The sequence below is a fragment of the Loxodonta africana genome, chromosome 1, assembly GCF_030014295.1.
Source record: "Loxodonta africana isolate mLoxAfr1 chromosome 1, mLoxAfr1.hap2, whole genome shotgun sequence".
Classification (NCBI taxonomy): domain Eukaryota; kingdom Metazoa; phylum Chordata; class Mammalia; order Proboscidea; family Elephantidae; genus Loxodonta; species Loxodonta africana.
The window spans coordinates 199,820,074-199,892,162 of record NC_087342.1 but is presented as its reverse complement, the minus strand read 5'-3'; the positions used below and the strand labels follow the sequence as shown (position 1 = coordinate 199,892,162).

General features: G+C 38.6%; 3 protein-coding genes, 1 non-coding gene and 1 pseudogene across 4 annotated transcripts; 1 reads left to right on the top strand and 4 right to left on the bottom strand.

The window, feature by feature from the left end:
- Positions 1 to 4,582: 4,582 nt before the first annotated feature.
- Positions 4,583 to 5,626, bottom strand: LOC100672570 (trace amine-associated receptor 4). Its single transcript, XM_003404013.3, has one exon. The coding sequence runs from the start codon at positions 5,624 to 5,626 to the stop codon at positions 4,583 to 4,585; it is 1,044 nt and encodes a 347-aa protein (XP_003404061.1).
- Positions 5,627 to 20,020: 14,394 nt separating this feature from the next.
- Positions 20,021 to 20,146, bottom strand: LOC111750466 (U6atac minor spliceosomal RNA). The gene has a single exon (XR_002785599.1). It is a non-coding gene; the product is annotated as a U6atac minor spliceosomal RNA (small nuclear RNA).
- An 18,657-nt stretch (positions 20,147 to 38,803) lies between these two features.
- On the bottom strand, positions 38,804 to 40,378 carry LOC100658066 (trace amine-associated receptor 7a-like). The gene has a single exon (XM_003404095.3). The coding sequence runs from the start codon at positions 40,376 to 40,378 to the stop codon at positions 39,347 to 39,349; it is 1,032 nt and encodes a 343-aa protein (XP_003404143.1). The 3' UTR covers positions 38,804 to 39,346.
- A 10,303-nt stretch (positions 40,379 to 50,681) lies between these two features.
- Positions 50,682 to 52,323, top strand: LOC100672855 (trace amine-associated receptor 6-like; annotated as a pseudogene).
- A 10,159-nt stretch (positions 52,324 to 62,482) lies between these two features.
- Positions 62,483 to 63,662, bottom strand: LOC100659203 (trace amine-associated receptor 7a-like). The gene has a single exon (XM_003404099.3). The coding sequence runs from the start codon at positions 63,512 to 63,514 to the stop codon at positions 62,483 to 62,485; it is 1,032 nt and encodes a 343-aa protein (XP_003404147.2). The 5' UTR covers positions 63,515 to 63,662.
- Between the last annotated feature and the right edge of the window lie 8,427 nt (positions 63,663 to 72,089).

The window sequence follows — 72,089 nt, the reverse complement described above, 5'->3', positions numbered from 1 at the left end:
ACTTTCCAGCTTTTCTCTTAATTCTAATACAGGCTCTGGTTCCCTCACTGAACCCTGATGATACATGCCTTTGGCTTATAACGCAGGCATCTTTCCCTAAATTCCAATAAAGTTTAAGTTTTTATCCTCCATATTGCCATAGCATCCAGTGGCTAGCTCTATCATGACACCTATTACACTGCAGTATAATTGAATATTTATTTGTCTGTCTCTCCTATTAGACCATAAGTTCCTTGAGTCCAGGGTCTAAGTCTTAGTCATCTCTGAACCAAAAGCACTCAGAGCAGCACTTGGCACATACTAAAAAAAAAAAAAAAAAAAATTGCAGTCAAGTTGAACCTGACTCATAAAGACCTGGTAGTACAGAGTAGAACTGCCCCATTGGGTTTCCAAGGAGTATTTTGTGGATTTGAACTGCTGACCTTTTGGTTAGCAGTCATAGCAACTAACCACCATGCCACCAGGGTGCATATTAGGTGCTCAATATATGTTCATTAGACAGATGGTATTCTATACAGAGAGAAAGGTCTCCACAGCACTCACCATTCTCTTGAGCTAATGGCCACTCTGTTCAACCTAGGAAAGTCCTGGAAAGAGGAGAGTTGGATTAGGAAAGAGAATAAGATGCTTCACTTCTCCTTGGATTAGCCTAGGAAGAGCAAGTGGAGCTGTTTTGAGAAACAATTGAGATAATGTTCATGACAACCCTTTGTAAATTGTAAAAGTCCTTTATTAAGATAAGGGGTGATGATGACCACAGCAAAAACTTTCACCTGCTCCTTTGTTTATCCTCTATTTAGCTATGTTCCTAGCGGGCAAAAGAAATGCTGGGCCACAGGAAGACCACCCTATGGGTGTTGAACACCCAAAGTAAGAGGGCAGTCCCAATGTGGAAAGAGAATTGTAAATGTGCTCCTTAGTGGAAAAACCAAACCTAACTAAACCCACTGCTGTGGAGTCAATTCCAACTCATAGTGGCCCTATAGGAAGGAGTAGAACTTCCCCACAGGATTTCCAAGGCTGTAATCTATAAAGATTAAAAAAAAAAAAAAAAAAATTTTTTTTTTTAATCTTTATGGAAGCAGACTTTGTCCCATGGAGAGGCTGGTGGGTTTGAACTGCTGACCTTTCAATTAGCAGTTGAACACTTTAGCCACTAAACTACCAGGGCAACTTTAAGTAGCAAAATTGTGGTCAATTGAATGAGCTTATTGCTCCAGCAGGCCCTGGGGTGAGGTGTAACTCAACCTGAAGCTTCAGGAACTCCTTCTGTTCCTTTGACTCTTCAAGAGGAAGGAGTACCTTTGTCCCTGCATGTTGCCTTTATAATTAGTAGGAAAGGAAAAAGCCTTCTGAAGGATTAATTACTGCAATCAGAAGAGAATGAATAATACTATACCAAATATCTCAAATCCCAAATTTGATTTCAAATATGGTCCTGTGATGATGATACTAATTTATTGAAACATCATAGTATCTAAAATGTTATATTCAAATTATGAAATCACAAGTACTGACCATGGGAAGCTATGAATGTTCAATCAACAGAGCACAGAGCTGAAAATAATATTGGAAATTCATAATTGAATTGAGATATTATTAAAAGCAAGTTTTGGAGTGTAAAAAGTTTCCCCAAAAGATAGATTGGAGCAATTATAGCTTCCAAAAAGCAAAATATTTCATAAATGCATTTGGATTTATGAAAATGAGCATTAGAAACCTCAGAATTAAGATACACTACGTGGAAAAGTTTGATGTCATTTGGCCAGATCAGAAGATAAGGGGAGAGGTTTCGTTTATCAGATATTCTGGACTTACTACAATAATTAATATAGACTAAAATTCAATTAACATTAAAATGTTATCTATATTTTTACAACAATAAAAAACGTTGAAACTTTCCAAAAATATATATGCTAATATTAACACATTTTCTCTTTGCAACCTAACAGTGTCTTATGGTAATTTGTCTTAGTCATCTACTGCTGCTATAACAGAAATACAGCAAGTGGGTGACTTTAACAAACAGAAGTTTATTCTCTCACAGTCTAGTGGCTAGAAGTCCAAATCCAGGGCTCCAGCTCCAGAGGAAGGCTTTCTCTCTCTGTTGGCTCTGGGGAAAAGTCCTTTTCATCCATCTTCCCTGGTGGAGGAGCTTCTCAGTGAAGGAACCCCAGGTTCCAAGGATGAGCTATTCTCCTGGGTCTTGTTTCTTGGTGGTGTGTGGTCACCTGTCTCTCTTCTCTCTTTTATACCTCAAAAGACATTGGTTTAAAACACAACCCAATCTTGTAGATTGAGTTCTCCTCATTAACATAACTTCCACTAATCCCATCTCGTTAACATCATAGTGATAGGATTTATAACACATAGGAAAAGCACATCAGATGACAAAATGGTAGACTTTCACACAATACTGGAAATCATGGCCTAGTCAAGTTGACAGATATTTTGGGGGAATACAATTCAATCCATGACATCATTGTTACGAAAATCAAACTTGCTTCCTTCAAAAATGAGCAAAGATTGATGAACAAAGCATGGGTTTCTAAGAATCCTTGTTTCTGACTATTCAAGAACTTTCTAAGACTCCTTTCTAACATCTCTATTTAAAAAATTCTAAAAGTTCTTCATTCTGACATCTCTATTTAAGAAACTTCCCAAACCATAAGAGAGTTCAGAATATTTCTTAAGTAAACAAAATGTTCTATAAAGCATTTGCATTACTAAAGTGATAGAGTAGAGAAGGGAAGACCTAATCACTATCCTCAGGGAGTTTACTACATGGGCATGAAGGGCTGCAAATGTGTCTGAACTAGTGAGTCATTTTCCATTACGTGCCTCTGCTGGCCTCGTCCCCAAGTTCCCCAGCAAAACATTGTGCACATGTGACCAAAGCCCATGAAAGCACGAATTAATTCAGTTCAATTTCTTCTTTACAAATAACGTTCCTTCCTCCATCTTTCTCCTCAAGAAAAACAGCCCCCATTTCACCACTTGCTCTTTCTAATTGCTCTTTATTTCTGTGAGTATGAGTTTGAGTTTTCTTTTTCATTTTCCTCAAAGATTCTATGTTTCAGGTATTCAGTAAATGTGTTCAGAGAGATTTTTATGAGAAAGGCACTATTTAGGCATAGTGGGATACAAAGATGAATAGGACACATGGAGTATACAGTCTATTTGAAGAACCAACGTCTGTGCCCAAAGTAGAGACTAGGAAAGGTTGGTTTACGGGTAGTAAGTAGAAGGAAGATGCTACATATGTTGAGTCTGAGATACTGGTGAAGCATCAAAAAATATACTCCACTGGTAATAAGAAATAAAGGAGTTGAGCTTGGGAGGAATGATAAGGTTGAAAATAAGTTTGATTGAGAGCAATCTATATAGAGATGATAATGGGAGTTGTGAGGATAGGGTAATATTAGTGTAGAATTCTTCAACCATGGCACTATCAAAGTTTTGAGTCAGGTAATTCTTTCTTGTGGGGTGCTGTCTTGTGCATTGTAGGATGTTTAGCAGCATCCTTGACTTCTACACTCAAGCTGTCAGTAGCACCCGCTGGCCCGTTAAAACAAAAAATTTCTCCAGACGTTGCCAAATGGCCCCAAGGGGCAAAATTGCCCCCAGTTGAGATAGATTAGAGTGAATCTGGATTAGAGAGACAGAGAGAGATTGTGAAGGATGGAAAGAACAGTACAAAGGACACAATTTGGTGAAATGTGTTTATGGGGTGGAAAGAGGAGGAAGAGAAAAAGGGTGATAGAGAAGAGACATTCATTGAGGCAGTAAATACTATCCTAAAATTCTGAGAGAGGGAAAGGACTTCATTTTTGGGTACGAAGTTTGTCTTGTTGGAGAACTAGTATGTGTACACACATACCCATAGATGTGGACACTGCCTGTATGTATACACACTGGGAGAATTTTTATATAGACAAAAAGTAAATGTTGAGTACAAGAAAGAATACGTTCTTAAACTCTTTTCTTTATTCGTTCTTCTTATTTAATAAAGACAGTCCAATTTTGTCAAATAATTGCAAGTCTCACATCAATTCTTTTTGAAAAAGGATGTTCAAGTCAGAACCAATGAACTTGGAAGTAACCACTATTCTCTGTTTCCTTTTCCTCCTCCATGCCAAGCATATGTTACATTACCTGGGCATCTGGTATATTCAAGCTATCTGAAGAAGTAGGTAGATAAACTCAATTATACATGACTTGAAATGACTGGAAGACGTACTACATCTCCTCTACTGATGTTCTTTACAAGTTAAAGGGAGAAAAGTCTTGTTTGATTTAAGCCAATGAGTGAAATTTTAAATTGCTAACTGTGCGAATTCAGGAATCAGCAAGCCTTGGTAGAGAGTTTTATTTTGTTTATTGGTGTGTCTTCTCTAGAACTCCAGAAAAGTCTACTTTGGGAGCTTTGACCTGGAAGTCTTAACCTTCTGGATTTACTTAGGTGTCTTTCACACCTACTGGAAGAATGGCCTTTTTAAGTTAGTCCCTGCTTCTGCCTCTGGAGAAAAACAGCATCTAGGATTCTCTACCAGAAAAAAACCTTAGGGTTGGGGAGCATTCCCTAACTGTGTGCAAGAAACAGGCTTAAGGTAGACGAGTCGGGGCGGAAGATTGTCCCTGTGACAATCATTCTCAATGCTTTGCGAAACCAGGGATAAAACATGCCATATATCATGGGATTGAGGGTTGAATTGAAATAAGCCAGCCAGACAAAGGCATGGGACAAATTTTCAGGTATTGTAAAATTAATGAGAGGGTCTGTGACAATCATGACAAAGAAAGGTAACCAACACAACAGAAAAACTCCCATGACTATGCTTAAAGTTTTGGTGGCCTTGCTTTCTTTTTTGGAAGAGGTCTTTATTTTGCTTTCTAACCCAGCCTGTTTCATCTTAGGTCCCACGTCAATTTTCTTGGCATGTTTCCTGGCTACTGCGAAAATATGTATGTAAATGCCCACCATCACTGTGCCAGGGAGAAAGAATGCTATGAAGGAGGCCAGCATGCCCCAGAGCTTGTTAAATATCAACACACATGAACCTGTGCAGTCGATGGCTGCAATAAAATCTTCTGTACCAATAATGTTTAATTCTGAGAATACCAGGCCAAAGGCAAAAAAGGTAGGGAAGGACCAACTGATAAGTAGAAAGACTTCTATGACAGGGATGGTAATTTTGGTGACATAATGCAATGGGTCACAAACAGCATAGTAGCGGTCAACTGAGATGAAGCAGAGATGAAAAATAGAGGTGGTGCAGAACATGATGTCACAGCAGCTGTGGATTTTGCAAAAGAGGTCTCCAAAGTACCAGCAGGACTCAATGGACCTGATCATACTGAAGGGCATGACCACACAGCTCAGCAAAAAATCCGTGATGGCCATGGACAGGATCAGGAAGTTGGTGGGGGAGTGGAGTTGCTTAAAGTGTGCAATGGAAACAATGACGACCATGTTGCCTAGCATGGTCATCACTATAGCCCCGATCATGACCACGTACAATGCAAAGGCACTCAACACAGACCTCACATTTTTAGGGCATGAACTGTTAACAAAAGCAAAGCAAAATTGTACTTCTGGGGAGTTCCAAGGATCAGGCAAACTCATTGCCTTTGTCACCTGGGTACGACGAGTCTTTTTCAAAAATACTGTGTTCCTCTCATTTCTAAGTAAGAAAGGAGAAAAACAATAAAATTATTGACAGGGCAACTTTTCACAAAGGCTAAGTTAGTCTATATTTCCAATTCCAAGCCCAAACTCACTGCTGGCTAGGAGCACTACTTCCCAAGCCTTAATATTAATGCACAAGAATCACATAGGGGACCTTTTTAAAACACAGATTCTGATTCTGCGGTGGGGATTGAGAGTCTGCATTTTTCACAAGGTTCCAAGAGATGTTAGTGCTGTTAGTCCAAAGACCACTCCTTGAGTAGCTAGAGGCTAAAGGAAAATTGTGCTAAGGAACCCAGGTTAAAACCAACTGCGTAACCCAGATAGTGCATATACTGGCTACACTAGTATGTAGTCCTTACTCAGGAAGTTCCCATTCCGAATCCACAGACAAATCGAGAATTTTATCTGTACCATCTTTATTAACTAATTTTCTGGATAAAAGCACCTGAAGCACTAGAGGCTCTGGCGGGACATCATGCTTGGTAAAGTAGAGGGTCGGTGAAGAAGAAGACCCTCAACAAGATGGATTGACAGAGTGGCTGCAACAACAGGCTCAAATATAGCAAGGATTGTACGGATGGCCCAGGACCGGGCAGCGGTTCTTTAAGTTGTGCATAGGGTTGCTCTGAGTAGGAACCGACTCAACAGCACCTACCAAGAACAATAAAAACTGGCATTATTATTTAATTTTTAGCTTAAACAGTAATTACAATCTTAAGATTGTACTTTTTTTTTTTTTAACTTCTCTTGTGGGCATTTGCAAATGCCTTTGATACTGTTGTTTATTAAATCAATAAGGAAACATTGTTCAGTCTGAACAACAAAAAAGGATTTAGAGTGATGTCATGGTAACTTAAAAATATGCTAAAAGTGACAAGTTTATGCATGACTAATCTCAAAAAGAAGGAAAAAATACCTCAAATGATAGATTCTATCTATCTTGAGAACTATTCTTCTGTCACTTACCAGCTGAATTCATGAATTTAGATTGAGATTCTCTTGTCCACAGATTCCAAGTTCTATATCCAGAACAAATTTGACACGTAAGAGTGTTCATTGTTTAATCTGTCATTGGATAGAATTCATGACATTGCCTTTATAATGTAAAAATAATGAGACTGACTCACCCACAGTATGACCCGGGTTTGATTTGTTTTTCCAGTGTTGGGGCTGGATGTGTAACTGAGGGCCAACGTAAGCATTTGTGAGATCTAAGACCAGGTTGGAGAAGTAGACTTTGGCCTGAGAATACACTAAAACTCACTGCCATAGTGAAAATGAGCCCAAACCCACGTCCTTACCAGATTGACTTAGAAAAGATATTACTGAGAACACACGCACATTTGAAAACAATATTTCCACTAAATAGCTACTCTAGCTCAATAAATATTCCCATTGCCTGTGTATTATTTGAAATCTTAACGTTATGACCCGTTTTATCTGCTCTGCATATAGTAATTTAATTTCTCCAATTAACATTTTTCTTTAGATAGTTTTTAATTGTGCCAATTAGGTATTATGCAATTGAGATGAACTTGAGAATCCAAAACATAGAGAAGTAAAATGTAAGAAAGACAAACACTTATTCAGCTCCTTTATAAACTGCAGGCTATCAGTTTTGGAACACAGAGCACAAATTATTTCATTACTTACCACTTGGTTCCTCAGCTCTAAGATACTAACTATAATGAAATACTATACACTTATTTACCTTCTTTAATAAATTAACTTTAGCCTGCCTTTTATTGGCTTCGTTTTTGTGAATATTCTGTTTTTTAAATTATCTTTAAAGATAGCTAACAATAACCACATTATTTAAGCACTTGTCACTGTATATCCGTAGACATATCATTTCCCACCCAAATGAGCATACTCTTGAATATTTTGTTGTGTAGTCTTTGAAGTTTTAAGTTTCACGTTTGAAAACCTAATCCCTGAAGGACTGATATAATTTAACTTCCTAGGTTTGTAATGGGATAAAAGACCTGGCTATCTGCTCCCTTAAAGATTACAGCCTAAGTAACCCTATGGGGCAGTTCTACTCTATCCTAAGGTCACCTAGGGTCGCTATAAGCCAGAATCGACAACAAGATTTATAATGTGAATTTCATATTATTTTATTTATTTATTTTTTAACATGCTATGAAACAGCTGCTAAAAACTAACGGCATTTTCTCATGTTCCTGCCACGTGGTTCCATTTTCTATTTAAACATTTAAATGCTAGATTAAGACAGGAAGATAGACCAAGATGCACAACAGTTATTTTCAAAAGAATTACACAGGTGAATTGTACAGCTAATGTCAAAAGTAATAATAATTTGCAATTTCTACCTTCAGCTCTTGACTCAGAACTTAACAAAAGTAAGTAAACAAATTTTAAGTATGAGTGCTGGTCTACTGCTTTGGTTTAAAAAAAAAAGTTATAAAAAATTAAGTGGAGTTAGGATTTAGTTTTTTATTTAAATATTTAACAGAATAGAGATAACTTTCTATCATTTCCCAAAAAGATATACGTAGTAATTTTAAAAAATAAAGTAAATTTAAGAATGTAGGTAGTTAGTTACTAAGGGAGAGGTATTTTGGCAATCCTAGAAACATTATTATGAGACATTGTCATTCTGGTTTTTAACTATTTTTACAAATAATATTTCCCCAAGCAGCAGTGACAAAGGACCAAATTAATGATAGAATTATGAACCATCATTTAATGAAAGTATAGGAAATTGTCATTAATTTCTACCAGGAAGTAGAAAGAGACATTGGCTAACAGTTATGAGACAAAAATTGCATAGTATTTTTTTAAGTGTAGAAAATACAGAAAGATGGGTATGAGTACAGAATCAGGGAAGAGACACAAGAATTCTGAAATAATGACTTTGAAAATGTAGAAGTTCTTTAGAATATCAAGTAAAAGATGAAAAGAAATTATGTGATTTTTTTCCTCATGTATTAAGTGTCTAAAATTATATTAAGGGTTATATATTTATTTGACTTAAACAAGAAAGGATCTACTAAGTCTCAATAATTTATAGCAAATGGGGAAAATATTTTTTAAAAATCACACCTGTTTACCAGGCATGATTCCTCTCTATTTCCTGATTACACAGCCCAAACACTCTACCTCTTGGACTATTTCTGCTTAAATTATTATTTCATCTTGCTTTGATATATATCACTCATATAATAATTTCTTAGATGAGATATGACATGTGAATTAAAGTTAAGAAAGATCTGCTGTAGGTTTTCATATCATTGCCTCTTTAGAATTTCAGTGATTTAAAAAATGATCCAGATTTATTATATCATCATGTCAATTAGCATTTTAAGTGTGCTTCCTTTCAACATGCAAAAAAAAAAAAAAGATAAATCTATCTGATCTTTTTCCTCTCCTAATATACCCTTTTTTGGTTTGCCAGAATTTCTTTTGCTGATTAAGTAGTTCTGAGTTAAAATAATTTAAAAGGGAGTTATCTGTTGTGGTAAAATTTCTTACCATTCCAGTGAGCATTGTGCTCCATCACTCCCTGCCCTGCCCTGCCCTGCCCACGCTCTGGTAGCTAGGTCCCTGACAGGCTGTGCTCTCATCAGTATTTATACACAGAATATGCCTCTTAAGGATGCTTTACCCTGTGTCCCGTTTTGACAGGTGTGCCCTTTAACAATCTTCAGTGTGTTGCTGGCAAAAAGATTACTGCGAGTCCTCAGAGAATTGGCTCCAGAAGGAATAGGTTTTGTGCTGTCATTGCAGTGACCTCAGGAGGGATGACATGGACTGGTCTCACATAATGACAAAGGTGGGAAAGAATAAAAAATGAAAGAAATGGGAAGGAAGGAAGGAAGGAGGGAAGGAGGGAAGGAGGGAAGGAGGGAAGGGAGGAAGAAAGGGAGGGGAAAATTTAGTTCCAATCAACCAAACGCTCAGACCACGTATTACCAAATGCTAGACAATCTTTTCAAAAAGTGAGTTCCTTTAATTCCTAGTAAAAAATTTGACTCAGTTATATCTTTTCCTCTTGCTGCCATGAACAAATCAGTGGTGTCCATTCACAGCGCAGTTTTTTAAGTCCACAGTGTGCCACATAGAGGTTCTAGGATAAACAATGTTTAGTAGCTTCTATAGGAAAAGTAAAAATTCCCATTACCATGTGAGAATTGTAATGGCTCTAGAAGGTATTTACATTAATGTGGCATAGTTTTATACGCTAAGCTTCAAATAATTTACAGTGATCATTTTATGGTCCATCATGGCCATAAAATAGATCTATTAAAATACCAAATCTTAAGTACTTATCAAAATTGAATCAAATTATTCATCTATACCTTAATTGATAAAACTAGCTTTTTTACATCCTCTGAGGACTTTATAAAATTAAAAAGTATTGATGACAGGGGATGGTTGGAGGATATTGGATTTCATTTTTATGCTCACCCAGGCTTACAAAAGTTCTCTTTCTAAACGTCTTCCAACACAGAGAACTAATAACTTTATAGTATGTTTTTGTAAGCAACCTTGGGTGGTGCAAACAGGTTATTCTTGACTACTAGCCTAATGGTTGGTGTTTTGAACTCTCCCAGTAGGACTACAGAAGAAAGGCCTGGTGATATGCCTCCTGAAGATTATAGCCATGAAAAGTCTATGGAGTAGTTCTACTCTGTAATGATCAGTCCGGGTCAAGTCAGGAAAATTCTTATTTTAACAGAAAGAAATAAATTTAGGAAATTATTTTAAGAGGTATTGGAGGACTAACAGAGCAAAAAGGGAACAATGTGGTAATAGGGATAGTAACTGCAGGAAGCATCTATCGCCTGTGACCTGACCCTAGAAGCACCAGTAAATCTCTATTAGTCCTTAAACTAGCCCAAGCCAGGTTTGACCCTCCCTGCGTGTGCAGAAGGGTCACCTGTGACTGTTAACTGACCTCAACAGAGGATTAAGCAACAGGTGGAACAAATCAGAAGCACAATCATCACCCGGACCCCATTCTGAAGCTAGAGGTCTGGCAAGAACCACGTCACCTCTTATTTCCTGGCCACACTATGTATTCCTTCTAGGATTTTCCCTCCCCGGTATGCCTGCAATGGCCACCATCTTGCTGCCTAAGTCATATATAAGCCCTGCCTCCCCATAGTTCGGGGAGTTGGAGCTGAGGAACTTCCTCTGGGGTCCTTGCTCTGCACAATGCAATAAAGTTACTTTCTGTTTCCCAAAGACTAGTGTCCAGATCATTGGCAAGTCTGAGCATACAGAACAAAGACCCACCTTTCCTGGTTCGGTAATACCCCTATGGCTGGGAACAAGGGGAATGGTGGGACTATCAAAACCTTGAAATGGAGCCGGGCTCCTCAGAGCTGACACTGACTTCTGAGGTGAGTATGCTATCTGGCTCCTGCTGGTTCCACAGGAGCTCCAAAAGGGTCCTCTAATGGAAGTGATTTTTTAAATTTATTTCTTTTTCTACTGTCTTGTGGAAAGTGGGGTGGAAGTGTAGGGGAGGGCATGAATTACTTTATCAAAAGAGCCGATTTGTTATTGTTCACAAATAACCAATGGACTAATTTACATACTTTCACAAACAGACTAATTTACATACTTTCCTTGCTGGAGGAAATCTCTCAGTGAGGTTAGGAGCTTATCTAGACAATCAAGCCCAGGCAACCAACCAGCCAGTTGCCATAGAGTTGACTCCAGCTTATGGTGACCATGTATGTCAGAGTTGAACTGTGCTCCATAGGGTTTTCAATGGCTGTTGTTGTTGTGTGCCATCATCCAGTCAATTCCACCTCAGCACAACACTGCCCCATAGGGTTCTTGGCTATAATCTTTAGGGAAGCAGATTGTCAGAGTTTTTCTCCCATGAAGTGGCTAGTGGGTTCGAGCTGTCAAACTTTTGGTTAAGAGCCAAGTGCCATTAGGGCTCCTTTTCCACTTTTTTTTCCACTGGCTAGGTTTTGTGAATAGATCTTTCTTTTGAGGCTCCTCTGGGTGGATTCCAACCTCCAACCTTTCAGTTAGCAGCTGAATGCATTACCCATTTGCACCACCCAAGAACTCAAATATTTCAATGGCGTTTCACTAAAAGAAATAGTGTAGTTTGGAAATAACTCCTCAGTAAACTCCCATCCTGGCTAAGCTTAAAGCACAGGCTCTGGACTGCCACAGAGGTGACTGAGAGACACCTAGTTCCCCAGCCTACCACTAACATGATCCGCTTTGACAGCTCTACTGGTGCCAACTGAGGGCAAAATGACTCCAAGACTTCTGGGGTCCCAGGATTTTAATATTTCTAAAAGTAGAAACAACAAGAATTAATTCCCAAAAGTTAAAACCTTTATGAACTTTTTTCTGTATTTTATTTTGTTGTTGTTGTGGAGAATATACACAGCAAAACATACACTAATTCAATGGCTTCTTCATGTACAACTCAGTGATCTTGATTACGTTCTCTGAGTTGTACAACCACTCTCACCCTCCTTTTCTGAGTTGTTCCTCCCCATTAACATAAACTTACTGCCTCCTAATGTTCCTATCTAATCTTTTGAGTTGCTGTTGTCAATTTGATCCCCTTTAGATAAATCTTAAAAGAGCAAATTGCTCAAGGCATATCTTCTTTACTAGTTATGCTAAACTATTGTTTGATTTTAAGAAGACTTCAGAGGATTCTTTTCATTTAAGCTTTAAAGATTATTTCAGGGCAGTGGTTTCGGGGGTTCATCCCACCTTGGTGTCTCCAGAAATCTGGATTTCATGAGAATTTGAAATTATCTTCTGCATATTACCCACATTATGCACTTTTGACATTAAAAAATATTTTCTTTCCTTGGCATTACCTTACTAGTAAACTACTCTCAACTCCCAAGAAGAATAAAGTAACATATAATCAAGAATAAAGTAAAATAAAAGAATTAATGTAGAGCAAAGATAAAAGAAAAAAGTAAACAAAGTAACGAACGAATGAAAATAATAAGAAAATGCACACACTATGCAAACAGGTACTCATAAACTGAAAAGTTAAAATTTTAGTAGGATTTTTCTCATGCATTTACTAACTATAGCTCTGAATTAAAGCCAAAATTCAAATGGTACAGGTTAAATTTATTATGCTTAGTCAAAAGCCTTGAAAAATAGGTCTTCATCTCTCCACATGTTTCAAAAATTGAAACAACCAAGGTATTTACTGATACTAGTAATAACCACAATGGAAGATTACAGTTACAAGTAACTAAAAAGAAAAAATAATTGGTTTGGAACAGCGCTCGGCTGCTAACCAAAAGATTGAAAGTTTGAATCCTCCAGTCTTTGGAAACCCTATGGGGCAGTTCTACTCTGTCCTGTAGGGTTGCTATGAGCTGGAATCGACTCGAAGGCAACCGGTATGGCATGGTAATCATCAGTAGGGATCTAGTTATATAAATTATGATAAAACCCATTCAACCCATTTTTTATCCTTCAGAGTTCCTTACCTAGGTTGGTATCTGGCTGATGCTGATGTGCTAGATTCAGGCTGTTGTCTGATGTTGTTGGTTCTGTAACCAAAAAAAAAAAAAAAAAAAATTCTTTAATAATTGTTGTAAGTTTGGTTTGGTTTTTATGTGTTTCCTTATTCTATTTACCTGGAAATGTCCTAATTTTGCCGTCGTATTTGAGCGAGAGTTTTCCAGGATATATTATTCTTGGTTGGTGTTTTTTCTTTCAAGATTTTATAAACGTCATCCCATTGCCTTCTTGCCCGCATGGTTTCTGCTGAGTAATCACAGTTTTGTCTTATTGTTTCCCCTCTTTTCATTTTGCTCTAGACAATCTCAGGATTCTTTCTTTGTTTTTGGTTTTAGCAAGTGTATGATATGTCTTGCTGTTTTTCTTTTGGGGTCTATCCTATATGGGGTTCATTGAGCTTCTTGGATAGTTGGCTTTTCATCTTTCATGATATTAGGGAAGTTTTCTGTCAGTAAATCATCAATGACTCTCTCTGTGTTTTCTGTTTTCTCCCCCTGTTCTGGAACTCCAATCACAGACAAATTTTTGCTTTTGGTTGTATATCCCACTTCTTTCTCAGGGTTTCTTCATTTTCCTTCTTTCTTTTCTCTGATTTTTTCTCAAAGTGGTATCTGAGGATTTGTCTTCAATTTCACTGTTCATGTCTTCCATTGTTTCCAGTTTGCTCCTAAAACCTATTGAACTGTACATTTCTGAAATCTTGTTTATCTTTTGGATTTCTAATTGCTGTTTTGTATGATTTCTAGGTTATTTATTTTGACATTTTGTTCCTGTATTATTTTGCTGAGTTCTTCCCTTGTTTTGTCTGTCTTTTCCATGATTTTGTCTATTTTTCCTTATTTTTGTCTGCAGTTTCTTTCAGCTGTTGGAGAAACCTGAATATTAGAGCTCTGAATTCCCTGTCAGGTAGTTCTAGTGCCTTTTCTTCTAGCAGAAGGTGATCTGGTGTTTTATTTTGGTCACTTTCTGGAGACAATGTTACCTGTTTTTTTATGTTTTGATATCGTCTGCTATCTCCTGGACATTCAGGAATTATTTTCTTCATTTATTGATTCTAGATTTGATTGTTTCATCCTTCTTTCTTGTTTTGTTTGGTTATGTCTGGGAAGACAGGATGGGTGTGTTGTTGCTTGTTTGCCTGTGGGCACAATAGTTCTCACCATATTGTCTAGGTTGGGAGGGCTAGACACTCAGTTATGGTGCAGCAGGGCAGCTCCAGCAGAAGTGGAGGGGCAGGGATGGGTAGTTTGCAGTATGACCTGGGGCTGGGGGAAGTGCAGGGTGGGGCCTGGGGGACTGCCTTGGTACCACTTGGGGGTGAGGCATTTGGTGCCCAGTGCAGATAGGCAGAAGGGAAAGGAGAGGATGTGTTGTGCAGGGTTAAGCAGGGGGGTGAAAGAAGAGAAAGTGAGAGACACAAAGGTTAAAAGTGAAGTAAATAAAATGGTGGTGTGTTAGCATTCAGTGGGTGGGGGCAGGGCAGACCTAAAGAGGCCACGTGTTGGTGACTCTCTAGCTGAGCGGTGTGGCTTGGCCTGTTGAGAAGCAGTGTGGGTGGTGCATGGGGCTAGGTGAGCAGGAGAAAAGAAAGGAAAGAGGAGAGAGTGAAGAAATCAACAATCAAACAAACAATAAATAAATAAATAATAATAATAAAAAAACAACAACACAAAAAAATATGGTGTTAGGGGCACTGGCCATTGGTGGTGGGGCAGAATTGGGGGTGGTAGCAAGCTGATGTCTCTCTTGCCAGGTGGTATGGCACAGCCCATCAGGAAGGGGCAGAGACAGCACAGGGCCTAAATGGGAGGAAGAAGGAAAAGAAGGGGGAAGATAAAAAAGTAAATATATATATATATATTTATATTTATACATATAGTGCTTAGAGAGCTGGCCTGTGGGGGTAGCACAGACCCAGGGAGGCCAAGAAGTTGGGGGCAGTGTATGGGACTGCGTGGATGGGAGAAAGGAAAGGAAGGAAGGGAGAGAGAGGGAAGAAACAAAAACAAACAATAAACAAATAAAATGGTGCTGAGGGAACTGGTTAGTGACTGCAATGCAGACCCTTGGAGGCCATATGCAGTGACCGAACTGTGCAGCATGGCCCCTCCAGAAGGGGCAGGGGTGGTGCACAGGACTGGGTGGGCAAGGGAAAGGAAAGGAGATAGAGAGAGTAGAAACAGAAAAAAAGAAAAAAAAAGAACAAAGCAAACAAAACCAAAAAAATTACAGCCTGTCAAGAAGGGGAGGGGATCACACAAGGGGTTAGCTGGGTGGGAAAAAGGAAAGGAAGGGAGACAGAGGGAAGCAAAAAAAAAAAAAAAAATACAAACTAGAAACAGACAAACAAAAAATAGCAGTGAAGAGGCCGACTGGTGGGGGTGAGGTGGACCCCAGCAGCAGTGAGCTACTTGTCTTTCCAGTCAAGCAACTGTGGCCCACTGGCTAGCAGCAGAGGTTTCATTGAAAGAAAAAGGGAAGAAGGATGGGGGTGAGAAAATGAATACCCCTGGTTACCAGGTGTTCTGTCTCCTTCTGGGAACTTGCTTTCCCATACTCCCTGTCCTCAGTCCTTGGTGGCTGAGGTCCAAGATGGCAAACCTGGGTGGCAGTGAGCTGTCACCTCTCCAGCCGAGTGCCCATGGACCCTTGGCAAGCAACAGAGGTCTCATACAGGGAAGAAGGGTGCAGGGTGGAGAAGCTTGTATCCCTGGTTACCAGGTGCCCTGTCTCCAGTTGCAAGCTCCATGGAATTGCCCTCCTGTACTCCCTGTCTGAGTTCTTTGGTGGCTGTAGCCCAAGATGGCAAATCCAGCCGCATTAGCTAGTATGGGACTTCCACTCTGTAGCTCTCCTTGTTCTCTGTTCTCTGTCAGTTTCTTATTCCATTCAGGGCTTGATAGAGTTCTTTATTCTTTCGTTTGGTACTTAGGCTTCCAGAATTGATGTTTGTATCTGTTTTACTTAGTTGTTCGGGTCTTTGCTGCAGAGGGATGGCATGGTGCTTCTATCTGTAGCACCATTTTGGCTCTGCCTTCCTCCGTCCTTTGATTTCTTGACTGCTGTTTCCATGGGTGTTGATTGTGGATCCAAGTAAAATGAAATCCTTGACAATTTCAATATTTTCTCCATTTATTATAATATTGCTTTTCGGTCCAGTTGCAATGATTTTTGTTTTCTTTATGTTGAGATGCAATCCATACTGAAAGCTGTAGTCTTTGATCTTCACCAGTAAGTGCTTCATGTCCTTTTGCTTTCAGCAAGTAGGTTGTTAATGAGTCTTCCTCCAATTCTGATGCCTTGTTCTTCTTCAAATAGTCTAGTATCTTGGATTACTTGCTCGGCATACTTATTGAATAACTATGGTGAAAGGATACAATCCTGTCACAAAAATTTTCTAACTGTAAACCACGCAGTATCTCCTTGTACCATCCGAACAACTGCCTCTTGGTCTACGCACAGGTTCCTTTTGAGCACAATTAAGTGTTCTGCAATTCCCATTCTTTGCAATGTTACCCATAATTTGTTATGATCCACAGGTAAACATCTTTCTGATATTCAGCCAAGGTTAATCTGACATCAGCAATGATATCCCTTGTTCCACAGCCTCATCTGGATCTGGCTTGAGTTTCTGGCAGTTCCTTGTGGCTATATTGCTGCAACTGTTTTTGAATGATCTTTAGCAAAATTTTACATTCGTGTGATATTAATGATATTTTTTGATAATTTCTGTTGGATTACTTTTCTTTGGAATGGGCATAAATATGGATCTCTTCCAGTTGGCCAGGTAGCTGTCTTCCAAATTTCTCAGCATAGATGAGTGAGCACCTCTAACACTGTATCCATTTGTTGAAACGTCTCAATTGGTATTCCATCAATTTCTGGAGCCTTGTTTTTCTCCAATGCCTCCAGTGTAACTTGGACTTCTTTCATTAGCATTGGTTCTTGATCCTGACATGGGTGAACATCAACGAATTATTTTTGATACAGTGACTCTGTATTTCTCCCATCTTCTTTTAATCTTTCCTGCATCATTCAACATTTTCTCCCTAGAATCCTTCAATATTGGAACTTGGGGCTTGCATTTTTTCTTTGGTTCTTTTAGCTTGAGAGATACTGAGTGTGTTCATCTTTTGTGGTTTTCTAACTATAGGTCTTTGCTCATCTTATTATAATACTTTACTTTGTCTTCTCGAGCTGCCTTTTGAAATCTTCTGTTCAGCTCTTTTTACTTCATCATTTCTTTTGTTTGCTTTAGTTACTCTATGGTCAAGAGCAACTTTCAGAGTATCTTCTGACATTCATTTTGGTCTTTTCTTTCTTTCCTGTCTTTGTAATGACTTTTTGCTTTCTTCGTGTATGATTTCCTTCATGTCATTCCACAACTCGTCTGGTGTTCAGTCATTAGTGTTTCATGCGTCAAATCTATTCTTGAGATGGTCTCTCAATTCAGGTTGGATATACTCAAGGTACTATTTTGGCTCTCATGGACTTGCTATTATTTTCTTGAGCTTCAACTTGAACTTGCATATGAACAATTGATGGTGTGTTCTGCTGTCAGCCCTTGGCCTTGTTCTGGCTGATGATATTGAGCTTCTGCATCATCTCTTTCCACAGATGTAGTCAACTGGATTCCTGTGTGTTCTATCTGATGAGGTCCACATGTATAATCACCATCTATGTTGTTGAAAAAAAAAGTGTTTGCAATGAAGACGTTGATGATCTTGCAAAATTCTATCATGTAATCTCTGGCATCGTTCCTATCACCAAGGCCATATTTTCCAACTACTGATCCCTCTTTGTTTCCAACTTTTGCTTTCCAATCACCAGTAATTATCAATGCAGCTTGATTACATGTTTGATCAATTTTAGACTGTATAAATTGGTAAAAATCTTCAATTTCTTCATCTTTGGTCTTAGTGGTTGATGTGTACATTTGAATAATGGTCATATTAACTGGTCTTCCTTATAGGCTTATGAATATTATCCTATCACTGACAGTGTTGTACTTCAGCATACATCTTGGAAATTTCTTTTTGACAACGAATGTGATGCCATTCCTGTTCAATTTGTCGTTCCTGGCATAGTAGACCATATGATTGTCCAATTCAAAATGGCCGACACCAGTCTATTTCAGTTTACTAGTGCCTAGGATATTGATCTTTATGTGTTTCATTTCATTTTTGACATCTTCCAATTTTTCTAGATTCATATTTCATACATTCCATGTTCTGATTATTAATGGATATTTGCAACTGTTTCTTCTCATTTCGAGCCACGCCACATCAGTAAATGAAAGTCCTGAAATTTGGCTCCATCCACATCATTAAGGTCTACTCTACTTTGAGCAAATGGCTCTTCCCAGTCGTATTTGGAGTGTCTTCTAACCTGAGGGGCTCATCTTCCAGCCCTATTTTAGACAATATTTTGCTGCTATTCCTAAGGTTTTCACTGGCCAGTTTTTTCAGAAGTAGATGGCCAGGTCCTTCTTCCTAGTCTGTCTCAGTCTGGAAGCTGCACTAAACCTGTCCAAAACGGATGACCCTGCTATTATTTGAAATATTGGTGGCATAGCTTCCAGCATCACAGCAACACTCAAGCCACCAAAATACAACAAACTGACAGACAACTGCTGGCAAGTGATCGTGGAGAGTTTAATAACTGACTACACCCTTTATTCACTTATTGGCATCCTTAGTTTCCAAAGACCAGGTCATTATGTGAAAATCAGCATTATGGAAAATAGAGGATGACCACATCAGAATCATGGCCCAGCCAAGTTGACACATAACCTTCACTACTACAGTCAGTGTTACTCTCACTTCACACCTTGGCTTTCATTAATGCCAAGTGTATACCATTAATGCACAAAATAGTCGAATACTAGATTTCGTTGTTGTTGTAAATGTGAAATGTCAGACAATGCTATGGTCAACAGGTGAGAAGTAAGTGTAATTACAAAGTTGATGGTAGCAGTTAAGGAAACAAGAAAGAAACAGTACAGTACCCAGGGCAGCAATAGCAGGGAGTCACCACCCTAGGCTAGAAGTGACAGGAGAAGGGAGTGGTTACAGTTATTTCCACAGTAGAACTGTATGGAGAGGAACCCCAGATGGCCTCTCCTGGAGAAACACAACCAGCCTCAAGCACTTTGACAGAGAGGTTGGCACACGTATTAATACTTATTTTTACTTAATTTAGCCAAAGGGATCATCACTCTACTCAGAGATAAGTAACTTGATTTCACCGTCAATCTCCTATGGGTGTTTCCCATTGGTGAAATGTCACTGAAACCCCAGAACGAGGTCAGCCTTCTGCAAAGAGCAGGATGGAGAAGGGTAGGGTAAACAGAAGAGATCCAGTGCAGAAACCCTCTATGATATTTAAGAGTAAAATGACAATTTCAGATAGCTGTGCAGAGCAGATAGGAAAGCTCTGAAACTGGAGCCAAGATGACTAATAAATGGATGCAAAAGTTTGCTCAAGAAATGGAGAGGGCCTGGACTCAGGGTATGACAGCATTGGTGGAAGGGCAGTTACTATTTCTTTTTTTATTAGTAGTAATTTGTGTGTGTGTGTGTGATGAAAGTTTATACAGCAAGTTAGGTTCCCATTTGACAGTTTTTTTTTTTTTTTACAAATTGTTCAATGACATTAGTTACATTTTTCATAACGTGTCAACATTCTATTTAATTGCACTCTGGTTGTTCCATTTCCAGTACTCTAATTTCCCTTCCCCCTTATTTTAACATCTTTGCTTTGGAATAATTGTTAACCTTTTGGTTTCATAAAGATATTATATTAATGGAGCACCATACACATGAGTAATGTCCAAAGCCGTGGGTAGATGCCACAAAGTAGGCAGCAATGCCTTAACCATATGCATGTTGTAAGGTCCGAGGGCCTCTTCCATCCTCATCAAGGGGAGGACGAACCTTCTCTCCTTTCATACAGCACAGGAGCTACTATTTCTAAAGCACTCAGTATAAGGCCTAACTCATAGCAAGTGCCTATTTGTTTAAATGTGTATACTAAGAGTAGTACTGGTGAGAATGAAAGACTGCCAGGCATTAAAATTAATGTGAAAGAGGAAGAAAGGACCCTGGGGTCAGTAGATGACCCTAGCGAAGAGGGTCAGGAAAAAAAAAACCCAAACCCGCTGCCATCAAGTCGATTCTAACTCATAGTGACACTATAGAACAGGGTAGAACTGCCCCAAAGAGTTTCCAAAGAGCACCTGTTGGATTTGAATAACCAACCTTTTGGTTAGCAGCCATAGCACTTAACCACTACACCACGAGGGTTTCCAAGAGGGGTAGTGGATGATACAATCTGATAACATGAGATTTAGCATTGGGGATTTTAAGGAGAAGGGAGAGAGAACACTCTAATGTCACAAGGTAGAAGAAGTAGGATGAACACCCACCTCATCACTCTGCCTGCTGGGAAGTGGGGCCCTCAGATGAGGGTCAGCGTTCAAGAAGCTGCAGGTAATCAACCCAGAAGTAAACACAGTTCTAGTGTTATTTCTCAATATTTATGCATTTTAGTTGCTTCCTTTGAAATTTAACTCAGAGATCCCCAAATGCTAGTCTGGAAATTGGTGCAATCTATGGCAAACTTTTCATTGGTCAGAGGGAGAATGAGAAAAATGAGCACAATCGTACAAGTTTTTCATAAGGTAAAGCTTACTCAACTTAAAGGACTGTCATTTATTTTTAGATTTTGTCTTTTCCTTACTTTTGATATTAAAACACACTTTTATGAAATTACAGCTAAGTAAATAAGGTTGCTGTAGCAGCTGCTGCTCATGATGTCTTTAGTGGGCAAAATAAAAATCAAAATTTGGAGAGGTGGGGCCAAGATGGCAGACTAGGTAGATGCTACCTCGGATCCCTCTTGCAACAAAGACTCGGAAAAACAAGTGAATCGATCACATACATAACAATCTACGAACCCTGAACAAAAAACACAGATTTAGAGATGGAGAACGAACAAATACGGGGGGGCAGTGACTGTTTTCAAAGCCTGGAGCCAGCGTCCCAGTCAGTGATGGCTCAGAGACAGCAGTCGATATCAAACCACATAAAGAAGCAGACCATGACAGCTTCTACAACCCCCAAACAAAAGAATCAAAATCTTTCCCAAATGAAGATACAGTCCTGGAATTATCAGATACAGAATACAAAAAAACTAATTTACAGAATACTTCAAGACATCAGAAATGAAATAAGGCAACCTGCAGAAAAAGCCAAGGAACACACTGATAAAACTGTTGAAGAACTCAAAAAGATTATTCAAGAACATACTGGAAAAATTAATAAGTTGCAAGAATCCATAGAGAGACAGCATGTAGAAATCCAAAAGACTAACAATGAAATTACAGAATTAGACAACGCAATAGGAAGTCAGAGGAGCAGACTCGAGCAATTAGAATGCAGACTGGGACATCTGGAGGACCAGGGAATTAACACCAACATAGCTGAAAAAAAATCAGATAAAAGAATTAAAAAAAAATGAAGAAACCCTAAGAATCATGTGGGACTCTATCAAGAAGGATAACTTGCGTGTGATTGGAGTCCCAGAACAGGGAGGGAGAACAGAAAACACAGAGAAAATAGTTGAAGATCTGCTGACCAAAAACTTCCCTGACATCATGAAAGATGAAAGGATATCTATCCAAGATGCTCATCGAACCCCATTTAAGATTGATCCAAAAACAAAAACACCAAGACATATTATCATCAAACTCGCCAAAACCAAAGATAAACAGAAAATTTTAAAAGCAGCCAGGGAGAAAAGAAAGGTCTCCTTCAAGAGAGAATCAATAAGAATAAATTCAGACTACTCAGCAGAAACCATGCAGGCAAGAAGGGAATGGGACGACATATACAGAGCACTGAAGGAGAAAAACTGCCAGCCAAGGATCATATATCCAGCAAAACTCTCTCTGAAATATGAAGGTGAAATTAAGATATTTACAGATATACACAAGCTTAGAGAATTTGCAAAAACCAAACCAAAGCTACAAGAAATTCTAAAGGATATTGTTTGGTCAGAAAACCAATAATATCAGATACCAGCACAACACAAGGTCACAAAACAGAACATCCTGATATCAACTCAAATAGCGAAATCACAAAAACTAATTAAGATTAATTAAAAAAAAAAGCTCATAACAGGGAATCATTGAAGTCAATATGTAAAAGATCATAATAATCAAAAAAAGGGACTAAATACAGGTGGCATAGAACTGCCATACGGAGAGTGATACAAGGCGATATAGAACAATACAAGTTAGGTTTTTACTTAGAAAAATAGGGGTAAATATAAGGTAACCACAAAGAGGTATAACAACTCCATAACTCAAGATAAAAGCCAAGAAAAACGTAACGACTCAACAAACATAAAGTCAAACACTACGAAAATGAGGATCTCACAATTTACTAAGAAGAACTCTCAGCACAAAAAAGTATGTGGAAAAATGAAATGGTCAACAACACACATAAAAAGGCATCAAAATGAGAAGACTAAACACTTATTTATCTATAATTACGCTGAATGTAAATGGACTAAATGCACCAATAAAGAGACAGAGAGTCTCGGACTGGATAAAGAAACACGATCCATCTATATGCTGCCTACAAGAGACACACCTTAGACTTAGAGACACAAACAAACTAAAACTCAAAGATTGGAAAAAAATATATCAAGCAAACAAGCAAAAAAGAAGAGGAGTAGCAATATTAATTTCTGACAGAATAGACTTTAGACTTAAATCCACCACAAAGGATAAAGAAGGACACTACATAATGATAAAAGGGACAATTGATCAAGAAGACATAACCATATTAAATATTTATGCACCCAATGACAGGGCTGCAAGATACATAAATCAAATTTTAACAGAACTGAAAAGTGAGATAGACATCTCCACTATTATAGTAGGAGACTTCAACACACCACTTCCGGAGAAGGACAGGACATCCAGTAAGAAGCTCAATAGAGACACGGAAGACCTAATTACAACAATCAACCAACTTGACCTCATTGACTTATACAGAACTCTCCACCCAACTGCTGCAAAGTATACTTTTTTTTCTAGCGCACATGGAACATTCTCTAGAATAGACCACATGTTAGGTCATAAAACAGACCTTTGCAGAATCCAAAACATCGAAATATTACAAAGCATCTTCTCAGACCACAAGGCAATAAAACTAGAAATCAATAACAGAAAAACTAGGGAAAAGAAATCAAATACTTGGAAACTGAACAATACTCTCCTGAAAAAAGACTGGGTTATAGAAGACATCAAGGAGGGAATAAGGAAATTCATAGAATGCAACGAGAATGAAAATACTTCCTATCAAAACCTCTGGGACACAGCAAAAGCAGTGTTCAGAGGCCAATTTATATCGATAAATGCACACATACAAAAAGAAGAAAGAGCCAAAATCAGAGAACTGTCCCGACAACTTGAACAAATAGAAAGTGAGCAACAAAAGAATCCATCAGGCACCAGAAGAAAACAAATAATAAAAATTAGAGCTGAACTAAATGAATTAGAGAACAGAAAAACAATTGAAAGAATTAACAAAGCCAAAAGCTGGTTCTTTGAAAAAATTAACAAAATTGATAAACCATTGGCCAGACTGACTAAAGAAATATAGGAAAGGAAACAAATAACCCGAATAAGAAATGAGAAGGGCCACATCACAACAGACCCAACTGAAATTAAAAGAATCGTATCAGATTACGACGAAAAATTGTACTCCAACAAATTTGCAAACCTAGAAGAAATGGATGAATTCTTGGAAAAACACTACCTACCTAAACTAACACATTCAGAAGTAGAACAACTAAATAGACCCATAACAAAAAAAGAGATTGAAACGGTAATCAAAAAACTCCCAACAAAAAAAAAGCCCTGGCCCGGACGGCTTCACTGCAGAGTTCTACCAAACTTTCAGAGAAGAGTTAACACCACTACTACTAAAGGTATTTCAAAGCATAGAAAATGACGGAATACTACCCAACTCATTCTATGAAGCCACCATCTCCCTGATACCAAAACCAGGTAAAGACATTACAAAAAAAGAAAATTACAGACCTATATCCCTTATGAACATAGATGCAAAAATCCTCAACAAAATTCTAGCCAATAGAATTCAACAACATATCAAAAAAATAATTCACCACAATCAAGTGGGATTTATACCAGGTATGCAAGGCTGGTTTAATATTAGAAAAACTATTAACGTAATCCACCATATAAATAAAACAAAAGACAAAAACCACATGATCTTATCAATTGATGCAGAAAAGGCATTTGACAAAGTCCAACACCCATTCATGATTAAAACTCTTACCAAAATAGGAATTGAAGGAAAATTCCTCAACATAATAAAGGGCATCTATTTTATGCAAAGCCAACAGCCAATATCACTCTAAATGGAGAGAACCTGAAAGCATTTCCCTTGAGAACGGGAACCAGACAAGGATGCCCTTTATCACCGCTCTTATTCAACATAGTGCTAGAAGTCCTAGCCAGGGCAATTAGGCTAGACAAAGAAATAAAGGGCATCCGGATTGGCAAGGAGGAAGTAAAATTATCTCTATTTGCAGATGACATGATCTTATACACAGAAAACCCTAAGGAGTCCTCCAGAAAACTACTGAAACTAATAGAAGAGTTTGGCAGAGTCTCAGGTCATAAAATAAACATACAAAAATCACTTGGATTCCTCTACATCAACAAAAAGAATATCGAAGAGGAAATCACCAAATCAATACCATTCACAGTAGCCCCCAAGAAGATAAAATACTTAGGAATAAATCTTACCAAGGATGTAAAAGACCTATACAAAGAAAACTACAGAGCTCTACTACAAGAAATTCAAAAGGACCTACTTAAGTGGAAAAACATACCTTGCTCATGGATAGGAAGACTTAACATAGTAAAAATGTCTATTCTACCAAAAGCCATCTATACATACAATGCACTTCCGATCCAAATTCCAATGTCATTTTTTAAGGTGATAGAGAAACAAATCACCAACTTCATATGGAAGGGAAAGAAGCCCCAGATAAGCAAAGCATTACTGAAAAAGAAGAAGGAAGTGGGAGGCCTCACTCTACCTGATTTCAGAACCTATTATACAGCCACAGTAGTCAAAACAGCCTGGTATTGGTACAAAAACAGGCACATAGACCAGTGGAACAGAATTGAGAACCCAGATATAAATCCATCCACATATGAGCAGCTGATATTTCACAAAGGCCCAGTGTCAGTTAACTGGGGAAAAGATAGTCTTTTTAACAAATGGTGCTGGCATAACTGGATATGCATTTGCAAAAAAATGAAACAGGACCCATACCTCACACCAAGCACAAAAACTAACTCCAAGTGGATCAAAGACCTAAACATAAAGACTAAAACGATAAAGATCATGGAAGAAAAAATAGGGACAACCTTAGGAGCCCTAATACAAGGCATAAACAGAATATAAAACATTACCAAAAATGAAGAAGAGAAACCAGATAACTGGGAGCTCCTAAAAATCAAACACCTATGCTCATCTAAAGACTTCACCAAAAGAGTAAAAAGACCACCTACAGACTGGGAAAGAATTTTCAGCTATGACATCTCCGACCAGCTCCTCATCTCTAAAATCTATATGATTCTGTCAAAACTCAACCACAAAAAGACAAACAACCCAATCAAGAAGTGGGCAAAGCATATGAACACACACTTCACTAAAGAAGATATTCAGGCAGCTAACAGATACATGAGAAAATGCTCTCGATCATTAGCCATTAGAGAAATGCAAATTAAAACCACGATGAGATTCCATCTCACTCCAACAAGGCTGGCATTAATCCAAAAAACACAAAATAATAAATGTTGGAGAGGCTGCGGAGAGATTGGAACTCTTATACACTGCTGGTGGGAATGTAAAATGGTACAACCACTTTGGAAATCTATCTGGCGTTATCTTAAACAGTTAGAAATAGAACTGCCATACAACCCACAAATCCCACTCCTCGGAATATACCCTAGAGAAACAAGAGCCTTCACACAAACAGATATATGCACACCCATGTTTATTGCAGCTCTGTTTACAATAGCAAAAAGCTGGAAGCAACCAAGGTGCCCATCAACGGGTGGAAGGATAAATTATGGTATATTCACACAATGGAATACTACGCATCGATAAAGAACAGTGACAAATCTGTGAAACATTTCATAACATGGAGGAACCTGGAAGGCATTATGCTGAGCGAAATTAGTCAGAGGCAAAAGGACAAATATTGTATAAGACCACTATTATAAGATCTTGAGAAATAGCATAAACTGAGAAGAACACATACTTTTGTGGTTACGAGGGGGGAGAGGGAGGGAGGGAGGGAGAGGTTTTTTTTAATGATTAATTAGTAGATAAGAACTGCTTTAGGTGAAGGGAAGGACAACACTCAATACATGGAAGGTCAGCTCAATTGGACTGGACCAAAAGCAAAGAAGTTTCCGGGATAAACTGACTGCTTCAAAGGTCAGCGGAGCAAGGGCAGGGGTTTGAGGACCATGGTTTAAGGGGACTTCTAAGTCAATTGGCAAAATAATTCTATTATGAAAACATTCTGCATCCCACTTTGAAATGTGGCGTCTGGGGTTTTAAATGCTAAAAAGCGGCCATCTAAGATGCAGCAATTGGTCTCAACCCACCTGGAGCAAAGGAAAATGAAGAACACCAAGGTCACATGACAACTAAGAGCCCAAGAGACAGAAAGGGCCACATGAACCAGAGACCTACATCATCCTGAGACTAGAAAAACTAGCTGGTGCCCGGCTACAACCAATGACTGCCCTGACAGGGAGCACAACAGAGAACCCCTGAGGGAGCAGGAGATCAGTGGGATGCAGACCCCAAATTCTCATAAAAAGAATTTTTTTTTTCTTATAAAAAGACCATACTTAATGGTCTGACTGAGACTAGAGGAATCCCGGCGGTCATGGTCCCCAAACCTTCTGTTGGCACAGGACAGGAACCATCCCCGAAGACAACTCATCAGACATGAAAGGGACTGGACAGTGGGTAGGAGAGAGATGCTGATGAAGAGCGAGCTAGTTATATCAGGCGGACACTTGAGACTGTGTTGGCATGTCCTGTCTGGAGGAGGGATGGGAGGATAGAGAGAGTTGGAAGCTGGCAAAAATGTCACGAAAGGAGAGACTGGAAGGGCTGACTCATTAGGGGGAGAGCAAGTGGGTGTATGGAGTAAGATGTATGTAAACTTATATGTGACAGTCTGACTTGATTTGTAAACATTCACTTGAAGCTCAATAAAAGTTAATAAAAAAAAAAATCAAAATTTGGCAATTGTCTGTTGGTCCCCCAATTTTAAACAAAATTTATTATTTCTGAAATCCAAACTTTTAGGAACCACTGCTCCAGCCCATTAATATTTTTGATAACAAAAGTGGTGTATTTAGTAAGTCTTTTTATAAGCCCCCGATACAAACAAGGGGCAGCACTGGATAAGTAAAGCACTATTGAAGAAGAAGAAGTAGGACTTGCACTCGCTCACCTCAGAACCTACTATACAGCTACAGTAGTCAAAACAACCTGTTACTGGTACAACGAAAGATACGTTGACCAAAGGAACAGAATTGAGAGCCCAGATATAAATCCATCCACCTATGGTCACCTGATCTTTGACAAGGGCCCAAAATCCACCAGATGGGAAAAAGACAATCTTTTTAACAAATGATGCTGGCAAAACTGAATGTCTCTCTGCAAAAAAAAAAAAAAAAAAAAAAATGAAACAGGACCCATACCTCACACCACATACAAAAACTAACTCAAAATGGATCAAAGACCTAAATATAAAGCTAAAAACTGTGAAGTCCATAGAAGAAAAAAATAGGATCAATGCTAGAGGCCCTAATACATGACATTAACAAGATACAAATCACAACCAACAACACACAAGCTCCAGGGGTTAAGCTAGGTAACTGGGATCTTCTAAAAATTAAATGCTTATGCTCATCAACAGACTTCACCACAAGAGTAAAAAGAGAACCTACAGACCAGGAAAAAAATTTGGCTATTACAAATCAGGCAAAGGTCTAATCTCAAATCTACAAGAACATCCAACACCTCTACAACAAAAAGACAAATAATTCAAATAAAAAATGGGCAAAGGATATGAACAAGACACTTTACCAAAGAAGACATTCAAGCGGCCAACAGACACATGAGGAAGTGCTCATGATCTCTAGCCATTGGAGAAATGCAAATCAAAATTACAATAAGATACCATCTTACCCCAGCATTACTGGCACAAATCAATAAAACAAGAGAATAACAAATGTTGGAGAGGCTGCAGGGAGATTGGAACTCTTATGCACCACTGATGGGAATGCAAAATGATACATCCATTTAGGAAAATCATATGGTGCTTCCTTAGAAAGCTAGAAATATAAATACCATATGATTCAGCAATCCCACTCCTAGGAATATACCCTATAGAAATAAGAGTCATCACAGGAATAGATATACATACACCCATGTTCAGAGCAGCATTGTACACAACAGCAAAAAGATGGAAACAACCTAGACACCTATCAACAGATGAATGGATAAACAAACTGTGGTACATACACACAATAGAGTATTACACAACGCTGAAGAACAGCTATGAATCTGTGAAGCATCACATAACATGGATGCATCTGGAGGACATTATGCTGAGTGAAATAAGTCAATCACAAAAGGACAAATATTGTATGAGACCACTACTACAAAAACTCATGAAAAGGTTTATATACAAAAAGAAACAATCTTTGATGGTTACGAGGGTGGGGAGGGGTGGAGATGGAAAACTACTTAATAGACAATAGATAAGGGGTAACTTTGGTGAAGGTCAAGACAGTACACAATACTGGGGAAACGAGCATAGACTGTAGCAGGCAGGGACATGGTAGCTCCAAAGACACACCCAAACTACCTGAGGGACCAAATTGCTGGGCTGAGAATTGTGGGGACCATGGTCTCAGGGAACATCTAGCTCAATTGGCATAACAGAGTTTATAAAGAAAATGTTCTACATTCTACTTTGGTGAGTAGTGCCTGGGATCTTAAAAGCCTGTCAGCAGCCATCTAGGACACTCCACTGGTCTCACCCCACTGGGAGCAAAGAACGAAGAAAACTAAAGACATAAGGGAAAGATTAGTCCAAAGGACTAATGGACCACATCTACAACGGCCTCCGCCAGCCTGAGTCCAGTACAACGTGATGGTGTCTGGCTACCACCACTGACTGCTCTGATGGGGATCACAATAGAGGGTCCCAGACAGAGCTGGAGAAAAATGTAGAACAAAATTCTAACTCAAAAAGAAAGACCAGATTTGCTGACCTGACAGAGACTGGAGAAACCTGAGAGTATGGACCCCTGACACCCTTTCGGTTCAGTAATGAGGCTACTTCTGAGGTTCACTCTTCAGCCAAAGATTGAACAGACCCATGGAACAAAACAAGACTAAAGAGGCACACCAGCCCTGGGGCAGGGACTGGGAAGTAGGAGGGAACAGGAAAGCTGGTAAGAGAAGGGAGGGTGTTGACATGTCGTGGGGTTATTAACCAATGTCATACAACAATGTGTGTACTAACTGTTTGATGAGAAGCTAGTTTGTTCTGTAAACCTTATCTAAAGTTCAATAACAAAAAAAAAAGGCGGCAAGATCTGGTCAACAGCAAACATTAGAGGCTGAAGTGACAATGAATAATGATGAATCGCTATTAAGGTCCAGTGGAAGTAGATGTCCAAGAGATAAGCCATAAAGTAAAATAAAATTTCTACCGTGAAAAGAAAGGGGTGGCTTGCCCTGTGTTATCCCTCTTAAAAAAAAAAAAAAAAAATGCCATTTAACTTTATTAGATAAATCTATGAACTTAGATTTTTTTCAGGTTTGGGGTTAGTCAATAAAGATCGATTAGCCCAGTGCTGAGATAAGGATGCTAAGGGAGGTTCTTCCAAAGGCCTCTAAAATTCTTGCACGTGTAAAACTCTATCTTTCTCATAAGGCCATTTTAGGTCAACAGATTTGCATCAGATAAATATCCAAATTAGGCAGAAGCTACTGTTTCTCAGGGGTTTGTGAGCCTAACACCCAGGGCAGGAACTGGGGGCAAACTTTTGGTTGTCTTGCATCAGCTCAAGTTTTCAGTCTCTGATCTATACTTGACCTTCGTTTACAGGTTGTAAACTTCTTGAAGACACTATTTCTGAAATAATGGGGGAAGGACGTGTTAATAATGCCCTGTGGTCTTTCCAGAGCCCAAATGCAGAAGTTTCCTAATGAGAGAAAGAGGAAAGAAATGTTTCACAGTCTTGTCTCCTTGGATTACAGTCTAGAGATAATCAAACAAAGGGCAAGTTCAAAGTGCTAACTGTAAATGAGGAGCAGTGGGCATTGATTGCTCTCAATCAACATATCTAATTAACAATTTAAGCAAGTTGGCATATAACTCAGTTTTCAACTTGACTCATTACGTAATTCCTTTGTTTAATGAGAATTTCTTAGAAATATATGTATTTCTTATGCTTCTTCTTCCTGATTATGGAATATTTTGAATGGGCTGGGAAATGGTACAAAATTATTTTTTCTTCAATCACTACCTCCAAATGTGCTTTGCAAATCTTCCTTTTTTACCACTTAATTATATCTCAGGCAGACCTCATAGCTGTCCAGTCACACTGAGTGTTAAACATTTCATTTTGGTCTATTCCACTTTAAAATTTTGATTTATATATTACTGAGTGTCCCTGTCCTCCCTGCCCTCAGTGTTAGCCAGGTCTATGCTTGAAAAGGTTGGTTTTGGGAAGGAACATGTCTGCTTTTTCATTCTTCATCCTTTTCTGCTTCTGTCTCATAGTGAGGAGAAGAGAATAGAAGAAAAGGAGCAAAGTCATTTTTTACCAAATTTGATCTGCTTGTAGTCTTTGCCTAGTAGTTGTGACCTCTGTGTAGCCTCCAAATACCATCTGTAACATGTAGTATCGATCTGGCTCATCAAGCATTTCTGCAGGAGGCCTCCCCACTCACCTGTTCCCTGATGCTTGTGTTCTATTTTGTTTTGGCCTCTTCCAACATCACCTTCAAGTTCTGTAGGATATATCACACACTCTTGGTGCACCCTGAAACGGGCACCTGCACTACGGGGCAAGCCTGTTGTCTTCTAGCCCACATGAAACTCATGCATTCTTGCCACCTAAATGGATGGCAGTGTAGGCTTCTCCCCGTGCTGGCCCATTTCTCCTCCCAGCTATCTTACTCCAGGTCTCCTTTCCCTCTGCTTAACCTGAACCCAGGGCAGGTCAGTAAGACTATCGAATAAGCAGATCTAACCAGGGAGAAATGCTTGAGTTATCTTGCTAGTACCTTCTTCAATGGGGTGATCCCCTGGACAAAGGGATTCAAGAAGCAAAAACCTTTAAGGTTTCCTCCCAAGGACAGACTTTAAAGAATAGTTGGAAGAGGTCACCTGGAATGGCTCACCTACGTCAGGGAACTATACAGCAGGTAGGCTCCCCTCATGAAGAGGGGACACATGTACCTCATCACAGAACCAACATCTGGATGCTTGCCACATTGAGGTCATTGTCTATCAAGACTATAACACTACCAGGCATGAGAAAAAAAATTGTCCCATTATTTTATATTCTCTTTTTTCTATTCCTGCTCTACCCTGTCTCTATTCACAAGCAGAAACAGAGAGTGGAAGGAACAGCAAAAGAGTAAGCAATACACCCTCTTCACTCTAGGCCCCTAATGCCTAAGGCTGGATGGTACCAGAGCAAAAAGGTATGAGTACTAAATTGAACATGATTTTGAAGTTTTCACCTGAAGTAGAATGGGCTTTTAAATCCTGGAAATTGAGTGAAAACCTAAGGAAAGTGCCCAGAGTGTTATTAAAAGATGGGAAAGGAAGAATTAATAGAGCACATTTGTATGCAATGATGAGATAAAGTGGTAAAGCTGTTTTATGTTTGTGATGCACCAACTTCAGACTATCCCATAACTAGTGATACATTCTCCAGGCCAGGCTTCCCAACTAGCCTTCAGGGAAGCACGAATCTGATGACTAGGGTCTCATTCCTTCAAGCTTTTCATGAATAATTTGAAGAGTCTTCTTTACCATCCTCCCTCTTATTCATTTCTGACAAAGTAAACAATGATCTATTAAAAAGCAATTTAGTAATTCTGAAGACATTCCTAAATTTCTTCTATTTAAACGTACAGAAAATATTTATTGTTGATAATGTGTTCTTCAAAATGTGACTGCTTTATTTCTGAGTCAATACTCAGGGTTGATATTCAAGACATTTAGAAGCCAATATGGTAGGATAGCAGGGCCTGGGCAACAACCAGTCATAAATGATTCTCTTCTGAGAGGAAGAACAAGCCCTTGAGATGCCCTTCTTTGCCTTACATTGATCCTTCAGTTGTGGATCATGAGGTGGTTTAGAAGGAAACTAAGGTGCTCTTTTCTGAGAGAAAAGAGCTAGGGGAAGGGAGCAGGGGGTTGCAATTTGGGATCCTAGGGCAATGGATATTTATCAACCGTTATTTAAATATTTCAACATTTTAACAATTGGAATGGTTGAATTGGTACATACCATCTGAAGATCAGTCTTTTCAAGATAACCAAGCACTTAGCTTTTCTCACCTTCTCCCTGAAATCCCATTGAAAGCCATCTCCTGGCCCCTCCCAAAAATCTAAAAGGTAAAAAGCAGATGAGATCAAACTGATGGAAACACCAGAGTAGACAAAAAAACACAGACAGCAGAAGGTTGCCACAGAGGTAAGAACTGTTCTTTCCAATAGAACGGTGGGAAATATGAAGGCCCAGAAGAGCAATCTGAGAGAATGAAGGGAAGGAAATAATCAAAAAATTCTAGAGAAAGATTCTTCTGGGCTAAAGACTGGTCTAAGACTTCAGATTCAAAGTGTCCACCAAGAGCAAAAAGTACAAATGAAAAATACAGGTACTAAATTAAGGCAAGCCTAAAAAGAAAATCTTAAAAGCTTCTAGGAACAGGGACTACAGGGAGATAGTCTAAGACAAAGGAACAGACATCATACTGTCATCAAACTTCTCATCAGAACACACTAGGTCCTGGAATCCAACGGAGAAATGCTTTTATAGCTCTAAGGGAATTTTCCTTGAAATTGAATTCTAGTTAGAATTATAATTGAGATCCCATAAAATATTTCAATGCTAACAGAGAAATAGAGATAGATAGCTGCCACTGAGTCAAGTCTGACTTAGGAGACATGTACAATGGAATGAAACTTTGCGTAGTTCTTCCTGCATCATCTTCACAATAACCAGCGTGTTCAAGTCCATCCTTGCAGCTATTGCGCCAACCCATTTCATCAAGAATCTCCCTCGCCCTTGCTGGCCCTCTGCTTCACCAAATGTGATGTCTTCCACCAGTGATTGTCCCCTTCTGATGACATGTTCTATTGTGGTCCATAGGGTTTTCATTGGCTAATTTTCAGAAGTAAGTTGCCATGCCTTTCTTCCTAGTCTGTGTTAGTTTGGAAGCTTTACTGAAACCTGTCCACCATGGGTGACCCTGCTGGTATTTGTAATACCTGTGGAATAGCTTCTAGCATCACAGCAACACACAAGCCACTATAGTATGAGAAACAAACAGACAGGTGATGAAATTGGGAAATCAGAATATATATAATAAAGCAGGGAATAGATGTCTGTGGATCTATAGAACCAGTCAAGCCAAAATTTAAGGGAGGAGAATTGAGGCAATCCTCAGAAAGGAGTGGTTGCATCCTGAGCAGATGAAGGACTAGATCAGGAGTGACCTCATGCTTTCACAGCAGAACCCAGTCCAAGCTCTGTGGACAGTCAGACGCTGCTGATGTGTGGCCAGCCATTACCATGAATTCATAAGATTCAAGCTGTCTGATCTTGCTTAGGTTATTTAAATTATGGCATGTATCTAAAAAGGAATTGCTTACATTAGATCATCTCAAAGGTACTTTCAGTTCCAGTATTTTGTGAGTCTGTTATTGCAGTCTAGTGGCTTGGTCATAAGGAGAATATGGGGAAATGTAATGTTCTTGATTTGGAAATCTCTCTGTGCCTTTAATTCAACTACCAATGCCCCACAGTTGGAGAGGGAAGCTCTTTCCAGAGAATGATTCAAATAAAACTAATTTCCATGAATGATCACACTCATATACCTCAAAATTAACATGTATATTATCTGCAGTTTTGATAACATGTTCAGTGCTTTGATGCATAATCATGTTTATTTAATATGACCAAGCATATTCTTATATAAATTTATTAAAGTATTTATGTATTTAAAGGAAGCACACATTTATTTATTCAGCAAATATTATTGACTGTCCATTATGTTCTCTGTGTAGTGGAAGTTTCATGCTGGAGGCTTGAAAATAAACAAGAAGGGAACCTTCACCCAAGGAACTCAGCTTGGGGGGGAATAATACGTACAATGGATCATTAGAATGTGAAAAGCAGAGCAATAGACAATGAACAAACCGGTTTCTAAAAAAGGGACAGGGGTACATAGAAATGCATCTACAATGTCTTTTGTTTTAAACTTTTATACACAGAAAAACAAAAAGATATTGTTTAATGTACTTTTAAATGACATTGGTTAATGTACTTTTAAATGCATGAGCTACTAAAAAAAAAAAAATCCATTGCCATCAAGTTGGTTCCAACTCTAGTAAAAATGCATAAAATTAGTCAACATAATCATGCTGTTATTCATGAAAATAAACTAATATCCGTTAAAAAAAAAAAAAGTTAAATGTAATTTGTAATCCCAAAAATTATTAGGAGGGACGAAGTGCTCTGAAAATACTAGTCCTGATGGAGAGGAAAAGCACAAAGAAACCAAATGATTTAGTAATATAAACCAACCTGATGATGGTTTTCTTGATGTGTGGACCAGTTCTGCCTTAGTATTTTGGATATAATTTATCTGAATGACCCCACCACCTCAGTCCCAGGAAACACAGTATTGCATAATAAAAATACTATTTCCATAATGAAGACACGAATGAGTGGGAAAATATGGATTAAAATATTGTATCATAGCTAGTCAATCGATCCTTCCAATGTCTCCATCTCTGCAAAGAATTTTGTTTCTATTTTTTTTATGGCAATCGTCCCTTCCCTTCCTCCCTTTGAAATGATTTGTGCAGGAACCTTGTGCTTCAAATCGCTCTAAACAACTCAAATGCAGTGGCTGGGTGCCAGTCTCCCTTGTGAAGTGGTTACTTCATTTACTCTCAGATTCCCTGGGTGTGAATACTGGTTCTGTTATTTACTAAATATGTGACCATGAGCTTGGGAGTTCATCTCTCTATGCTAGAGGTAACAACCCCGGGGCACCCTTTTAACTCAGTACTGAAGTCACTCCTGAGGTTCAGCCTTCAGCTAAAGGTTAGACAGGCCCATAAAACAAACAATAATATACAAAGCTCAACCCTGTATATAAGACTAAATGGGCATACCAGTCCAGGGGCAGGGATGAGAAAGCAGGAGGGGACAGGAAAGCTGGATAAATAGAAATGGGGAACCCTACATCAAGAAGGAGAGAATGTTGACATGTAGTGGGGTTGGCAACCACTGGCCCAAAAGAATATGTGTATTAATTGTTTTATGAGAAACTACTTTGCTCTGTAAACCTTTATCTAAAGCACAATAAGAAAGAAATAGAATAGAAGTAATAATATTACCAATGTCATAGGGTGATGAGGGCAGTTTGAATAGTCACATGCATAAAATGAGTGTTTAATAAACTTAGCTATAATCATTATTAGGATTAAATTGCCTTACTGTTATGCAAAATATGAGTTCCACATAGATGAGTCCCAACACAACTAGAGTAGTTCACAGAAGAAAATAACGAGGACAGTAGTTTTTCTTTTTTATTTCTGTATTGAAAGTTTTCAAACATTCATAAAAGTAGGTGGAATAGTATAATGATCTAGGAAAGAAAGAGGTAAAACTAAAAAAACTAGATAATTCTAATATATTGGAAAGGCTATATAGAAACATGTAAGTCAAGGGTAAATATATCAAACCAGATGTTAGCACCACTCGTTTGAATTCAGAGCTTTATGATATCCTTTAACTTTCCTAAACACCTTGATTTTAGATTCATTACCATTAAAATGAGGAAGTATGATTTTTTTTTTTTTTTTATACCTAGTAGAACAAGTTTAGGAAATATTATTAATAAAACCACTAGAATCAAAATAATGAATGATATCCAATATCTGACCTGAATTATGAGAATTGATAGTAAAGAGTCTAAACCAGTTGCCATGGAGTTGACTTCAACTCATGGAGACCCCATGTGTGTCAAAGTAGAATTACGCTCCATGGACTTCTCGGCGGCTGATTTTTCAGAAGTAGATTATCAGGCCTTTCTTCTGACCCCTTCTGGATGCACTCAAGCCCCTAACCTTTGGGCTTTCAGCTGTGTGCATTAACTGTTTGCACAGCCTTGTGTTAGAAAACTAATTAATTCACATTGTTCGTGGGACGTACAGTGCCTCTCTGGTCTAAGTACCCAAAATAAATTCTTTATCTCTGAAATAACTGGCTTGTTTTTATCCACTGTGAATTGCGTAACTAATTCAGATTCCCCTTTGGTTTTGGAATCAAATTAGTGAGTCTTAGTGAAACATATTTTTGAGCCTTCGTCTTGGGTTCATCTCAGTTTTCTTTCTTCTTTTGAATGCATTTATAATTTAGGCTGTCATGTGTATCCTTCAAAATCCCTGTAAATAATTTTTGGAATAATGCAAAAAGTAACCAAATACATAATAAATTTACTTTAAAACAAAGTAACATAATTTAACATAATGAAAAAAACAAAACCCGTTGCCATCCAGGTGATTCCGACTCATAGACCCTATAATGAAAAGATCATGTTAGAATCTTTGCTTTAAATGTATATTTTAACCTGTAAAATTTCTTAACTCTAATTTCAGGAGTTGATTTACCAGGAAGAAGCTGTCTGAATAAATTGATGCTGTTCTTCATGATGCCAGTTATCCTTCCTATTGTAAATAATTGCTTTGATGTTACAGTTAATAGATCTACATTCTGATTTATTTTGTCTGAGCTATGAAATCAGACTTTGTCTGCAGACAATGAAGACTTTTTCCTCTCTGAGCAAGGAACCAACACCTCTCTAAGTATCTCTTAGTTGTATTTATATGGTATTAGAAAAGTATCAGAAAGGAACAGAAAGAAGATATGGCCAAATATTGAACTAATACAAATTAATAACTGGCAAGATACAGAAAAACAAAACATGTACTAGGCTGTTGCTGTATGCCACTGAGTCGATTCTGACTTATAGTGGCTCTATAGAACAAAGTAGAACGGCCCTATAGGGTTGCCAAGGCTGTAATCTTTGTGGAAACAGACTGCCAAGTCTCTCTCCTGTGGAGCAGATGGTGGGTCCTGTTGTAGGGTAAAAGACATCACAAAGTTTAGTAAAGCAAAAGGAAAGTTTTATTTGGCATATATTCAAAAAGACAAAGGTGGGAAACGAACAAGCATACTGCCAGAGCTAATGTCTGCTGCCAGAGCTAATGTCTGCCTGAATCCGAGGAAGGCTACAGAATCATCAGTATATATTAATATCACAAAATGGGTAGAATCATTGAAAGCTTCACCTTTTAACAGATTAGGTAGAAACTGTGGTCCTACATTTTGAATTGCCCTTCTTAACAATCGTTGGTACAGACTTCAGTAACTGACAGTCAGGAGGGCCTTCATTGGTCCAGCAAATTTCTATTCACTAAATGTTAATAGAAAAAGATAAGAGCGGAAAGTCTTTTGTGTTCTGTTTGATTGGCTTTATGTGAAAAGCTCCCTAAAAGATTTTTTTTTCCCCAAAAAAGATCATTTCCAAGATTGTTCCATCTATTGCCTTTACTCAGGGCCCAGTTGATACGTCCTTGTGAGTCCTTGTGGGCCCAGCTCCAGCTGGGTCACACTCTCTATGCTCAAGAACAGGAAATAATGATTCCAATATTATTTTCTAAATCAGTTCGAATCATCAGCCTTTCAGTTAGCAGATGAGCTCTTAAAAACTGTGCCACCAGGGCTCCTTATATGCTAGGTACTTTATATAAATTTCTTTAATTATCTCAAAGATGTTACAAGGAAGATGTTATTAACCACAAAAATTAAGGGAAGCTCAGAGAGTGCTAAGTAACCCAAATCGCAGTGTTAAATGACTGAGTTGGCATTGGAATCCAGGCATTTCTGTCTGCAAGGCTGTGCTGTTTCTACCACAATTAGGTTTTAATGTTATATTTACCAAAGAACATTGGCCCTGAATTTAAGGGATCAAAGCCAAAACATAATTAAATTATTTTATATTTTTACCCGATTAGGGTTCATGCCCTGGAGCAGTCAAGCCAATGAAACATACTCCAAGTCAGAAAGAATGAGAAAGTTTATTCAGGGGATGTGTACATCACCTGGAGCCCGACAGCAACGCAGACCCTCTCTATGGAGTCTCAAAAAGCAATTTTACATTAGAGCTTATGAAGAATTTTTACAAGGGTTAGAAGTGTGTTTGCAGCCTGCAGGTGGCATGGCCAGAGGAGTTATTCATTACAAGATAGTGACAAGAGACTCTTAATCAGACCAAAGAAATACATGCCAGACACCTCCTTATCAGGCTGAAGATATACATGTCAGACATCTGGGCTCTGATTTCCTTGTGAGGAGTTGTAAGTCACAGGTGGTCAGACAGAACAAAACAAACTTATTTGCATCAGATCAAACAAAGAACAAAGTCATTAGCATTAGGTCAAAACAAAGTCATTAGCAAAGGTATGTGAAGGAGGAGGCAGGCAGAGGAAGGAGAAGAACACTTAGGTTCATCACGGCATTAGTTATGTCAAGCTCTCAGTTGCCCGTTTTGAAAAGGAGAAAACATGCTGGGGAGTATTAGGGTCACATACATTAAAAGATCTTACACATTTATGGTTAATTTTTCTCTCTATGATGTGTCCATTGTGAATCTATTATCAATTTCTCCAATCTAAGATCAGAACTTAATCTGAGAATAAATTTGTTGTTGAAGAATTCTCTCTCAAGACTTTGCCAGTGATGATTAGTTTGATGGCTTTTCGAAACCAAGGATAAAAGAAAGCATAAATCAAGGGGTTCATCGCTGAGTTATAGTAAGCAAACCAAACTAATATTTCATAAATATATGTGGGTGTGATGAAACCCAAGAAGGCATCAATTACTATATCAATGAAGTAGGGCAACCACGAAATCAGGAATGCTATCACAGCAATTCCCAGCGTTTTGGCTGCTTTTCTCTCCCTCTTGGCCACTCTGTCTTTGTAGCTGTCTGATGATGTCTCAGTCTTATTGCTCAGACTTTCAATTTTCCTGGCTTGTTGTTTAGCTACGAGGAAAATCTTGGAGTACACAATTATCATCACGAGTGTGGGGATGAAAAATAAAACAAAATTCACAAACACCCAATTAGAATTTACTGCAATTTGACAGCCTCCCACACAGGATAGACCACTTACTAGTTCTTCCAGCCCAGTTTCATTTGCACCTGAGCAAAGAAGTGAAAAACTATAAAGAATTGAAAGAAGCCAAGAGAAGGCAATACATATGCCAGAAACAGATGCTGTAAACCTGGTTGGATAGATCAGAGGGTCAGTGACAGCAATGAATTTATCGACAGAAATAAAACACAAGTGGAAGATAGAAGCATAACAGAATGACCCATTAAAACAAGAGTGAAATGTACAGTAGATCTCCCCAAAGTACCAGCAGCTCTCCACAGACCTCACTGTGCTGAAGGGCATCACAGTTACTCCCACCAAGAAGTCAGCGCAGGCCAGGGATGCAATCAAGAAATTGGCTGGAGAGTGTAGCTGCTTGAAATGAAGCATTGAAATCATCACCAGGAGATTTCCAAACACAGCTAGCACAGCCCCAGAGCCAAACACCAAGTACAGCATCACCCGGGGTCCGGGCGAGTAGGAAGTTTTGACACAAGATCCATTCAGGTTCTCGTAGCACAGTTGTACAGGGGCAGGGGGGGACAATTCAGTGCTCATGGTTCTCCACTTAGATACCTGGAATCACTGTCATCCTTTATGGCACATATGTCACTCCAGTTTTCAGAAGTCCTGAAAAAAAAAAAGGCATATACAGAATGTCAAGAATTGCCAGTACATTCTGTCCCTTTTACTTTTTAACTATAAATCCTTATCACATGCTCAGAAAGTGATTCATATCATTGTTTCATAAAATAATTCAGTTCCAAGTGAATAACCAATGAATTTCATCATTACATAGAATACTGTTCATTTTAATTAAAAAAAAAAAAAAAGATTTTCTTTGCGCTACCTGGTTGTTCATACCTGAGAAGCACTTGTCTTCTAAGAGCAAAGAACCGTCATGTGATGCATGTTTGAATACCTCCTTTTATTAGAGCTTTCTTCCTAATTGACGACAACCAGGATAATGCATACAACACTTAACCTCTCAGGAAAGGAGAAAAATAATCCCAAATACCCAAACCCTTGAAGACTGAATCTCCATAGTGCAAGGTGTGGAAAGTAAGGAATTATTAAATAACTATTTTTATGCTAAAAATAAGTTGATGCCCTTCTGATTTGCTGGTGGCATATAGGCTTCTTATGAAATAGAAATGGAAATAGTGTCTATTCTTAAAAAACTTTGTCCAGAATTTGAGAACCATATTGTTTATTCCTATTAATCATTAAAGACTGCCTTCTCAATTTTTTGAGAACTGTTTATTAATAACCCCTGTATTAATAGCTCTTAAGATTCTTTCAAATAAGTTTTTCTAATCCCTCCCAGCACTGGTTTGTGTGAAAGAAATTAAATGCAGAATCATATACTGAAGCCTAGAGTAGTGTACGTTCGATTTTAATGGCTTCGATTCATAAAAGTGAGGTAATAGAGCATGAGGTCTTTTCCTTGTGAAAATACAGAAACAAAGTGTAAGGAAAAATAAAAACCTAATTACTGTTAAACAACTGCTTTGTTGTTGTTGTTTTTAATTGGAACTGTTGGAAAGATATTAAATTAAAAAAAAAAGAATGTTTAGAATGTGGGAAGTGAATTCCAGTATTATGCTATTTCACCTTTGACAAATTTCCTTTCCATCTTAAAATAGAACTCTAGAATAGAACTGACAGCATTGTGGTTTTGAGCTCGGCTGCTAACCAAAAGGTCAGCAGTTCAAATCCATGAGCTGCTCCTTGAAAACTCTATGTGGCAGTTCTACTCTCTGTCCTACAAGTAGGAATGGATTCAATGGCAATGGGTTTTAGTGGGTACGTAGCGATATCTCATATTTTAAATTTGCTTATCTCTGTTTAATGGTGATGTTGAGCATTGTTCATTGTATTATTGGCCATTTATGTATTTTCTTTGGTGAACTATGGTAAAATATATTCAGTAGCAGAATTCACCACATGCTAACAGGTAAAACATTAAAAACATTCTTTTTGGAATCTAGATAAGGACAAGATGGGCCAATATTACCACACTGTGTAAAAATTGTTTTAGAAGTTCTAGTCGATGTAATTAAAAAAAAAATAGAAATAAGTAAATTCAAAATAAGAAGTTAAAATATCATTTTCAGATAATATGACTGAAAATAAATTTGTCTAAGTCTCTTTGTTAGTATTGAGAACCAGTCCCAGACACCAATAATTTATCCCCTGACAAAGAAACACAGAAGTACAGACATATAATCTCTATAATTATTTAGTTTACTTAAGACATAAATGTACTCAATGACTTTGGGTTTTATTACATATATCATCTGAGACAATTTTCCTATTATGTTTACTAACAATTCTATATATGGGACATCTGCTTCCAGTAATGATGGAATAGGTCATGTAGACCAAGCTTTCAGAGAACAACTAGAAAATTTGGAAAAAGTATACATTGACATCATACAGAACATGTACTCTGGCCATAAGAATATCAAGCTAGAAATAAATAAAAAAATTTTTTTTAGAAAAGCTCTATATGCTTGGAAATCAAGGTCACTTTTAGATAAGTACTTTGGCTTTGACCCTCAGAAAACAGGGTCCAAGTCAAGGCTTAACTGCTTATGTTTTATTGGGAGCTATAATCCCAAGGTCTGAGAATAATCCCAAGGTCTGAGAATGAGGAATAAGGAAAGTAAAACACTGAAGAATGGAAAAGCAAATACAAGAAGAAACTTTATTGAAATGATCTCTGCTTCTCAAACCTCAAAGAACAGACTTAGTTATGTGAAAGTCTACTGAGAGGCTAACAAAACAAAATAAAAATATATGTATATGCTGGCTCCCTCCTGGCTTTTGTCTCCCACAGATCAAAACACACACTAAGGAGTTTATTCCCTAAAATTTCAGGGATTTTCATTTGGTCACTTTAACTGCCTTTTAAAAAAGTGAGTTCCCACACCACTTGGGTGTGGAAGTGGGTGCAACCAGTCTCTGGGCATTGATCTCAGGTAGTAGTACCACATGATACCAGTGGATTTGGTGGGTCAGTATAAGCAGTCCAGAGTGAGACAGAGAAAATCTGAGGATGCAGAAAAGATGGTCCCATACAAAAACCCATAGGACAAGAATAAATTAAAGTGAAATCAGAAAATATTATGAACTGAATGATGACAAAAATATGAAAAAATGACAAAATTTGTGGGATGCAGGTAGACTTTTTCTAATTTTGTTTGTGATAAAATAGCTTGTATCAGACTATCCCTCCCCCTGAGAACAATTATAAGAGCTCCATCAAACTCTTGGAACTGGTGGCATTTGAAATACTGGAGGGCAGCCAAGAGAGACAGGACTTGGTGGCCCAGGATAATTGAGAGGGAAATGCATTGAGGTGAGCTGGACCTTCTCCAGAGCATTTCATGTTCAGGGCATCAATTTCTCCTGTAACAAGTAGAGGCTAAACAGAAAGAAGTGGCCTAAAGCTTTCAATAGCAGCAAATTGCTGATGGGACAAAATTGCATTTAAGGGGCCAAGAAACTCAGTGCTTGAGAGGCCAAGTTCTAGGAGAAATGAAAATAGCAGAGAAGTCTGTTCTGCAGTCTGTGATACTTTTGCCCTTGAGACTTTTTTTTTCTGAATTCTAAGCTGCTCTGTGGCTAGAATCTAAGAAATAAACAAACAAAAAAAATTGCTAAGAATTAAAAACTAAACGGAACTTTGACAGTCTGACATAGCTGGAGAGGCAACATTTGGAGTTCAGGACCTGCCAAGGAGGAGAGACAAAGGGAAACACCCAGGTATTCAGATACGAGAGACATTTATTTCCTTGGTGCCCTTGCACATAGGTATGGTCCACATGGGATCCTCCTGTTTCCTTCCCTTCTGCAGATTGTTGCAGATGAGAATGGTTAACTGAAAGTCGCATGGTGAAACGGACAGACCCACAAACTGAAAGGAGTCTGGTCTTTAAATTGCAACTTGGAAGAGAACAGCCGGCCCACCAGAAACACCTAGTATGGACCTAACGTATGCAAGAAATAAACATCTATTATATTTGAGACATTATATTTTTAGATTTCTATAGTACGGTAGTCATTAACATCCCCTCTGTAGTTCCTTTTATTCCTAATGTTCCCATTGCCTCATGATCTTTCCCTCAGTGTAGGCCCCAGCTAGGGCTTCTATTCTAATTCCTTCAGTTGAAAAGGAGAGAAAAAAAAAATTTTTTTTCCCCTTGATTTGAGACTCAAAAGCTCAGGCCTGCTTGGAAGGGAAAGAGCTGATCTATATAGACAATACTATCAGTTTGGCAGAAGATAAAGATAATAGCAAAAATTCCCTGCTTGCCAGACTGAGGGTGGGAAAGATCACTGGAGGGCAATGAATAAGTGAGATAATTATGTGAGTTCCTGAAAGAGGAGCACTCCACCTCTCCCTGTGTATGTTCTGCGTGGAGAGAGGAGCAATAACTGATAAGCCAAGTAGATTTGAAAGGAAGGGGGCTCGAGTGCCGTGGGAATTTGTTCTCCTTTTCCTCCTGAAGGAAGCAGACTGTGCTTAAATTTTTGTCACCTGGAAATAAGGAAGCTCGACACAGAAATTAAAGTTTTTTTTTTATAGGTGCAGACAATAGAGGCTAAGAACATAAAATCAGGATCTAAACTTCTTGGATGTAAATCCCAGAATCATCATTTACTAAAAGAGTAACCTTGGGAAAGGTATTAACTTCTGAGTGCTCCAGCCTCATCATCTATAAAATGGGAACAGTAGTGTTAACTTCACAGCTTGTGTTTGACAATTCAACAATATAATGCCTGTAAACCACCTAGATACAGCAAGTATTCAAAAGGCATTTACTAACTTTATGATACTAGTTTTAAAACATGGCATGAGGGCAGTGTCTGACTTTCTCTAACTTCACAAGAGGGGAGGAGAATCATGATCAACAGCCCGAGTCTGATTCCCATGAGGCAGAGGTCAGGCATGCCTCCTCTGTCTGCCATCCTTACCAACTCTGACACCCACCGTCCCTCCAATGGAACTCTCTTCTTCTCTGCTGGGTTCGATTCTTCATAGCAATGGCCACGCAGAACTCACAGGAAATACTGATGATTATGGGGTTTATTAGGGAAGAAGCAGCTACAACTCAGGCTCAGAAATACCCAGGATACAGTTCTTCTATCAGGAAACCTTCTTCCCAGCTGTGCTCTCAGGCATGCCTTTTCCTGGCCCTCTGCCTCTGCTCAAAGGCCCTCAGCCTTCTTATTCCATGGGCCAGGAAGCCCACCACACCATCTCCTGCTGCCATGTTGTAGGTCTCTGCCGCTGCATCTTGCTGTTTTCCAGTGTTACAGCTAGCTCTCTGTCTCTCAGTGTCCTGCTTCCAGGAGCTTCTCAGGGCAGGAAAGGCGGCATGCCTGCTCCTGGCTGTTCTTCCTTGGTGGTTATGGGATCTTCTGTTTGTGGCCTCTGGGTGGCTCATTTCAAACCCAGCGGGTTGGCTAAACTGACCAATCCCTTTGAAGGGCCACAATTATGCTATCACACAGTCCTGCTCAATCAATTGGGTAGGATTTACAAAACCATGGCTAGAATGGCCACACAAAAGTGATCCACTGCACCTCACAGCTGCATGAAAAATAAAGTTATGTTTTTTACACACCTTAATCTGTTCCCTGTGATTCATAGAGGCTATGTGTGGGGCTTTTCTGGAATTTCTATCCTGTCTCAGACATCATATATCTGTACTATAGACTGATCAAAAGCAATAAGATAAGAGCTATGACCAAAATTCTAAGATTAGTGTGAAGATATAAGTTGGGCCCACTAAGTCATGTTTGGAAACCTTGGTGGTATAGTGGTTAAGAGTTACTGCTGCTAACCAAAAGGCTGGCAGTTTAAATCTACCAGGAGGTCCTTGGAAACCCTACGGGGCAGTTCTACTCTGTCCGATAGGGTCTATATGAGTTGGAATTGATTTGATGGCAGTGGGTTTAAGTCATGTTGATTTTTGAAATATCAGGTGACTGCAATGAGTCAAAGATTAGAAAAGAACTTTAGAATAATTCAAATTCTTTGGAAGACACAGGATAATTAATACAAGAGAAGGAGGACTTAAAGGAGGGAGATAAAACCAGAAAGAAAACTTTGATGAGTGTGCTAACAGTACTAAAATCTCTGAAACTCAGCTGAATATACCAAAAAAGGAAACCAAAAAACCAAATGAAACCCACTGCTGTCGAGTTGATTCTGACTCAGGTGGACCCTATAGCCAAAAGAAGGAAGGAGCTTAAAAAGTAGAATTTAGAACCCCAAATTGTTCTCTGCAAGGGGCCTTAATGGTGCAGTGGCTAAAGCACTCAGCAGCTAACACAAATGTTGGCAGTTCAAACCTACCAGCTCCTCTGTGGGAGAAACATCTGACAGTCTGCTTCTTTAAAGATTACAGCCTTGGTTGCTTCCTTGAGAGGCTAGAAATAGAAATACCATATGATCCAGCAATCCCACTCCTAGAAATATATCCTAGAGAAATAAGAGCTGTCACATGAATAGACATATGCACACCCATGTTTATTGCAGCATTTGTTCACAATAGCAAGAAGATGGAAACAATCTAGATTCCTATCAACAGATAAATGGACAAACTACAGTACATACACACGATGGAATATTATCCAACAATAAAGAACAATGATGAATCTGTGAAACATTTCAAAGCATGAATGAATCTGGAAGGCATTATGCTGAGTGAAATAAGTCAATCACAAAAGGACAAATATACCACTACTATAAAAACTCATGAAAAGGTTTACACACAAAAAGAGACAATCTTTGATGGTTACAAGGGAGGGCAATGGTGGAGTGTGAAAATACTAAATTGGCAATAGATAAGTGGTAACTTTGATGAAGGGTAAGACAGTACACAATACTGGAAAGCCAGTATAACTTGTCTAAGGCAAGGTCATAGACATATCCAAACTCCCTGAGAGAACGAATTATTGGGCTGAGGCATGTAGGGACCATGGTCTTGGGAAACATCTAGCTCAATTGGCATTAACATACTTTATAAAGTAAATATTCTACATTCTACTTTGCTGAGTAGTGTCTGGGGTCTTAAAAGCTTGTGAGTGGCCATCTAAGATACTCTACTGGTCTTACCCTGTCTGGAGCAAGGGAGAATGGAGAAAACCAAAGGCACAAGGGAAAGATTAGTCCAAATGACTAATGGACCACTTGTACTACAGCCTCCACCAGACTGAATCCAGCACAACTAGATGGTGCCTGGCTACCACCACTGAATACTCTGACAGTCATCACAATAGAGGGACCAGACAGAGTTGGAGGAAAATGTAGAACAAAATTCTTCCTTACACACACACAAAAAAGACCAGACTTGCTGGCCTGACAGAGGCTGTAGAAACCCCAAGACTATGGCCCTAGACACCCTTTTAGCTCACTAATGAAGTCACATCTAAGGTTCGACTTCAGCCAAAGATGAGACAGGCTCATAAAACAAAACAAGACTAAATGGGCACACCAGCCCAGGGGCGAGGACGAGAAGGCAGGAGGGGACAGGAAAGCTGGTAAGTGAACCCGAGATCAAGAAGAGAAGAGTGTTAACATACCATGGGGTTGGCAACCAATGTCACAAAACATTTTGTGTATTAATTATTTAATGAGAAGCTAGTTCTGTAAATTTCCATCTAAAATATAAAAAAAGATTACAGTCTTAGAAACTCTACTGGGCACTTCTACTATGTCCTATAGGGTCACTGTGAGTTAGAATCAACTGCAGGCCAATGCGAATTAGGCTCTAGGAGTCCCTGGATTGTTAGGCACTCAACTACTAACCAAAAGGTTGATGGGTCAAACTCACCTAGAGGCTCATCAAAGGAAAGGCCTGGCGACCTGCTTCCAAAAGGTTACTACTTTAAAAAAACTCAATGGAGCACAGTTTTACTCTGAAACACATGGCTTTCCCATGAGTCTGAATCGACTTAATGGCACCTGGCAACTGGTTTGGTTTGTTTAATTAGTCTCTTAATATCTTTAAAAAATTGAATATTTGTCTAGAGATAGAGGAAAGACAGATTTCTGTACATTGGCTCTGAAGTGTGAACCAACTCAAGTCAGCATGTTACTTTAATGGGACACACATAAGTGGCCAGGAGACATGCAAATGACATCATCAAATTCATAGCCTTTCCCAGGCGTGGAGAAGGAATGTTGTTAAGCACATCATTCAGAGTTTAGGGAAATGTGAGCATCCTTTTTTCTATTATGGAAAGATGGCCATTTCATACCAGATGGAGCCAACAAAGACAATCTGAAACTACTAATGCGGAAGCTAAACAGACTACATAAACATCCTGGAATTAAGCCTCTGATGGAAAGGGGGAGAACCCAAAACAGACTGAGTTGAAGTTTACTGCATCCTATGAGATAGGAAATGGTAAGGGAATTAGGGTTCAATTACAGAAAAACAAATTTTATCTGGCCCAACTGAGTTTGTGGTAGTTCAGATTTTCACCTGCTGTTAAGTATATGCCCTCAACTCTCATGCACTAATCTAAGGATAAAAAAAAAAAAAGAGTAGCAAGATGTAAAATTTGTGCACATTTCTGAAACTTTCGCTGTTCTTTACTTCAATTCCTTCCACCTGTCCTTCTAAAGCTGGCTCTGAAGTTAACTCCTGGTGAATTCTTTTCATGCATTCCCTGTGTCCTTTCAATTTTACACTTTACACATGTGTTTATTTGGGCTTGAAGCACATTGCAATCTGTCTCTAGTATTAGATGGACACCACCCTAAGGGCAACAGATATTTCTTATTTATACTCTTGCATCTTCAGACCTGACACAAATACACCTGCTCCTCACTTATGGATTATCTTGTAATCCAATATTTCACATTTAGGACAATAGTAAAATCTATTATCTGAGTATTTTGCACATAAATGACATTTTTCTGGCAGTAATGAATGCTGAGGTGCAAGGCGAGAGTAATGCTGGCTGTGATGGTAAGGTTATATGTCATCTTGGTTGGGCCATGATTCTTAGTGGTTTGGCAGTCATGTAATGATGTAATTTGGCAGTTATGTAATGATGTAGCCATCTTCCTTTTTGTGATCTGATGTGATCATCCTCTGTTTTTACATAATGCTAATTTTTACATAATAACCTGGTTTTTGAAACTTAACCATGTCAATAAGTGAGGAGAAGGTATAAATGTTTAAAGTTGTTGTTAGGTGTTATCGAGTTGTTTCTAATTCATAGGGATCCTATGTACAACAGAACAAAATGCTGCCTAATCCTGTACCGTCTTCAATAATCATTGCTATGTTTGAGCCCACTGTTGTAACCACTGTGTCAATCCATCTCATTGAGGTTTTCTTCTTTTCCACTGATCCTATATTTCACTAATGATGATGTCCTTCTCTAGAGACTGGTCTCTCCTAGTAAAAGTCTAAAATAAGTGAGACAAAGTCTTGCCATCTTTGCTTCTTAACAGGCAAATATAAATGTTAAATTGACAAATGAGTGAGCTCCAGTTTGTTTTATGGATGTCTTGCAAGGACTCACGCCCCATAAATCTTCTGATTACCAAAGCACCTTGGCCTTGTTACTGATCTGAGAGTCCTCTCAAGTTTCAGTGTGAAGGTTGACAAATGCAGTAGGTTCTTCTAGAGCACTCTATACATCCAGCAGAGCTCTTGTATTTTTAGTTTGCTCAGAGTTTTTCTTTCTAATAAAGAATAAACAGTCAATTTTATCAAATACATTTTTCTGAATTTCATCAGTTGATCATAAGATTTTAATCCGATGATGTGCTAAATTATATTGACTTTTGTAATGTTAAAGCAATCATCTGTCCTTGGAATATGCTCAACTCATGATGTATCATCTTTTCTCCCTCTTCTGTAGATTGTGGCAGATGTAAATGGCTAAACAAAAGCAAATGGCGAAATGGGCAGAGCCACGACCTTAAAGGAGTCTGGCTCTCTGAATCACAATTTAAAAGAGAGCAGCCTGCGCGTCGTCAACTCCCATTCTGGACTTTTTGCACGTCGTCAACTCCCATTCTGGACTTTGCATAGAACGAAGTAAACATCTATTCAGATCATTGTATTTTCAGGTGAATTGACAGGTTTGGTTTGTAAAGGCTTGTTCAGGATTCTTGTGTCTTTGTGAGAGATAGTGTAATCACATACTTCTTAATAAGATTGTCTTTGTTGAGTTTTAGTATTGAGGTTACTGTACATCAAATAATAAGTTTTCAGTTGAGATTATCAAAAACAAGTTTCTGGTCACTGTTTACGCCTTGCCCTACAGGGACTCCATCTTGGGTGTTTTTAGATTATGTGCTGTGTGTCCTGGGGGTTTTTATTATTAACTCCTTTTTTCCTCAGATAGCCTTGCATTGGTGGGAGGTAATAAAGGGTAAAACAAGTAAGAAATCTATCGCATCTCATTACCTTTTACAAACTGGAATACCACAGGCTCGGCACCAGGTAATAAAAGATGCTAGATAAATTGCAAGGCAAGAAATCCTCTGTGGCAATAGCAAATTTACACAGATTCACTGGAAGTTAAATTCTTAATGGGTTTAAAAAATGTTTCCCGATTATATACTGAAGTACAAAACTAACAGCAATAGTTAATGATGACTAAAATTTCTTGAGCATTTAAGTGAAATTTCTGATTATTTCCTATGTTCAGAGATTAAAATTAAAATAGAAATGTAACAGTTCGTGGGAGATATTTGTGGTAATACAGTACGAATATCCACTTGTAAGGAATCTTTTCTGTCCCTTCAGGAAATGTGAAGCTGCTCTGTTTTATGTGAATGACAAGAAGGGCAATGTCTCCCAGTGTAAACAGCAGCACCATGAGCAGCAGCGCGTCCCCACCTGCCCCCGAGCAGCTCTGCTATGAGAACGTGAGCAGATCCTGTGTCAAATCTCCCTACTCGCCTGGACCCAGGGTGGTCCTGTATGCCGTGTTTGGCTGTGGGGCTGTGCTGGCTGTGTTTGGATGTCTCCTGGTGATGATCTCAGTCCTGCATTTCAAGCAACTGCACTCTTCAACCAATTTTCTCATTGCCTCCCTGGCCTGCGCTGACTTTTTGGTCAGAGTGACCGTGATGCCCTTCAGTATGGTCATGTCTGTGGAGAGCTGCTGGTACTTTGGGGACACTTTTTATACTTTCCACATGTGCTGTGATGTGACGTTCTGCTACTCTTCTCTTTTCCACTTGTGCTTCATCTCCATGGATAGGTATATTGCTGTTACTGACCCTCTGGTCTATCCTACCAAGTTTACGGTGTCTGTGTCAGGAATATGCATCGGCCTCTCCTGGATCCTGCCAATTGTCTACAGCGGTGCGGTGTTCTACACAGGTGTGAATGATGATGGGATGGAGGAACTTGTAAGTGCCCTTAAATGCGTAGGTGGTTGTCAGATTGGTATAAATCAAGACTGGGTTTTGGTAGATTTTCTGTTATTCTTCATACCTACTCTTGTTATGATAATTCTTTACAGTAAGATTTTTCTTGTGGCTAGAAAACAGGCTAAAAAGATTGAAAATTGTAATAGCAAAGCAGAGTCTTCATCTGGAACTTACAAAGCCAGAGTGGCCGAGAGAGAGAAAAGCAGCTAAAACTCTGGGGGTCACAGTGGTAGCATTTTTAATTTCTTGGTTGCCATATATGATTGACTCATTTTTTTATTCTTTTTTGGGCTTTATGACCCCTTCCTATGTCTATGAAATATTTTGCTGGTTCGCTTATTATAACTCTGCTCTAAATCCTTTGATTTATGCTGTATTTTACCCTTGGTTTAGGAGAGCAATAAAACTTATTTTAACTGGAGAAATATTAAAAGATAGTTCCTCAACCATAAATTTATTTCCTAAAAAAGCCTAAATTTGAAATTGAGGGACACGTAGATATATTGGGACTTTCTCCAAAGCTATGGCATGAAATAAAGTTCATGAATCTTATATGTTAAATTGGGGAGGAGGGATGTTACCACACTTGCAGCGATATAAGTTTTATGCTTTTAGTGATTTGGTGTAGTGAGCGTCATTAATGATTTGCTATAATGGCATTTACCAAGAGATGTGACACAGGTTCACATATTCTAGGTTCCTTTGCCTCTTTCATGCTTCTTTAGGTGTTAACCATTTTCCTTTCCCTGTCTCACTTTCATGCTTACCCTTCTGTCATTTTCAAAGGCTTCCTGGTTTCATATTCCTGTTAAGGCCCTGTTACTCAATGTCTTTCCCTAGATTGGTTTTACTTTGCTTTCATTTTTCAGCAGCTTGTTTCTTGGGGCTTGTTCTTTCTGTAGCTCCTAGCAGTTTTGTGTACCATATATAATCAGCCATTTTGGACTCAGTACAGGACTCATATTTTGTGGCGTTGGTAATAACCATGAGCAGAGGGTGCAATTTCCACAATAGTGATCGTCTTATTACATGAAGTTTGTTATGCTACCTGCCTGTCATGATGTAGGACAATGTTTTGCCTCTTTTTTTTTCTTTTAAACTTTCAAAGTTTCTAGAAAACTTTCAAAGTTTTCTGCAAACTACCCAAAGTTTGTACACTGTTGATGATAAAAAATAACAAGACATTTTAAATTATGGAAAAGAACAAATTATTCAAAAAAATGTTCATGGAATACACATTTTGGATAAAAATATTATTAAGCATCTTGCCTTAAATCATTCACAAAAGCAAATCTGATGATTTCAGATGTCAAAAAATTAAAAGAAACGATTGTTTTTATAATTTTTCATTGGTGGAATTTCATGACAGAAAACCCAGATAGACGCATGACACTCAATTTAAAGTTTTTTAACTTTAAAAGAAAACAAAATCGAGTTAAGAAAGTTAAAAAAGACAAACATGGAACTATAAGTAGGATACTTGATGAAGTAGGTTTAAAAATATAAAGGCTATAAAAACACAGGAAATAAAAAGAAATACGGGAAAAAAAAAAACCCAATCTAAAGAAAGACAAAACAGTAATCAAACACCCCATTAGAAAAATGAATAGGTAATTTTAGAAAGAATATATAGAAATGGCTAATAAATGACTTAAAATGCAAGGGTTACAAATAATCAAAAATGCTAATAACATGATAGAATTTAACACATCAAGTTACCTTGTTTTAGAAGGATCGATAACACCAGTTTAATTAGAACGTGGGGAAGTGCGCACTCTCAGAAGAGTTGGGCACAGTCAGAAGAATGTAATTTAGTTGTCCCTTTTTTAAACCCAAAAAAACCAAACCCATTGCTCTCGAGTCGATTCCAACTCATAGTGACCCTATAGAACAGAGTAGAACTGCCCCATAGAGTTTCCAAGGTTTGCCTGGTGGATTCAAATTGCTGACTTTTTGGTTAGCAGCCATAGCACTTAACTGCTACACCACTAGGGCCTCCTTTCTTAGGGGAATTTAAAAAGTGCATAAAAATTTAAAACATACATGTTACTTGATACTGTGGTTTCACTTTTAGCAAGTAATCCTAAAAAAGAACCTGGTAAGTAAGCACCATGACAAGAACACTCACTGCATAACTCTTAGCTATTAAACTGGAAAAAACTTAGATCAATATGGAATAAAGTAAATAAATTATGTTCTACCTATGTAACAGAATGTTATGAAACCATTAAAAAGTGCTAAGAAGTTCTGTATGAATCAAAATGGAAACACAAACACAATATATTTTTGATTAAAACAGAACAAAAATAAGCAAAAAAAACAAACAAACAAAACAAAACAGCCAAACAAACAAAAAACACCTTTAACCCAAATTACAAAACAGTGTATGTAGTATGGCCCACCTGCATGTATATAGCTGTGTATTTTTAAGAAACTTTTTATTGTGCTTTAGGTGAAAGTTTACAGAGCAAATTAGTTTCCCATTTGATAGTTTGTAAATGTCAAAATAATTTTGGGAACAGAGGTTTGAGAGCTCAGTGAGGGATGAGTGGTTAGCAAAAGAGTCCTGTAGAAGACAAGACTTAATTCTGGGGTGTCCCAATTCCAATGAACACAGATGCCTGAGTTGTCTCCTGAGAGTCACCCTGATTAGATGTGGGGCCTCTAGAATTTCTGAGATGTCTCATACTGTGAATATATGAACTACAGATTGATTGAAAACTCTGAACATAGACTCACGATCAGGACACTGTAAGAGACTTGTCGGAAGAGCTGATACAGTGTCTCAGAAGTCACAGCTGCTGTCAGGAGTATCAGAGGACTGAGACGGAGTGCGTTTAGAAGAGTTGTAGAGAATGTTTCTCATAGCTTGGACAAGTACAGGGTGATTAGCAGAGGAAATTAAACGAATAAAGAAAAGCAAAATGGGGCTATTACAGCACACAGGTTCCCAGGAATAGACTTAGAAAAACGAAGGGCATGCAAGGAAATTTTTAAAATCCCGAATCTTGGGCTAGAAATTTCTTGGAAAACCTAATGTTTCCAAGCAAAAGAAAGAAAACTGAGTTCAGCACATCAGCACTAGCTGTGTATGGAATGCAAGGGCCTAAAGCTGGGGCATGTGCTTTGTAAGAGGAGACTTAACTTCATAGCACAGCTTGAAGGAGCAGCTCCATTCCAGAGGGGTAATGCTGCTAAGCTTGTTTGTTAGAGTTATCGGTTGCTGCGAAGCCTCAACACAAGACGACCGCGTGTGTGTCAGAGTAAAAAGGTGCTTCACAGGGTTTTCGGTGGCTGATTTTTCAAAAGTCGATTGCCAGGCCTTTCTACTGAGACACCTCTGAGTGGATTAAAACTTCCAACCTTTCATTCAGCGAGCAGCCAAGTGCTTTAATTCTTTGCACCACCCAGGAACTCTGGTAAGACCTTACACCACATCATCTCCAAGCCCTTGCACACTGTGTCCTCTCTGCTTGGATGTGCTTTCCGCTTGATTCGCCTTCAATCTTCACCTAAACCTGTTAGACCCTTGGTTAAGGTCACCTCCTTGGTCACCACTATACATTCTTGGATAAAATTAATTGTTCCATTATGCCTTTATTCCAGTGTAGTCTATATGTGCATTTATTGTAGCAGTCAACACATTGTTCTGTCATTACTTGTTCACATATTGGTCTGTAATATTGGAGTTAGAGAAGTAAAATAAATAAAATATCATGGAGAAGGTTTTATTTATACAGAAATTTTATTAAGAGGCTGGAAATGAACTAGGAGGAAGGGAGGAAGAGTGACTTAATTTGGGTTTTCCCAGAAGTAGACCCCAAGATAAGAATTTGAGTGGATGAAATTTATTTAGAAGGTGGAGGAAACACCTGAATGCATGTGGAAAATAAGACAGGGAAGTAAAAGAAGCACTAGCAGTATTTGGAGTTTCATCTCACAGGGGAAACTGGAAACCAGTGTAAAACACACCTTACAGTCATCTGGGAATCCCTGGGTAGGGTAAATGGTTAATGTGCTCAGCTGCTAACCAAAAGGTTACAAATTCAATTCCAGTCAGCAGTACCTCGAAAGAAAGGCCTGGTGATCAACTACCAAAAAATCAACCATTTAACCCTATGAGCACAGTTCTACTCTGATGCACATGGATTTGCCAGGAGTCAGAGCTGACTGGATGGCAACTGTCTTTTTAGTCACCACACTTGCATGACAAGGGAGCTAGAGAATATTCACACTGACTTCTGTCAATCATTGATTAAGCTTCATTCTCAACAATCTATCAGTGGGTTGTAAAGTGGGCTTTAGAGTAAAGAGAAAGACCTGAGACAAGATAATTCAGGCCCTGGCAGTTGGAAGTCAAACTAGTGTGCAGTCAGCAGTTAGGCCAAGATGATATGAGTGAGACACTGACAGCTTCTATAAGGAGCAAGAAGACTGTGTAATCAAGTAAACCATATTGATATAGCTAGATGAAGACTGTGTGAGCAGAAGGGGAATGGTAAGTAAAAACTTAGAAAAGCAAAAGTCAGAAAGGCAAAATTTGGTAATGGTCCAGGGGATGAGAAATGTTGGAAATGGGGACTTTCAAATCCATGTCCTATTGATTCATCACTGGGTTTTCTATGTACTGTTCTTTTTAAAGGGGCCCTGGTGACTTAGTGGTTAACCTTTTGGCTGACAACCAGAAGGTCAGCAGTTTAGATTCACCAGCTGTTCCTTGGAAACCCTATGGGGCAGGCCTGCTCTCTTCTACAGGATTGCTAAGAGTCGGAATCCACTTAATGGCAAAGGCTTTGTTTTTTTTTAATTTTTTTATTTTTTGGTTTAGTCTTCCAGAACCATCTTTTTCCCTTTGCTCTGCTTTCTATTCAACAAAAATCCTTCTTGGTACTTAAATTGTTTCCTAGTAATTCTTCTTGTGGTCAGGAGTATTTTAGAGACAGAAAAGGAAAATCTTTTGTGTTTGACTTTTTCCTTCTTCTGTGTTTGAAGGAGAGGAGATGGTGGCTGGAAGTGATTTAATATAATTTAGAAATCTATTCTGAATTTAAATGTATATAGATCTGAAAAAATCACTTACAGATTAAAAAAAATAATAACTAAAAAATATGTGTGGCATGTGACAAATGATTAATATTCCTCAAAACTATAAATAAAACATTCTTGCAAATGCAAAGACATTTTCCAATAGAAAAATGTAATGTTCACAATTACAAAAGAAATGCACAAATTTGAGACTGAGAAGATACTGTTTTTTTGCAACCCCATGTGTGTTCCCTGTTTTTTGTTCCATGAAACTGGCAAATATTATACAATAATAATCTGCTGGGAACCCTTGAGTGGTGAAAATGGATAACACAGCTGTTAACTGAAAGGTTGGGGGTTTGGGTTCACCCAGAGGCATCTCAGAAGAAAGGCCTGGTCATCTACTTTCAGAAAACCAGACACTGAACACCCTGTGGGGCACAGTCTGCTCTGACGCACAGGGGTCACCATCAGTCAGGATCAACTTGATGGCAGTGGATTTTTAACTGGTGTTGGTAAGTTAAAGGGAAAGAGGCCGTTCAAATATGTTGATATAAGAGAAAATAATTTTAAATTCTCTAGTATAGAATTAAAAATGTACATACAGTTGCTTGAGATAGAGCCAGTTGGCTGACTCCACATTTCCTGACCTCCTTCTCCCTTTCTGACTGCAACTTCTGAATGCTCACTATTCCATGTTTACCTGCAGCTAGAGCTCATCATGTGATAGAATCTGAAGGAAACTTGAGAGAAAATGTATGGAGAAATTCTTAGATATAAAGCACTCCTGGTTAAACGGATGGAGAGGCTGAGAGCTTCTCTACCTCTTTCTTCCTTTCTCTGAAAATGCATAATTTTAAAAAATATTCTTTCAGCAGAGTTTTGAGATTCTTCAATTCTGCTTTCACGAAGTATTAATTATGGCTCTATTCTGGAGCTGTGGCAGCTATCAAGAGTAACTCTAGGGTCCATATCCTCAAGGTACAAAAGACTAGGTATTATACTCATTGCCATTGAGTGGGTTTTGACTAATGGTGACTCTATAGGACAGAGTATAACTGCCCTCTAGGGTTTTGTGGAGAGCAGGCTCAAGAGATAAAAAGACGATATAGACTGAACTGAAGAAGATAGTCATATCAGGACAACCAGAGAGACTGACAGATGTTGTGTGGCTTCTCCTTAATAAAGACTGACAGACCTTGTCGAGGAGAAACCACGTAACGTCATAGGACTTTATCGACATTGGCCAGATGAGCTCAAAGAACTCCAACGAGTATAAAAGAAGCAATAAAAAGAGACAACTGTGCTCGGAGCCTTCCCAAAACCACTCGGTCATATATTGAGAACCTGGGAGCAGCAGGCAGGGGCAGCTTGTCCAGGGCTTACTCCTAGTTCACAAGACATTGAACGGAACAGTCACAAAGCAGCGGGCAGTGGCAGCTCATCCCGGGTTTACTGGCAGACCCTCCTGTTACCAGGCTCACGAGCCCACGAGGAACTATGCGTGATTCAGAGACCATCGCTAACCATTGAGACTGAAGATCATCTTCAACCATCGAACTGTTGTCCTCGCTTGCCTTAAGGTTGTCCTGCCTCTTTCAATTCTCTCCCTTTTGGTGATCTGAGATCTCTGGCCTCCGTGAAAGCCAAGAGCCTGCTAATATGTATTTGTGCTTAATGAATTGATGAAATTAATGTAAGACCAAAAAATAAACCGTTTAATAAAGACATTGTGGAAAGACACAAATCATGCGGAGTAGTCTATTAAGACTCTCTCCTCATGACAGTTTTCCAAGAAGTGGCTGGTAAATTCAAACTGTCGACATTTTGGTTAGCAGATGAGCTCTTAGTGACTAAGCTACCAGGGCTCTGCTAGATACTAGAGTAAGAAGTTAATTCATGTATTTTTTTTAATATGGTGAATAAAGGCCAAAATAGTTCTAGGAACAGAGGTTTGAGAGCTCAATGAAGGATGAGTGCTTAGGTGGGCTTTCCTGTAGAAGGTAAGACTTAATCTTGGAGCATCTCCATTCCCCTTGTAACAGAGGCCTGAGTTGTATCCTGAGAGTCATCCTGATTAGATGTTGGGGCCTGTCTGAAAATTCTAATATGTCTCACCTGTCTGAAACTTCTAATATGTCTCGTGTTGTGAATATCTGCACTACAAATTGATTTAAAAATGTGGACATAGAATTATGACCAGGACGCTGTAGGAGAAGTGGTTAAAGTGTTGATGTGGCTTTTCAGAAGTCACGGCTGTTTCAGGAATATTCGAGATTGTGATGGAGTGTGTTTAAAACAAGAGTTGTACAAAATGTTTTTCATCACATGAACAGACATGACAAAATGTGACTACTTTATTTCTGGGTCAGCACTCAGGGGTGATATTCAAAACACTTGAAAACTAGCATGGTAGGATAGCAGGGCCTGGGTAACAAGCAGTCATCAATGATACCCTTCGGAGAGGAAGAGCAAGCCCTTGAGATGCCTTTCTTTGCCTTACATTGATCTTTCAATTGTGGGCCCTGAAGTGGCTTAGAAGGAACATAAGAAGCTTGTTTCTCAAGGGAGAAAGAGCTAAGGGGAAAGGGAGAGAGCAAGGGATTGCAATTTGGAAGCTTACGGCAATAGATATTTATCAACCGTTATTTAAATATTTCAACAATTTAACAATTGGAATGGTTGAATTGGGACTTATCATCTGAGGATCAATCTTCTCAAGAAAACTGAGCACTTAGCTTTTCTCACCTTCTCCCTGAAATCTCATTGAAATGCCCTCCCCACCCCAAATCTGAAAGATAAAAAGCAGGTGAGATCATACTGATGGAAACACCAGAGTAGACAAAAAACACAGATGGTAGAAGGTTGCCACAAAGGTAAGAACTGTTCCTTCCAATAGAACAGTGGGAAATATGAAGGCCCAGAAAGAGCAATCAGAGGGAGTGAAGTGAAGAAAATAAAACAATTCTAGAGAAAGTTTCTTCTGGGCTAAAGACTGGTCTAAGACTTCACATTCAAAGTATTCACCAAGAGCAAAAAGGAAGAATGAAAATACAAGCAATAAACTAAGACAAGTATAAAAAGAAAATCTTAGAAGCTTCTAGGAACAGGGGCTACAGGGAGATAGTTTAAGACAAAGAAACAGACATCATACTGTCATCAAACTTCTCATCAGTACCCTAGGTCCTAGAAGGCAACAGAGAAATACTTTTATAGCTCTAAGGGAATTTTTCTTTGAACTTGAACTGTAGTTAAATTAGAATAAAAATTGAGATCCCATAAAATACTTCAATGTTAACTGAGAGATAGATATAGATAGCTTCCACTGAGTCAACTCTGACTCATGAAGACCTGATGACATGTTCAGTTGTGATCCATAGGGTTTTCAATGGCTAATTTTCAGAAGTAGATTACTATGCCTTTCTTCCTAGTCTGTATTAGTCTGGAAGTTCTGCTGGAACCTGTCCACCACCGGTGATCCTGATGGTATTTGAAATACCTGTGGAATAGCTTCTAGCATCACAACAACATGTAAGCCACTATAGCATGACAAACTAACAGACAGGTGGTGAAACTGGGAAATCAGAATATATATAATAAAGCAGGGAATAGATGTCTGTGCATTTATAGAACCAGTCAAGCCAAATCTAAGGAAGGAGAATTGAGGCAATCCTCAGAAAGGAGTGGTTGTACGATGACCAGATGAAGGACTAGATGAAGATGGACTTCAGGCTTTCACAGCAGAACCCAATCCAGGCTCTGTGGACAGCCAGACACTCTGCTGATGTGTGGCCAGCCATTACCATGAATTCACAAGATTCAGGCTGTCTGATCTTGCTTAGGCTCCTTAAAATACGGCAGGTATCTAAAAAGGATTTGCTTAGATTAGATAGTCTCAAAGGTATTTTCAGTTCCAATATGCTGTGAATCTATTATTGCAGTCTCATGACTGGGTCATGAGGAGAATATGGGGAAATGTAACGTTATTGATATGCAAATCTCTCTGTGCCTCCAATTCAACTACCAATGCCCCACAGTTGGAGAGGGAGGCTCTTTCCAGAGAATGATTCAAATAAAACAAATTTATGTGAATGACACACCCATACACCTCAAAAAAAAAAAAAAAAAAAATTTTTTTTTTATTGTCTGCAATTTCGGTATGTTAAGTGCTTTGATGCATAAGTAATACTGCATAAAGGAGCTTATTTATTTAATATGACCATGCATATTCTTATATAAACTTATTAAAGTATTTCTATACTTAAAGGAAGTACACATTTATTTATTCAACAAACATTATTGACTATCCATTATGTTCTCTATATAGTGGAAGTTCCCTGTTGGAGATACAATGATGAACAAGAAGAGGACCTTCTTCCAAGGAAAGCAGTTTTGGGGGGGAATAATATGCACAATGGATCATCAGAATGTAAAATCAGTGCAGTATACACAATGAACAAAGTAGTTCCTAAAAATGGAGGAGGCCTACATAGAAATGCAGCCACAACGTCTTTTGTTTTAAATTTTCAAACAGAAAAGTGAAAGGACGTTGTTCAATGTACTTTTAAATGCATGAGCTATGAAAAAACAAACAAATGAACCCACTTGCATGAAGTCAATTCTGACTCTACGAAAGGGGCATAAAATTAGCAAAAATAATCATGCTGTTATTTATGAAAATAAGCTAATACCCATTGGAAAAAGTTAAATGTGATTTGTAATCCCAACAATTATGAGGTGGAATGAAGTGGTTTGAAAGTACTAGTCCTGATAGAGAGGAAAATCACAAAGAAGCCAAATGATTTGGTAACTTAAAGCAACACAATCATGGTTTTCTTGATGTGTGCACCAGTTCTGCCTTAGTATTTCAGGTATGGTTTATCAGAATGATCCTCCTTTCAGTCCCAGGGAAAATAGTATTGTATAATAAATATAGCATTTCTGTAATGAAGACTTAGGTGAGTGGAAAACTATAGGTTAAAATGTTGTATCATAGCTAATCAATTGACCCTTCCAATGTCTTCATCTCTGCAAAGAACTTTGTTTATATTTTCTTTCTAGAAATTGACACCCACCCCGCCCCAACCCTTTGAAATGATTTCTGTACCAATCTTGTGCTCCAAACTGCTCTAAACAACTCTATTGCAGTGGCTGGTCCAGTTCTCCCTTGTGAAGTGGTTCATTCACTTACTCTTAGATTACATGGGTGTGAATACTGGTTCTATTATTTACTAAATATCTGATCATGGGCATGGTACCTCTCTATGCCTCAGTTACCTCATTTATAAAATAGAAGAAGCAATTATACTAATAACCTCATAGGGTAGTTAGGGTAGTCAGAACAGTCACACATAAAATGAGCATTCAATAAGTTTAGCTATAATCATCATTAGGTTTAAGTCGTTTTTATTGTTTGTATTATTATGTAATATATGAGTTCCAGGGCCCATATACTGCGTAGAGGGAGCACTCAGTGATTGCTCACTGAAGCAAAGATCTATAGACTAGTCCGAAGACAACTAGAGTAGTTCACAGAAGAGAATAATGAGTAGAGTAGTTTTTCTTTACTTTCTTTCATATTGAAAGTTTTTAAATGTTCATAAAAGTAGACAGGATAGTATAATGATCTAGGAAAAAAAGAGATAAAACTAGATAATTCTTCTAATGTATTCAAAAGGCTATATAAAAACAGGAAAGACAAGGGTAAATATATTAACAACATGTTAGAAGTACTAGTTTGAATTCAGAGCTTTATGATATTCATTAACTTTCTTAAACATCTTGGTTTTAGATTCACTAACTTTAAAATGAGGAAGCAGCCGAGCACTTAACAACTGCACCACCAGGGCTCTAATATAGTAGTTACTTGATATATATTTCTTTAATTGTCTCAAAGACATTACAAGGAGGGTGCTATTAACCAGAAAAGTAAATGGATGCTCAGAGAGAACTAAATAGCCCAAGATCACAGTGTTAAATGGCAAAGTTGGTATGGAAACCAGGCATTTTTGTCTGCAAGGCTCTGCTGTTTCTACTACAATTAGGTTTTAATGTTTTATTTACCAAAGAACATGGACCCTGAATTTAAGAGGTCAAAGCTGAAGCATAATTAAATTATTTTACATTAAAAGACCTCTACATTTATGACTCGTTTCTCTCCCCAGGATGTGTCCATTGTGAATCTACCTCCAGTTCCCCCAATCGAAGATCAGAACTTAATCTGAGAATAAATTTGTTGTTGAAGAATTCTCTCTCAAGACTTTGCCAGTGATGATTAGTTTGATGGCTTTTCGAAACCAAGGATAAAAGAAAGCATAAATCAAGGGGTTCATCGCTGAGTTATAATAAGCAAACCAAACTAATATTTCATAAATGTACACGGGTGTGATGAAACCCAGGAAGGCATCAATTACTGTATCAATGAAGTAGGGCAACCATGAAATCAGGAATGCTATCACAGCAATTCCCAGCGTTCTGGCTGCTTTTCTCTCCCTCTTGGCCACTCTGTCTTTGTAGCTGTCTGATGATGTCTCAGTCTTATTGCTCAGACTTTCCATTTTCCTGGCTTGTTGTTTAGCTATGAGAAAAATCTTGGAGTACACAATTATCATCACAAGCGTGGGGATAAAAAATAAAACAAAATTCACAAACACCCAGTTAGAATTTACTGCAATTTGACAGCCTCCCACACAGGAGAGAGCACTTACGAGTTCCTCCAGCCCAGTTTCATTTGCACCTGAGCCAAAAAGTGAAAAACTATAACCAATTGAAAGAAGCCAGGAGAAGGCAATACATATGCCAGAAACAGATGCTGTAAACCTGGTTGGATAGATCAGAGGGTCAGTGACAGCAATGAATCTATCGACAGAAATGAAACACAAGTGGAAGATAGAAGCATAACAGAATGACCCTTCCAAACAAGAGTGAAATGTACAGTAGATCTCCCCAAAGTACCAGCAGCTCTCCACAGACCTCACTGTGCTGAAGGGCATCACAGTCACTCCCACCAAGAAGTCAGCGCAGGCCAGGGATGCGATCAAGAAATTGGCTGGTGAGTGCAGCTGCTTGAAATGAAGAATTGAAATCATCACCAGGAGGTTTCCAAACACAGCTAGCACAGCCCCAGAGCCAAACACCAAGTACAGCATCACCCGTGGTGCGGGCGAGTAGGAAGTTTTGACACAGGATCCATTCAGGTTCTGGTAGCACAGCTGTACAGGGGCAGGGGGGGACCAATCGTTGCTCATGGTTCTCCACTTAGATGCCTGGAATCACTGTCATCCTCTATGGCACATATGTCACTCCAGTTTTCAAAAGTCCTGAAAAAGAAAAAGGCATATACAGAATGTCAAGAATTGCTAGTGCATTCTGTCCCTTTTACTTTTTAATTATAAATCCTTATCACATGCTCAGATAGTGATTTATATCATCATCTCATAAAATAATTCACTTCCAAGTGAATAACCAATTAATTTTGTCATTACATGAACGCTGTTCATTTAAAAAAATAAAAACTTTCTTTGCACTACCTAGTTCTTCATACCTGAGAACCATTTGTCTTCCAAGAGCAAAGAACTGTCATGTATGCAAAAGGAATACCTCCTTTTATTTGAGCTCTCTTCCTAATTGACCACAACCAGGATAACGCATAAAACACTTAACCTCTCAGGAAAAGAGCTAAATAATCCCAAATACCCAAACCCCCGAAGATTGAATCTCCATAGTGCAAGGTGTGGTAAGTAAGAAACTATTAAATAACTATCTATGTTTACACTAAAAATAAGTTCATGCCCTTCCTATTTGCTGATGGCATATAGCTTTTTCATAAAATAGAAATAGGAATAGTGTCTGTTCTTAAAAAGCTTTGTCCAGATTTTGAAAGCTGTATCGTTTATTCCTATTGTTAGAGATTATCTTCTCAATTTTATGATAAGTGTTATTAATAACTCCTGTATTAATAGCCATTAAGATTCTTTCAAATAAGTTTTTCTAATCCCTTCTAGAGTTTGTTTGTGTTAAAGAAATTAAATGCAGAATCATATATTGAAATCTAGACGACTGTAGGTTCAATTTTAATAGCTCTGATTGGTAAAAGTGGGGGAGTAGAACATGACATATTTCCTTATGAAAATACAGAAATGAAGAGTAAGGAAAAATAAAAACCTAATTACTGTTAAACAACTGTTTTGTTGTTTTTAATTGGAGCTGTTGGAAAATTATTAAATAAAAAATAAAAAGAATGTTCGGAATGTGGGAAGTGAGTTCCAATATTATGCTATTTCACCTTTGATGAATTTCCTTTCCAATCTTAAAACAGAACTCTAGAATGGAGCCCACCTTAGGCTCTGATGGTATAGTGGTTACGAGCTCAGCTGCTAACCAAAAGGTCGGCAGTTCAAATCCACCAGCCACTCCTTGGAAACTCTGTGGGGCAGTTCTACTCTGTCCTACAAGTTGGAATTGACTAGACAGCAACAGGTTTGGGTTTTTTTTGGTTTAGGCTTTGATAATGAAGATTTTCCTGGCGAATGATATCTGAACTTTTTTTCATCAGTTTTTTGATATTGAGGTATAATTTATAATAGAAATTTTCACTGTTTAAGGTGTACGGTTGATGAATTTTGAGGAAAGTATCCTCCTGTGTAACTACCACCAGAATCAAGATAAAGAATATTTCCATCACCCCCAAATTTTCCTTATGCCCCTTTGCAATTAATCTCACCCCTGACATCCTTTCCCTCTTTATAGGCAACCACTGATCTCCTTTCCATCACTATAAATTAATTTTGCCTGTTCTAAAATCAGATATGAATAGAATTATACAATATGTGCTCTTCTGTGACCAGCTTCTTTCATTCAGCTCAGTGTGAGATTCATCCATGTTATTGGGTATATCAGTAATTCATTGCTTCTTATTGCTAAATAATATTCTATTATATGAATACACTCCAATGTTTTTATCCACCTACCTATCAATCATTCTTGGTAAAATAGAGGGTCAGCAAAAAAGAGGAAGATCCTCAATGAGATGGATTTACCCAGTGGCTGCAACAGTAGGCTCAAACATAGCAATGATTATGAAGATGGTGCAGTACCAGGCAGTGTTTTGTTCTGTTGTACATACGGTCGCTATGAACTGGAAACAACTTGATAACACCTAACAACAACATTAAACATCTGCACTCTCTCCTCACTTACTGACATGGTTAGTTTCCAAAGACCAGGTTGTTATGTAAAAATCAGCATTATGCAAAAATGGAGGATGATCACACCAGATCACAAAAAGGAAGATGGTTACATTACTACATAACTGCCAAATTACATCATTACATAACTGCCAAACCACTAAGAATCATGGCCCAGCCAAGTTGACATACAACCTTAACCATCACAGCCAGCATTATTTTTGCCTTGCAACTCACCGTTCATTACTGCCAGGTGTATATCATTAATGTGCAAAATAGTCAAATAGTAGATATTTGACTATTGTCTTAAAAGCAAAATGTTGGATAATGAGTCAATAAGTGAGGAGAGGGTGTATTTGTATCAGATCTGAAGATGCAAGTATGTAAACAAGAAATATCTTTTGCCCTTTGGGTGGCCTCTATTTACTACTAGAAATGGATTGCAATGTGCTTCAAGCCCAAATAAACATGTGTATAAAGTATAAAAGAAAAAATGGCACAGGGACAGCTAACATAACTGGGGATGCATGAAAAGAATTTACCAAGATTTAACTTTAGAGCCAAGGTTTAGAAGGACTGAATGGAGGGTATTGAGGTAAAGAACAGAGAAAGTTTCAAAAGTGTACACAAATTTTTACATCATGCTACTCATTTTAGATTTTATCCTTTGATTAGAGTGTGAGAGTTGAGGGCATATACTTAATAGCAGGTAAAAACCTAAATAAACTACCACAAACTCAGATGGGCCAGGTGGGATTTGTTTTTCTATAATTGAACTCTAATTCCCCCACCACTTCCTATCTCACAGGATGCAATAAACTTAGTCAGTTTTGGGTTCTCCGCCTTTCTACCACAGGCTAAATTCCAGGATGCTTATGTAGCCTGCTTAGCTTCTACATTAGTAGCTTCGGATTGTCTTCGTTGACTCCATCTGGTATGAATTGGCCATCTTTCCATAACAGAAAAAAGGATGCTCACATTTCCGTATACTCTGAAGTATATGCTTAACAACATTCCCCCTCCAGACCTGGCAAAGGCTATGAATTTGGTGACCCCATTTGCATATCCCCAGACCACTTGTGTGTCCCATTAAGTAACATGCTATTTGACTTGCTTCAGATTTCTGAGCCAAAGTACTGAAATCCATCTTTCCTCTATCTCTAAGAAAATATTCAATTTTTAAAGATATTTAGAGACAAATTAAACAAAACAAACTAGTTGCTAGTTGCCGTCAAGCCATTTCAGACTCATGGCAACCCCAAGTGTTTCAGAGTAGAACTGTACTCCATTAAGTTTTTTAAGTTGTAACTTAAAAAGTTAAAGAAGTTGTAACATTTTGGAAGCAGATTGCCATTAGGGGGTTTGAACCACCAACCTTTTGGTTAATATTTGAACGCTTAACCATCCAGAGGCTCCTAGAAACTAATTCTCATTGACATCCAGTGGATTTTGACTTGTAGTTACCCTATAGGACAGAGTAGAACTGCCCAAAGGGCTTCCAAGGCTGTAATCTTTACGGAAGCAGATTGTCACATCTTTCTCCCATGGAGCACCTGGTGAGTTCAAACTGCTGACTTTCCTATTAGCTGCCAAACGCTTTAACCATTGCTACATTAAGGCTCCTTGCAGAGAGTTAGGGACTCTAAATTCTAACTTTTTAAGCCCCTTCTTTATTTTGGCTATGGGGTCATTCTGAGTCAGAACCAACTCAATGGCAGTGGGTTTGATAGGGTTTTTTGGTTTTCTTTTTTGGTTTATTCAGCTGAGATTCAAAGATTTTAGTCAAGTCCACACATTCATCAGTTTTCTTTCTAGTTTTATCTCCCACCTTCCATTCCTCCTTCTCTTCTATTAATTATCCTATTCCTTCCAAAGAATCTGATGCATTCTAAAATTATTTTTTAAACTTTGTCTTATCACAGTCAACTGATATTTCAGAAACCAACATGATTTAGTGGGCCCAACTTATATCTTCACACAATTTTCTTAGAATTTTGGTCATAGCTCTTATCTTATTGCTTTTAATCAGTTCATAGTACAGATAACGTGTTGCCTAAGACAGGATAGAAATTCCAAAAGCCTCATACATAGTCTTTACAAATCACAGGGCACAGGTTAAGGTGTGCAAAAATGTAACTTTATTTTTCATCCAACTGTGCAGTGTGATGGATTACTTTTGTGTGGCCTTCCTAGCCATGGTCTTGTAACTCCCACCCAAGTGATTGGGCAGGACTGTGTGGTAGGGTAATTGTGGCACACCAAAGGGATTGGTCAGTTTTATCAACCTACTGGCTTTGAAATGAGCCACCCCAGAGTCAGGAGGCAGAAGATTCCATAACCACCAAGGAAGAGCAGCCAGGAGCCAACATGACATTTGGATCTGTGACACCTGCCCTGAGAAGCTCCAGGAAGCAGGTGACCCAGAGACAGAGAACAAGTTGTAACACTGAAAGCACTGAGATGTGACAGCAGAAACTCAACAGCAGAGACCTGGCAGCAGGAGATGATGTGGTAGGCTTCCTGGCCTATGGAGCAAGAAAGCCGAGTGCCTTTAGGCAGAGGCAGAGGGCCAGGGATAGGCATGCCTCCAAGCACGGTTGAGAAGACGCTGTCCTGATAAATGAACTATATCCTGAGTGTTCCCCAGCCTGGATTGTAACTGTCACTTTCCTAATAAACCCCACAATCATGAGTATTGTCTGTGAGCTCTGTGTGGCCATTGCAATGATCTATCAAACCCAGTAGAGAAGTAGAGAGTGCCGTGGGAGGGAAGGTTGGTGTCAGAGTTGGTAAAGATGGCGGAGAGAGGAGGCGTGTCTGACCTCTGCCTCATGGGAATCAGACTTGGGCTGTTGGTCTTGATTCTCCTTCCCCCTTGTAAAGTTAGAAAAGATCAGACACTGCCCCCATGCCATTTTTTACAAACTATCATCATAAAGCTTGCAAACATCTTTTGAACATCTTTTGCAAACATCTTTTGTTGTATCTTGGTGGTTTACATGTATTGTATCATTAAATTGTCAAACACAAAAAAGCTATGAAGTTAACACTATTATTATTCTCATTTTATAGATAGTGAGGCTGAAGCGCTGAGAAGTTAATAACTTTCCCAAGGTCACTCTTCTAGTAAATGATGATCCCAGGGATTTGTATCTAAGCAGTTTAGCTCCTGATTCTATGTGCTTAGCCTCTAGTCTCTATGCCTATAAATGAATTTCATCTCTGAGTCAAGCTCCCTTATTTCCAGGTGATAAAAATTTAACCACAGTCTATTTGGTTTTATCTGCCTTCCTTTGGGTTGCCCAGGCATCAGTATAGGAACCATGGAGTAGAGTCTAGTCTGGGTGATAATCCTTCCTCATTGATGTCCGCTGAGATGTCCTGTCTGCTCTCTGAACATTGTTGCAGTCATGGTACAGAGTAGTCATCCCTTGTTCTAGTCATAAGGCTCCTTTAGCTCAATCTACCTAATAGCCAATTCCAGTGTTCTTCTCAGACAAATGGGATCATTCAGCTATTCCCAGGCCACGTTAGGCCATGGAGCATTAGGTGGGCATTTCTAAGTCCTGTCATCACTCTATGCTATTCCTGGGCTCAGAAAGCTTCTACTGTCCCTGCACTGTAGGAGAACAGTGAGGTGCTCTATGAAGCTGCTTCAGGATGCTTGCTTTGACAACCTGTATGGCCACTTCTGCTCTGTGGACTTAATACTCTCTTAGCTTTTCCCCTTGGTGGTACAAAAGGTTAAGTACTCGACTACTAACTGAAAGGTTGGCAGTTCAAACCTACCCAGAGAAACCACAGATGGAAAGCCTGGAGATCTGCATCTGAAAGATCACAGCCTTGAAAACCCTAAAGAGCAATTCTACTCTGCACACAGTGGGTCACCAAGAGAAGGAATCAACTTGATGGCAACAAACAACAAACTCTGCTCAGGAAGAAAAGGAGAGTAAACTCCCATTGCACTTGGGTCCCCTTCCTGTTAAACCTGCTTGGCTTATCAGTTGTTACTCCTCTCTCCACACATACCATACCCAGGGAGAGATGGGGTACTTCTCTCTCAGGGACCCACAGTATTATCTCACTCATTCATTGCCCTCCAATGATTTTTTCCACTCTCAGTCTGGGAAGCTTTGCTATGACCTATATCTTCCACCAAACCTATTGAGCTGTCTATGCAGAACAGCTCTTTCCCTTCCCAAAAGGCCAGAGCATTTGCGACTCCAGAAAAAAAAAAGGAAAATGTTTTTCCCTCATCTTCAATTAAAGCAATTAGAAGTGAAGCCTTAGCTGGGGCCTAAATTGAGGGAAAGATCACAGGCCAATAGGAACATTGGATATCAAAGGAACTATAAAGGGAATGTTAACTACTATAGTACTATATAGATACCTCCTGAAAATATAATGTCCCAAATATAATAGATGTTTATTTCTTGCTTGTGTAAAGTCCAACATGGGTGTTTCTGATGGGCAGGCTGTTCTCTTCCAAGTTAAAATTTAAAAACCAGACTCCTTTCAGTTTGTGGGTCTGCCCATTTCACCACGTGACTTTCAGTTAACCGTTCTCATCTGCAACCATTTGTGGAAGGAGAAAGAACAGGAAGATCCAACGTGGACCATAGTGATATGCAAGGGAAGCCAAGAAATGAATGTCTCCCAAGGGTCTTACCTGAATTCCTGGGTGTTCACCTTTGTCTGTCCTCCTTGGCAGGTCCCGAACTTAAATTATTGCCTCTTCAGCTATATGAGAGTTTTAAAGCTCTATTGAGCTTTTACTTCATAGCAATTATTTTATTCTTTGTTTCTCTGAATCAAGCCACAGGGCAGCTTAGAATTCATGAGAAAAAAAAAGTCTCAAGGGCAAAAGTATTGCAGAGTGCCGAGTGTACTTCTCTGCTATTGTCATTTCTTCTGGAACTTGGCTTCTCAAGCATTGAGTTCTCCTTGGTTCCATAAATACAATTTTGTCCCCCCAGCAATTTGAGACTATTGAAAGCTTTAGGCCACTTCTTTCTGTTTAGCCTCTACATGTCACAGTAGGAATTGATGTCCTGAGTATAAAATGCTCTGGAGAAGGTCCAGCTCATCTCCATGTGTTTCCCTTCTCCCAATTATTCTGGGCCACCAAGTCCTGACTCTCTTGGTGGCAATCCGGTATTTCAAACACCTGTTCTATGAGTTCAATTGAGGTTTGTAATTGTTGTCAGTGGGAGGAATAGTCTGGTACAAGCTATTTCATCACCACCGAAATTAGAAAAAGTCTACCTGCATCCCATAAATTTTGTTATTTTGTCATCATTCAGTTTATAATATTTTCTGATTTTCATCTTAATTTGTTCTTGTCCTGTGGGTTTTTGTATGGGACCATCCTTTCTGCATTCTCAGATTTTCTCTGTCCATTCTTGAGTGCTTATTCTGACTAAGCTATCACCAACCCACCAAATCCGTTGGTACCATACGGTACCACTGCCTGAGGCCAATGCCCAGAGACTGGTTGGACCCACTTCCAGGTGGGAACTCACTTTTTCAGAGTGACGAAATGAAAATCCCTGAAATTTTAGGGAATGAACTTTCCATGACATGTGTTTTGACCTGCAGGAGCCAGGAGCCAGGAGCCAGGAGCCAGGAGCCAGGAGCCAGGAGCCAGGAGCCAGGAGCCAGGAGCCAGGAGCCAGGAGCCAGGAGGGAGCCAGCATATAATTTTTTTTTTTTTTTTGTCAGTCTCTCAGTAGACTTTCACATAGCCAGGCCTGTTCTTTGAGGCTTGAGAAACTAAGATCATTTCAATAAAGTCTCATCTTGTATTTGCTTTTCCATTCTTCAGTGTCTTACTTGCCTTTGCCTTCATTCTGATAACTTGGGATTTTAGCTCCCAATAAAACATTAGCAGTTAAGCCTAGCCTCAGCTCTGGTTTCTGAGAGTCTAAGCCAAGATACTTATTTAAAAGTGACCCACTAGATTTCCAAACATATAGAGCTCCCCTCCCGCCACCCTTTTTTTTTGTTTATTTCTAGCTTGATTTTCTTATGGTTAGAGTACGTGTTCTATATGATTTCAGTTTATACTTTCTCCAGATTTTTTAGTCGTTCTCTGCAAGAAGATTGGTCTACATGACCTAGTTCACCATTACTGGGAGCAGATGTCCCACATACAGAATTGTTAGTAAATGTAATAGAAAAATTGTCTCAGATGATATATGTAATATAACCCAAAGTCATTGAGTACACTTACAAATTCAGTAAACTAAATAACTATGGAGATTGTATGTCTGTATTTCTGTATCTCTATGTCAGGGAAAAAGTTATTGGTGCCTGGGACTAGTTCTCAGTAGTAACAAAGTGACTAATACAAATTTCTTCTCAGTCATGTCATCTGAAAACAATGACATTATAACTTCCTATTTTTGAATTTATTTCTATTGTCTAATTACATCGACTGGAGCTTCTGAAACAATTTTTATACAGTGTGGGATGTTAGTCCGTCTTGCCTTTATCCGGATCCTAAAAAGAATGTTTTTAATGTTTTACCTGTAAGCATGTGCTGAATTCTGCTACTGAATATATTTGATCACATTCATGAAGGATCCAATGAGAAATCAGAACTTAGAGAAGTAGGAGCTAGGCAAGATCCAGCGGC

Excerpts from the sequence above, each read along its gene's own strand:
- LOC100672570 (XM_003404013.3), bottom strand. The coding sequence starts at position 5,626 with ATGAGTTTGCCTGATCCTTGGAACTCCCCAGAAGTACAATTTTGCTTT.
- LOC100658066 (XM_003404095.3), bottom strand. The coding sequence starts at position 40,378 with ATGAGCACTGAATTGTCCCCCCCTGCCCCTGTACAACTGTGCTACGAG.
- LOC100659203 (XM_003404099.3), bottom strand. The coding sequence starts at position 63,514 with ATGAGCAACGATTGGTCCCCCCCTGCCCCTGTACAGCTGTGCTACCAG.